We start from the raw sequence: 72,089 nt of genomic DNA, 5'->3' as shown, positions 1-72,089 counted from the left end.
ACAACATAGACTTAACAACAGCGAAAGATCCGTAACCTAATTAGCAATTAACAACAATCCATTAATTCCCCTAAATCCTAGCAAGGGAATTAGCTAAACATAGTAATGAGTAAGGTAAGAGCAAAAGATAAGAAAGAAACAAACATTACAAATTAAATAAACAGAGTAAAGGGAAGAGAAAGTTACAGATTAAGATCCGGGAAAATAGAGAGAAGAACAATGTTTAACAGTGAAAAGAAGAAAAGTAATGTATATGGTGTAGAATAAGATACAAATGACGTCTGATGCTTTCCTATTCATATGAAATAGGATTTTATTTGACCTAAACACAAATTAAAGCTAAAAAGCCCGAGCCTAATAGAGATTTACTCGATCGAGGACTTTTATATCACTCGATCGAGCAAAATCAAGCTAAAACCTCTCGATTGAGTAATTTAGGTACTCTATCGAACACTTATTAAATAGGCACTACTCGATCGAGTAGAAAAAGGAGTCGATCGAACATAATTGTACTCGATCGAGTACTTTCCAGCGTACAATTCCTGCTTCGCGCACTGAACTTCAAACGGCTGCCATTTCTTCGTTACTTGGGAAGCAGGGCATTTCCGGTGGCGTTGGAAAGCTAAGAGGACAAGATTTCATTTCCAATTAGAATCACCTGAAAATCAGTTGTAGAACTCGAGATATGGCTCTTCAAAATAGGCACTAGCAATTTGAAGTTCTTCCTTTGCTCGCCTAGCTGTCTTACTCCTTTGTGCATCTCAAAATAGTATTCTTAAGGCTCCGACTCAACTCATCTCCTAAATGCATGCATAAGGACATGTTTTAGGCTTGATTATGCTCCTTTCCGGTTCATACATGTAAATAATACAAGAGAAACCAAAATAGACAATTCGGGGGACATTTGTAGCTAAACACCACACAAAATGCATAGAAATGCATGCAAATGAAGTATGAAATACCTATATAAAATGCACGCATAAAATCTCTCCAAATTAAACCTTTGCTTGTCCCCAAGCAAATTAAATGCAAACTAATGGAACGGAAATGAAAACTCAGAGCTAGCTATAACCTGTCTACTTGAACCAAATTAATGCAATCAAAAATTAACAATCATAGCTACAGTAGTCAATACGCAAACGAGTTATAAAATGTCCATAAACAAGGATGAACTATCAACCTTGCAAGACCAACAAAATCGGACTCTCACGTGGTCACTCTTCTTTCATGAAGCAAAGGGTGAATTATATATGTATAAGAGAGAAAGAGAAACAGTCACTCACCTAAACTGCGAACTACATAACATGCATGCAACAAAAATGATAGACGATTCAAGTACTACACATACATTCCAACTAACAATGTCCGTCACAACTGAGGGCTTACAAATGATATGGGAAAGTGAGGTTCAGGTGAGAAAAGGCAAAACAGATTATGGAAATGTGGAGGTAAAGCGTCAAGCTAATTCTTAAACAAGACATCTCACTATCCAAACACACTATCTCCTCAAAAATGTGAAAATAAGAACAAGGAGTAGACCGTCACAAGATAAAAGTAAGTGCAGACGATCTCGAAATTCAACCAACACAATTTTTTTCAATTTTTTCCTTCTTTTTCTTCTTTTCTGCTCACGTGTAATTTCCATTTTTTTTATTTTCTTCTTTTTGTTTTTCACCACACATATTCTTTTTTTCTTTTTTCTTGTGTTTTTTTCCTTCCTTTCTCATTCCTCTACCAACTCCAATCAACAAAAACGAGCCAAACTCGCAACGGATCAACTTACCACAAAAAGACACAACTAAACTAGCTTGACTGGGCAGGCTCAGTTTTGGATGTAGGTAATGGGTCAAAAAGGCTAAATTTAATAAGCAGAACTGGAGCATGATAGGCTAAATTCGACAGCTCGGATTTGATACTGTCGTTTGCGTACCAAAAATAAAATACCTAGTTACACTAACAGAAGCTAGCAGTAAGTAGGGTCGATCTCCACAGGGAGGCGGTCACTATCCACTTGTCTACTCGGTCTGTCTAAGGTCACAGTGGGGGTTTTGATTGTTTTGACTAAACTAACGAGATTAAGGCAAGAGAAATAGAGATAAGAGAAATTAAGCAGAGGGAAAGGAAACTAGGATATCGGTTCATCAATGAACGTCAATTAATTGCAGTTAAAATCACAGATTAGTCGATGTGTCGGTCTAAAGGGCAACGAATATCTCCTTCCGGTCTCAATTCGCCCTAAAATACTATTCGCTTAGCTTCCACCCTCAATAAAGCATTCTATTGTTCACCGCGGGTCTCACCCCTTCCAACCTTCCGGTCTAGGTCAAGGCTTACCAAGATTAAAAAGGCTAAATGCATCGATTCAAATAGCTAGATACAATTATAAGCAGTGATTAACAACATAGACAAAAACAATAACGACAATCTATAAACCTAATTAGCAATTAACATCGGTCCATCGAATCCCCTAATCCTAGCAGGGAGAATTAGCTCGACATGAGTGAGAAAAGAGCAAGAACAAAGGGAAGAGAAATAATAAACATTAACTAAAGAGAGAAAAGGGAAAAAGAGAATTACAGAGAAAAGATCCGGAAAAATGGAGAGAAGCAAAGTAGCAGCAGTAACCGGGGAAAATAATGTGAAAAAGTGTGTTTATCATGTTCTTGCACTTGGAGTGCAAGCGCCTTCACTAAAGACTTCAACTCAGCAATCTCTTCTTTCTGTTTATCAGGAGGAGGAGGAGCTTGTTGTCGCAGTGGCCAGACTAACGGAGTCTTTTGATAGCCTCGTTGATAAGGTAGATGTTGCGGCGCAATTACAGAAGGTTGATTAGCTTGTCTACGCTGCTTGAACGCACAAACCTCGTCATTTGCAGCTAAGCAAAAAGCTGCATTGTGCCCAGCAGCACCACATCTCCCGTAGTAATTCACCTGCTGCGCCATATAATGGAACATAGGTGACGGGTCAAAGGTATTCAAGCCTTCCCTTTGACGATCTTTTACATAGAACTGTCTAGGTAGGACCTGTAGGGCCTATCAAAACAACATTAAAGAAAAAGATTAGAACGGCCTCAAGGGATAAACCCCTTGTGGCTAAAAACAGACAAAATAAAACAAGTAAATAAAGTAGTTGCCTCCCCGGCAACGGCGCTAAAATTTGATACCGTCGTCAGGTACCAAAAATAAAATACCTAGTTACACTAAAAGAAGCTAGCAGTAAGTAGGGTCGATCTCCACAGGGAGGCGGTCACTATCTACTTGTCTATTCGGTCTGTCTACGTCACAGTTGGGGGTTTTGTATTGAATAAAACTAAACTAAACTAAACAAGATTAAGGGAAGAGAATTAATGATAAGAGAAATTAATAGGAAAGAGAGAAAACTAGGATGTCGGGTTATCAACGAACGTCAGTTAATTACAGCTAAGGTCAAAGATTAGTCGATGTGTCGGTCTAAGGGGCAACGAATATCTCCTTCCGGTCTCAATTCGCCCTAAAATACTATTAGTTTAGCTTTCGCCCTCCCTAAAGCATTCTATTGTTCACTGCAGGTCTCACCCCTTCCAACCTTCCGGTCTAGGTCAAGGCTTACCAAGGTTAAAAAGGCTAAAGGCATCGATTCAATCAGCAAGATACAATTAAAGCAGTGATTAACAACATAGACAAAAATAACAACGACAATCTATAAACCTAATTAGCAATTAACATCGGTCTATCGAATCCCCTAATCCTAGCAGGGAGAATTAGCTAGACATGAGTGAGAAAAGAGCAAGAACAAAGGGAAGAGAAATAATAAACATTAACTAAAGAGAGAAAAGGGAAAAAGAGAATTACTGAGAAAAGATCCGGAAAAATGGAGAGAAGCAAAGTAGCAGCAGTAACCGGGGAAAAATAATGTGAAAAAGTGTGTTCTTAGATGTTCTGTCGACTTCCTATTTATAGGAAAGGCGATTTTATTTGACCTAAAAACAAATTAAAGCTAAACAACCCGAGCCCAATAGAGATTTACTCGATCGAGGACTTTTATATCACTCGATCGAGCAAAACCAAGCTAAAACCTCTCGATCGAGTACTTTAGGTACTCGATCGAGAACTTATTAAATAGGCACTACTCGATCGAGTAGAAAAAGGAGTCGATCGAACACAATTGTACTCGATCGAGTACTTTCCAGCACACAATTCTTGCTTCGCGCACTGAACTTCAAACGGCTGCCATTTCTTCGTTACTTTGGAAAACAGGGCTTTTCCGGTGGCGTTGGAAAGCTAAGAGGACAAGCTTTCATCTCCAATTAGAATCTCCTGAAAATAAGTTGTAGAACCTCGAGATATGGCTCTTCAAAGTAGGCACTAGTAATTTGAAGTTCTTCCTTTGCTCGCCTAGCTATCTTACTCCTTTGCGCATCTCAAAATATTAGTTTGTAAGCTCCGACTCAACTCATCTCCTAAATTCATGCATAGGGACATGTTTTAGGCTTGATTATGCTCATTTCCGGTTCATACCTACAAATAATACAAGATAAACCAAAGTAGACAATTCGGGGGAAATTTGTAACCAAACACTACACAAAATGCATTGAAATGCGTGCAAATAAAGTACAAAATACCTATATAAAAAGCACGCATCAAAATTAATCTAATAATTATAGTTTTATTATACTATAAATAGCATCACATTTGCAGTAACAATAAGAATCACTTTATTATTACTAACCTTTCTACTTCACTTTTTAAATAATATACATATACATACATATCATAATTAAAATGTCGTCGTCTTCATCATCCGCAGTCGCACCTCCTCAGGAATCGGTTACCCGATATATCAACCCGATTACGTGCATAATTCTGGGATGCCAGCTTCTAAGACCCTTATCCCATTGAGGGACATCCTCATTGAGAATGGGTTTTCAAATGTTAGGGGCCACCCGGCTTGGATTTCTGGTCGTGGGTTTCTTGGATATGCTCTGATCGAGTTTCGAGGGGATGGTCTTGACGATTTTCGCCTGTGGACATGGCCCACCTGCCACGCCCAACTGATCTGTGGACGTGGCATCGGTCTTTTGAAAGCCACGCTCGGTGGCGTAAAAAACGCTTTCGGCCGGATCGTTTTAGATCGGTTGGTTTCGTCTCGGCAAGGGTCTCGAAACGATGCAAGAGATGTTCGGAGTCGCCACCAAGCATTTTTGGAATGCTTGGAACCCGTTCAAATCCACTTTAGTACCTAGGTCAACCAAGGCAAAAAGCGGTGTTTGATATAGGTACTAAAGATAAGGAGTCGTCCCTCTTTAGCATCCTATCTCTAGAATGACTCTCGTACGCCCAAGATAAGGTCGTTCACTATCCAAAGTTTCTGAGTAAGAGGTGAAGGTACGTATTGGGAAACCCTTTAATCGGACATCCAATCCCGCCCGCAGTAGCGGCCTCTACTGATCGATCTTCGTGGTTAAATGCGAAAGTTGATAAAACGGGTAAATGCATGAATGCGCATCCACAAGTTTGAACCTAACATGTGAGCTTTTTATGTCGGTTTTTTTATCTAAGTATCAAGTATTTGATGTCAAGTTGGATTTAATGTTGATTTGCATGCAAGACGGAAATTAAACATCCATTTACCGAGTTAGGTTTATGGTGCATAACGTGATCCATTTGTCTTAGTAAGGCGTTTTACAATACAATGTGAAAGAGCAGATTTGTCATCTGATCCGTCCTGTATTCGGGTTTTCCGAAGTTAGGATCGTCCTAGACAAGTGCCAAAAGAAAACAGGGTCTGCATCAGGCAACCTATATAGGCGCGAGCCATCCGGCGATACAAACAGGCATGTCCTGGTTTGAAAATTGGAAAATGGTTGGCCTATTTAGGCGCGAGTCAGCAGACGGTTCAATGGACGTCTCCTGATCACTAAAGGGTTTGTAAAATGGTTTGAAAAGAGGGTGTTTGAACCCGTCTTGGTTTGAAAAGGTCGTTTAGACCGCTTTTTTGTTTGTGTGAAGAACGAAACTTGAATAATCATCATTGTATTGATGATATTCGATGTCGGGTTCGGTTTTGTAAGTTTGACATGAATAGTTTTGAAAAATCATTATGATCTAATTGTTTTAAGTTCATTTATTTGTAGTCAATGTTTATCATCATTCTCAGGTTAAAATCCGACATGGTATGTGGAACCAAGGATGATTTTGTATTTATGACTAATATGTTTGTTTTTGAAATGTAAAGAAATGAAATAAAAGGTTTTAAAATGCCTTTTAAAATGTAATTAACCGAATATTATCACTGAAACACGGATTAAACCGTCAAGGTATTAGGAACCAAGGGTGAAAATGTTTTATGGTTAAAAGTTTATCATGAAAATGATTTGAAATATTTGAAATGGTAAAAACCGATTACAAATGAGAAATGAAATAAAGAGGAAGATGAGACCAAACGCGGCTGGAGTAAGGCCTGAGAGGGGGTTTAGGCGCGAGCCTCCCTGCTATACAAGCAGCCCCTGTCTCCGGCTAAAATCCAGTTTTGGCTCATCAACCTATGTTTGAATCATGTTATGCATATTTTAGCATGTTATAATCATAAAACGGATGAAAAACATGATAGAAGATGATTTTTTGTTAGGTTCATATACCTCTTATTAGACTCCTCTAATAGTGAACTAATTAACTTTTTAATTATTTGTTATTTAGATCTAGTGCACGCATAACAAAATAAAAGATTTATGAAGAAAAACAATGTTCCTTACATTGTTGGTTGGTTCGAAATATAGGGCACAAGGAAGGTCACCTTCCTTCACTTGTTCTTGAGCTTAATATGATGGATGATTCTCCAAAGACTCCAAGTATAGAAGCCACTCCTTAGATTGCACCCAAGACTTACCCTTAAACTAGTATACTAATTAACTAGATTATTATACTAGTACCCTTAAAATGATTCTAATATTGTTACTATTACTACACTAGTAATCTTATTGTGATATTAGAATGGATGAACAAATGCTTGTGTATCTAAAAACTTGTTTTAGAAAGATGTGGGAGAGTATATGAGTTTTTGCATGTAAGAGATGTGTGAATGAATGATGTTGAATGAGTAGTGAAATAAGAGACCAAAATTCTCTATAAAGAGAAGAGGAAACCGGTGGGGGGACAAGGGGAACAAGCCAAAATGGAATCTCCTTTCCCTTTTACTCTTATCAACAACTTAGGTGTGTAAGGCTAGATTAGGCTAGGTACAGTTGTTTATTTTATCACATAAAATAAAATAATCACAACCCACTTACACTCCCTCCATTTCGGTCCATGTACCATAAAATGGACTACCATTTTATTTTGTCAATTTGTCATTTGTCACACAATATGTCACATGTAGTATTTTACATGTTATTAATTAATTTAATGTATATTTATCACATAAATATCATTTTATAAATTAATTAAATTACATACAACAAATTGACTAATGATACTTGATCATATAAATAAAATGGGTCATATAATTATAATTCACAACATCTTGTAATTATAATTAACCATTCATTCTTATATCTATTGTTTCTCAAACAATAAGCAATTTTAGTAATAAAGCATTTTTATTACTAAAATAAATCTTATATAATCCTATTACAATAAGATATCAATATTCTCTATCACAAGTAAATTGTTCAATTTTAAGGAATTGATTACTTTGTATCATCATATAATTAATCAATTTATCCATTAAGGGAATTGTCCTTTAGGTGTGACCTTAAGGGATCAACTGACCACCACCGTCACACGACAACAATGTCAAACTGTAGTCAGCCAATCATTACCGATTAATGATGATCAGTTGATTATATATAACAAATCATCCCTCACGTATTCTTAGTATGAGATTTAATTATGATATTAAATCATGTGATCGCACTATTGTTGAGTACACATTTTCCAACAATCTCCCACTTGTCCGAGACAAGTGTGCGTCACAAATTCTCTTGTCCTATTACAATCTTCCACTCAATGCAAGGTGTCTTGCAGGTCGTACTTACACTTGATCATATCTTGAGTGGTTTCCTCGATCTGGAGAGTAACTGTCTGACCGGAATTATCTACCATAGATACCTTCCGAGCGTGGTCACGCATTTCCAGTTAACTATTCCTCGAGTGGCCTTGAGATTTCAAACAACCCAGACAAGGGGTGGACAATTCCTATTGCACTATTCCCTTTGTTCAGCCACAGTTCATCATAACCAAAAATATACCCAGTTTGACCTCATTTACGAAGTCGTAGAGTATAAATCAAAGCTAATCAGAAATTTGTGACAACTTGGGCGAATAGTATCTAGTTAAAAAAATTGACTCATAAGAATACTATAGTAGTTCTTGCCACGACTAGGCTTTATGAATTACCAGAACTCTATAAGCGGTCACTGCCCGACAGAGTGTCGCAAACAGTCTGCCTATGTGATCGACTAGTCATCCCATATGACTCTATGGCACTTGAACTTGCCATCAATCGCATCACACTCTAGTCACTTTGAGACGTCACCTCATATAAGTGACTAGGGGGGAATACTATGTCAATCCAGTTCACTTTAATGGGGTTCAATTTGTCTCTACAACCCATTTGGATACGACAAGGTAACGGGTGAGTTTAATGAAACTCAAACGATAAATGCGATTATCACATATGAATAGTCAATGCACAATTACTACTTCATATCTTATAATCTTTAGTGTATTATTAACACTAGTAAAAATGCAATAAAAGTTTGGCAAGTGGATATACCCTATATCCATATATTCCAACTTTGTCAATTGCCATTTCCTTCTATTCAATGTTATTTCAACTAACTTGAATTTATCTCTAAGTATTTGTCTAGTCTTCTTACTAGACTTGGGCTCTTTAACTTGAAAGATGCTCCCACTGTTATCACATAACTTGTCATAAGGTCATTTGTAGAGGGATTCACCCCATATCCCTACGTTGACCATTTTACCACAATTTACTTAGATTCCTTTTGTAGATTTTGCAATGTGCGAAACTAAAACACTTTTCTAGTCTCTTACTCCTTAGTCAATAAGATATCCTAGGATTTCAACAAATCCCTTTTGGTTTGGAAACTAAATTTTGTGCAACCCTTCAACACATAACTTAGTTTATCATCCAAACATATGAACGAATCCTTAATTCTTCTCAAGAATCTCAAGGATGTTCTTTAAGGCTTTCACAAGCCATATCATGGGAATTATCCTATTATTGACTTATTATGCTCTAGGCATATATTACATCATGGCATGTGCGTTTGTTGGCATACATGATCATTCTAATGGCGGAAACATTAGAAATCGATTTCATATAATCAACAATTTAATAGGTTCGGTGAATGACTATGACTCCATCATAGCAATTCCATTTTCATCAACATGAATAGCCTATTCAACCTTGTTGATGTACAACAGATACGAAAGATCTTATCCTCATAAGACTCTCAACTCTATGCCAATATTCTCTCACATAGATTCAAAATCTAGAATACTTTGCACCCCTTTCCAAGTCTCCAATCACTCTTTCACAGAAGAGAGCATCGGTACATTATTCTCAATAAATATGTTATCAACATGTAAGATATGGAGAAATAATTCTAGCTCCCACTTAACTTCATGTATGATCATGATTCTTCAATCATGTGAATGAAACCATTCACTATTATCACATGAGCGAAAAGTATAATCCTTTAATGCTTGCTTAAGACCATTCTAGGATCACTTAAGAAAGCTACGCATAAATGTTAGGGTTCTTCGATCTTTATCTAAGGTTTTGTGTTCCAAACACTTCCTTCTCTAAATTCCCATTTTAGAAAAGCGAATTTTAATATCATTTGCCATTCTTCATGAAATGCGGCAATTCCTAACATAATTTATCTTGATCAACATCTTTATGTTAATCTTATGCATTTGAGTACTCTAAAACTCTATCTATATTTAAAGACACCCTCGCTTTAAAGTAAATCTACTCTTGAGTAACAATTTTCGGATTGTAATGCTACGGCTCGTATGTAATAAGGTCATAATACTATCACTTTCACAAAGCAATATTTTAACAACAAGACATGTGTGCTAAACTCCCACTGAACTATACTCCCACTCTATCTTTATAGATTATAGTTCCATTACTTTCCCAAAGTAACACATTAACTATAAGACATGTTTGTGACGATCTAATCTACTCCCACTCTATCTCTTAGAAATACTTCTATCTTCTTAAGAGATAGCTTTGTGAGTTACAAACATATATATGGTAGAATATAAGGAGTTTATCTAGACTATGTATTAGCTTTCAAAAGGCCATCTCTAACATGGCGGTTTGATTCATGTAATATACGAGTCTTATCCATGTCATATGTTTAATAGACTCTCTATTCTAGGTATCTCCTGGTTGACCATTCGTTTAGAATAATGTGTCCGTTATGGTATCGCAAATTCCTTAATATATGAGTTCAATAGGTCATAAAAACTTTATAATTGATCTTATATAAGTGAGTTGTTACAATAAGTAACAATGGCATTAGGAGAATCAAATTCATAGCTTATGGACTTATAATGATCCAATCATCATATTTGTCTATTTGATCAATTTAAGTCGATAATTTTATGTTTCACGATGCAAGTAGTGTATGATGAAAATCTTAGAACAAATGGTACGATAAAACAAGTGACTTGGGTTGCAAACCAAGTCACCAATATCCAAAATACAACCCGTGTTTAAAGGATACAAACAAATTTCCAAGTCACACAAGAAAATAAAATAGTTCTAAAAGTCTCAAAATATATCATGAAAATAGAGACAAAGAAACATAAAGCTAAGCTTCCATAGATCTAGCTCCATGGGCGGCTACCTCTAGCTTCCCTCAAGATCCTTCAAGCTTGCTTTTCATTGCCCTTGTCCTTGCTAGGATGCCCTAATTACAATAAAAAGGACAATCATCACAACTTGTATCAACATACCAAAGTTGAGATTGAAACATAAAAGATAGGGATAGTCATATACCTATTGGAATAACCTTTCCAGCTTTGATATCGCCAAGATATTTTGAACAGTTTCTCTTCCAATGCCCAACTCCACAACAATAATGGCACTTGTCCCCGGAGGAGGCACTGTACTTGGGCTTGGAGGAACTAGTTTCACAAGCTTTATCTTTCTTCCTGTTGGGAGTTCGCTTCTTTTCCTTTTTCCCGCTTTTCTTGAAGGTTCCCTTGCTCTTATGATTGACATTGAGCACATCCTTGGTGGTGCTAACACTTAGCCCCATGTCCCTTTCGGCTTGCACAAGCATTTTGTGCAACTCATCAAGGGAAACTTTCTTGTTTTGCATATTAAAATTCACCCTGAATTGAACATATGCCTTAACTTTGTTTAGGGAATGAAGAATCCGATCAATCATGAGTTCATCGGGAATTTCCACCTTATGCATTTTCAAGGTCTCAACATGATCCATCAACTTGAGCACATGAGGGCTAACTTTTTGGCCCTCCTTAATGTTGAGATCGAAGAATGCGGATGCCGCCTCATATTGAATGATCCTTGGAGGTCGTGAAAACATGGTCACAAGTTTCGTATAGATCTCATGAGCGGTGCTAATCTTTATAGCACTTCTTTGGAGTTCGGCCTCCATAGCAAAGATCAACACATTTTTGATCGCTGCCGACTCCTTTGGGTAAACCTCATAGGCTTGCCTAGCGGCGGCGGTGGACCTAGCATTAGGTTCGGTGGGAGATACCTCGGTAAGGTAACGAAGCTTGTCGTCACCCTCCGCGGCCAAGCGAAGTTGTGTGTCCCAATCGGCGAAATTGGACCCATTCTTTTCTAACTTACATCGATCCATGAAGCATCGGAGCCATGACACATTGGTGAGCGTGTTGGAACTAATGGTTGCGGACGTGATTGTAGTTGCCATTCCAATTGAGAAAACGATTTTGACTACAAAATAGGAAGTGAAGGAATTAATGAACATCTATCGTTTTGACAATACTTTAAACATTTTAAACAAGTTATTGAGCATTTATGTAGTGACCTCTACCTAACTATCATAAATGATTCCGAGATCCAAATTCATATTAATACGGGTACGGTGAGCCGAGTCATCCCTTAGTAATATAACTCGATGGATTAACCTCTTAATCGATTCTACTTCTAGAACTCTCGGTCGATAAAAATTACTCTAATTTTCATCTTTAGCCCGGAACACATGCGACTACGGTCACGAATACTTCCGTTGAGCTCAATCCAAATTTCGATGTAATAACATTTTATTACCCACTTACCCAACGTAACAAGGTTTGTATTACGGTGAAGCCGGATTAACTCCCTTATGAAATTGGGTTTCGTGGTTTCTACTATTTGGTAAGGCTAATTCTCAATTATTAATTTAGCGAGAGGTCATGTCAATTTATTATCTATCACGTTTTAAGTGAACTAAAGCGGTGAACTACGATAATTATAATTGACACGGTCGATGACTCGATATGATATGCATGTGTTGTTATGGCGATTTGGCAATGCATGGAACATATTAAAAGAAATGCAAAGCAATAATTAAGAACTTCCTAGTATGGCCTTCCTAAAAAAAATAGAAAATCGAATAATCTATTACATATTCGGAAACCAACTCCTTTGGTCCCTTGAATCTTCAAGTGGCACGCCTTCCAAGAACACCGTCTTCGTCGGATCACCTTTCCGAATGGCACCGTCTTGAAGAAACTCCATAATTACAAATAATAATAAAAATACAAAACTATTCCTATTATACATTTATAAAATGGAAAGACTAGTAAAAATAAAAGTGATACAAGATCACATTAAATTACAACCGAATCAATATTCCCTTTCATTACGGGTAATATCGATTAAAACTAAGGCCATACTAAGATAAAATTACATAATTCAAAATTATATAAATAAAAGACATTCAACAATTGAAATATGCAGCATTATAATATGTATCTATCATGCCTAATTATGTGCCAAATCGCCCTATTTAACTTATATCTTTTATATAACCCGGTTTTATGGAAATGCGTGATCGTAACTTCTTAAAATCACAAATTAACACTTAAATCACATCTAAGCTCAAGTTAATTATCGTCACACTCTTAGGACTCAAAAATTAGTCATCACTCAATTTTTGACAATAATTCAACTTGATTTAAGTTTTATGCTCATTTTTACCTTAAAATCATAACATTTATGAAAAATAAATCCAAATTAAACTAAACTAATTTCAAAATTTGAATTTTAAATTTTTGAACATTCTGGAATATTTCCATGACACTCATAATGTCAAAAATCATGGTTAAAATTTTCGAATTAATTTTGAGAAAATATACTTGCATTTTATCGGTTTTATCTCATAAAACATCTAAAGTATCCAAAAATTACTCCCATTAATTTTATAATTTTAGATCTGATAAGTGGGATATTTATTCAAATTAAAATAATTTTCTCATACCATGCAATTTATTTTAGGTATTTATGCTAAAATAGTCACTATTTATGCCATTTTTACACTAAAAATTCATAAATCATGCTAAATCAGATCATTTAATCTCCAAATTTACATACACTCTGTAAATTATGCATGTAACAACTTATTAAAGTTTCATGGCCCAGTTCGAAATTTAACTATTTTTAACCATTTTACCTCTTTTAATCCATTTGTATCTCATAAAAATCATAAATCATGCAATATTAATCCAATTAATACGAGATTTTACACACAACTTTTAAAATATGCATGTGAGGTCATATAAATGTTTCAAGGTCAGAGAGTAAGTTTAACCATTTTTAGTCATTTTAACCTCCATTTATGCCATTTTTACACTAAAAATTCATAAATCATGAAATATTAGTCAACTTAATATGATATTTTACATGCAATACATAAAATATTCATGTGAGGTCATACTAAAATACCACGGCCATTAGTGAAGGTTAACTTATTTTAGTGAATAAAAGTTCATTTTACTCATAAAAATGTAATAAAATCACTAAAAATCATTAAAATGAGCAATAAATTTCCATAAATCATAAAAATGACCTAAAAATATTTTAGGACCAGAATATATTATATGCAACATGATTTCGTGGCTTACTCATATAAATCACAAATTTTTAGTTTTATATGTTAACTTTTTAACTCAGAAAAACAATAACCGATTATGCATGCAACATCCTTATACTTTGATACCACTTGTTAGGTTCATATACTTCTTATTATACTCCTCTAATAGTGAACTAATTAAATTTTTAATTATTTGTTCTTTAGATCTAGTGCATGCATAACAAAATAAAAGATTTATGAAGAAAAACAATGTTCCTTACATTGTTGGTTGGTTCGAAATATAGGGCACAAGTAAGGTCACCTTCCTTCACTTGTTCTTGAGCTTAATATGATGGATGATCCTCCAAAGACTCCAAGTATAGAAGACACTCCTTAGATTGCACTCAAGACTTATCCTTAAACTAGTATACTAATTAACTAGATTATTATACTAGTACCCTTAAAATAATTCTAATATTGTTACTATTACTACACTAGTAATCTTATTGTGATATTAGAATGGATGAACAAATGCTTGTGTATCTAAAAACTTATTTTAGAAAGATGTGGGAGAGTATATGAGTTTTTGCATGTAAGAGATGTGTGAATGAATGATGTTGAATGAGTAGTGAAATAAGAGTCATATAATTATAATTCACAACATCTTGTAATTATAATTAACCATTCATTCTTATCTCTATTGTTTCTCAAACAATAAGAAATTTTAGTAATAAAGCATTTTTATTACTAAAATAAATCTTATATAATCCTATTACAATAAGATATAAATATTCTCTATCACAAGTAAATTGTTCAATTTTAAGGAATTGATTACCTTGTATCGTCATACAATTAATCAATTTATCCTTTAAGGGAATTGTCCTTTAGGTGTGACCTTAAGGGATCAACTGACCACCACCGTCAGACGACAGCAATGTCAAACTCTAGTCAGCCAATCATTACCGATTAATGATGATTAGTTGATTATATATAACAAATCATCCCTCACGTATTCTTAGTATGAGATTTAATTATGATATTAAATCATGTGATCGCACTATTGTTGAGGACACATTTTCCAACATTTTTACACCCTCATATTTACATGCTAGGCTTGAGACGAGAAATCGACGAAAGTGTATCAACTTGTTTGGTCGGAAAACTCGGTTTGAAAACCGTTTTAGCAACGTAAAAGTGTGTTTTAAGTTTAGTGATGGTGTAATTGGCCGATATGGTCGGTCAAGTGATTTAATGAACGATGACGGTACCAAAAAATGTGTAAGGCTTGTGGTTTCGATCGGTAGGTCGAAAACACGTGTCGGTTTGTGACTTGAGAAGTCGAGTCTAGAATTTTAAGGGAGCGATGAGGGATCGGACACTCGCGTACCTTCAAATGGTGGCATTTGAGGGGTATTTATAGAGAAATGGGTGGTTGTGTGCGTTTTAAGAGACGTGGCCTCATGGGCTGCTCGAAAAGGCGCGAGCCATTTCGCGGGTCTTCGAGGTGTCTTGTCACTATCACACAATTGAAATCATGATTTATTCTATCCTATGTTTTGGATGACATGATTTGTACTTGACTATGAAGCATTCCGGGAATACTTAACATGGAAGTTTTGAAAAGTTTTGTTTTTTGTGTTTGACTCGATTTGACTCGTTGTTGGAGTCGGGATTTGAATTTTGAGTCGGTTTTTGGTCCGGTGTCGGTTTTGACTCTAGTTAGTGTCATTGGGACCCCGTCGTCATGCATTAAACACTCCAGGTACTTTTGAAATGTTTTGAAATGTTTTGTTTTCGAAATCGTTTTATGTTTTCCGACGTATAGTTGTAAAAAACTGTCGATTAAACGCTGCGATTCCTAAGCATGTTGTAGTCTGATAATTATCGGGTGTTTGTTGGAGACTCAACAGATACTGGGTATCTACATCGCCAAGCAAAACAACTCGCTGTAAGGTATGCATCACGTGACCATCAAAGGGGCACAAGTGACTTTTATGCCGACGACCCTAAGGATCGTTATGTACACGCTGGGCCTTACTTATGGGTTGCCACCGCTGAGGACGCTCATCTGATGAGAAGGTTCATTTCGTACAGGTTTACTAATGTACCGAAATCATGGAAAGACGAAGAAGTGCCTCATTTTGATCACCATCTTGATGCCGATGTAGTAAGCTTGATTTATAATCAAGTTTATCCTTAGTACCCACCTCATAGTCAAACTCATGTTAGGGTGTTTAATTAATTTACTTAGTTAGCTATTTGTTTTTATGGTTTTTTATTTTTTTATTGTGTTTCCTTTTTTTTCCCTTGTTGTACTGTTTTTTTTTTTTTTTTTTTGCCATTGTATAATATACTCGTTTTAATATATAGTTCTACTCTTTATTACATGCAAATGCTTATTAACATAGATTTTAAATAACTTGCGAACAGACAAATGAATGAAACAATAATAATGATTTAGGTTACATTAATTACAATAACATATAATATAATGACAACGGTAGTGCATAAAAACCGTGTTAGTATATAAACACCTCTAAAAATAAATGGAAATTGGAAGATATTAATAACATAATTACAACGGTTCTTATAAGAACCGTGTTAGATTATGTAATTGCTGAATAACATAGATTTTAGGGTTATTTAATGGTAATACTCCAAACTATTAGGATGCTTCTTAAAATACTCCAAACTATAATTTAACTACCAATATACTCAACTATTAAACCTCTACCCTTCTACTAAAACGGGTGGAAGGGCTACCTGTTGAACCGGTAATTTTTTTCATTTTTCTTTTAAAAAGACTCCATTACTTTCCACAAAAGCAATTACCCTCCTCCAAAACGCCATTTGTGATCATACAATAAAAGTGGTTAATCTATTATACTAATTTTGACCTTGTATTTCAATTACAAAATCCGATTACTGAACACTGAGTAGTTATTGAGTCCTCTATGTCTCCTTCCCTCACGGCTGCACATGAGAAACACAAATGAAAATCTTCATCTCATTATTTCTGAAATATGAATACAATGATTATGATGAATTCTAGGACAATGTTACAGATCTACTGTTAATCATGTTGCCATATTTAAGATTGCAGTCACATCTTTTTTTAATTTTTTTCGTTTTCTAATATTCTTATTGTTCCCATTACTTCCAAAGTAGCATTAATGGAAATGCTATGTCAACCCACCATTAATTCATTTTTATGTCATTTTCATCCGCTATGTGAGTTCCAACTATTTCTTCAGGTTGCTTGGTAATTATCTAATTGTATTAATCTTGTTAGCCCAATTGGTTAAATTTCATAATCTGACACAATCTGACTATTTTAATGATTCAATTATGTTATTGAAAGGATAATCTAAAAGAGGGGAATGGAATGGAAAAGTATGGGATTATATCTATCTACTTTTGAGGATGTTGTAAATTTTATCATATAGTACTTCCATTATTTAACAAAGATGATCATTGTGCTTATTTTTAAAGCTTGTTTTTAAAATTGCTGTTTTTTTTAAATGATTTTAATTACATAAATGGCGAAAATGAAGGAGAGATAATGAAGAAGGATTACCATTGTAATGGAGGAGGAAGATTAACATTGTAATGAGAGGGAATAAATTGAAAACTTTTTGCAGATTAACATTGTAACGGAGGAAAAAATGAAGTTGAAGAATGGTGGGTCCCGCATTTAGCTTTTACCTGTTGCTACAGGTTAATATAGGGCCCATTTTGTTAGAAGATAAATGGTGTAATAGTTGGGTATAATGATAGTTAAAATATAGTTTGTGATTTTGAGAAGCACCCCAATAGTTAAGAGTATTCTTTCTTTCTTTCTCTCTCTCTCTCTCTCTCTCTCTCTCTCTCTCTCTCTCTCTCTCTCTCTCTCTCTCTCTCTCTCTCTCTCTCTCTTATTACTCAAATTATGTCAAGTGGTAGCTCTTCTTCTTTCTTTATTTCAACAGGGACATGTAATTGCTCAGTTCCGGTAGCATTGCGGACTTCTTGGACTTTGCAAAATCTGGGAAGAAAGTTTCTTACTTGCAAATTCTATAATCCCGAGACTAAAATGCGTGGATGCAATTACTTCTAGTGGGTTAATGAACCAATGACTGAGTGGCAGAGGAAGGTTATAAACAGGTTAGTGAATTAGAAAAAGAGCATGGATATCGAGGTTACTCAAGTAAGAAGTATACTACATCAACTTGAAGAATCGGAGCGGGGAAATGACAGTGAAATATTGAAGGCAAAAGAAGAATGCAAGAAGTTAACCATGTATATCGTAGAACTCAAAAATAATGAGGCATGGCTTAAGTTAATTGTCAGATTTCTTCTTCTAATTATTATTTACCTAGTTTATTATGTATGGTGGTAGGTTGTACTCTTTATGTGTAAACTTGTAATCCTTTAAATTAATGAAAATAAGCAAGATTTTTTGAGAAACGTATTGTAATTAGCTGGCATATACCAAATGATGCTTTATTTTTTGGCGGTAAAATCAAACAAAATGAAATATAAAATAAAATGGTTATCCCTAAATCGTTGTTCAGGACGTATATAGTTATAACGGTTCAGACCGTTGTTATGTATATAAAAATGATGCTTTATTTCTTGGCAGGAAAATCAAACAAATTGAAAATACTTAAGACAACGGTTATATCTAAACCGTTGTAGATAATACTAACCAATTACGGTTTCAATCAAAACCGTTGTTTGTTTGGAAGCAAAATACAACGGTTTTTCTTCTACCGTATTTATTAGTTTACATTAAGTAAGGTCTTGCAAGTGTTTTATTATTCACACATATATACTCTGAGCTTCCCCTTCCCCACATAATATCCTCAAACACTGAGCTTCCCCTCAACCACCAGCCTACCCCATGGCTGTCGCAATCATCGTCATCATCGCCATTGCCGCCGCCAGATCAATCCGGATTCTCCTCTTTAAAGAAGTAATAAACCATCCTCTCTAGAGATTTGTTTGTTATTATAAGTATACATTGTTATTATTTGTTTATTAATTTCTGCTTTAGATATGGTCGAAAAGCGGAAAATAAACGATGGAAATGCGTCAGGCGACGACTCAGGTGATGAGAATAATTTGCAACACACTGCGGGTCGAATGCGCCACAGAGTTTCCCTAGAAGCAATAAATTAAAAGATACCTAATCCTTTACAATGGGATAAAGATACGGGGCTGCCATATGGTGAGAATGCCGGTATTTTGCGAGTTGGATTGGTTGTTGTGTAAAACTGTATGTGCCTCTCGGTACGCCGCGTATCAGTGAATTGAGTAAAATATGGAACACCATGCTAATATACAGAATAAAGGTATGTATATTTAATAATAAATGCTTTAGCTGAAATTAAGTTACTACTTGATATGTGTATTAGCCGAAACACTTGTACCAAATATGCTCATCATATATGCAGTTAGCTTACGTTGTCCCCGAAAGTATGATAAGTACCTAAAAAAAAGACAGGGGAAGCCCTCAATTCTTGGAAGTTAAAGATTGCGGAGAAGCACTTATTCAACAAGGAGACCGGGGAGATGAACAAGAAACCACCAACAAAGAAGTATCCGTATGTCAGTTAAGACCATTAGGATAGCTATATCGCTTATAGGCAGTCTGACAAGTTTAAGGTAACTTAATAATAATAATAAGTAAAGAAGTATACTTAGTTTAGTGTTTGGTCATGCTTACGTTTCTTGATACAATTTATTTGATGAAGGCTATGAGTGAGAGGAACAAGGCGAACATTTCCAAGAAAAAGACCGTCTTTTACGGCTCCCGAGGTGGTTATAGATTGATTAAGACGAAACTTGTAAGTACATAATTCTTATAGTATTAGACTATTAGGTGTTTTACGGATGTTATATATGTTCATAGTAATCATACATATTTTGAGAGGATATCAATGTGATGAATGAATTGTCGGCAAAGCTTGGAAAATTTAGTCGTCACGACGCTTGGGTGGAAGGTCACACTCCTAAGAACGAAAAGACGGAAACTGAATATGATAAGACATCAAAGAGAAAATTGTAAGTTTGACTTAATATGTCACTCCTACGGCAAACTGGTGGCCGGAGTTATATAATTGTGAGTTTAAATCAAATTTAGTTTCTTAATGGTTTTTTGTGTATGTAGAGGATCTGTGAGACGAAGGTACAGGAAGGAAAATGGAAGCCTAAAGGACGTGATGACATTCTTGCTAGGGCAATCGGCAAAGCAGAGCATCCAGGTTGTGTGAGAGGGGTATCGACACATGTTGGTATCACTAAGTATTTTGGAAAAACTACTCGAAGGATGATGAGTGGTGATGATTCCAAGAAGGTAATCGTATAAATACTGTATTTGAACCAGCATAATTTATAACTATATATGATGACATTAATTTCTACTACACAGCTACAGAAAGTAGCCAGGTTGATGCTGAGAATGTTCGAAACTGGAAAAAGCCATCAGAAAAAGAGTTGGATATGGTTCAAGAAGTCATAAAGGAAGCAGAGGAGGAGAAGGAGGAGGAGGAGGAGGAGGAGGAGGAGGAGGAGGAGGAGGAGGAGAAGGAGGAGGAGGAAAAAGAGGTAATAATATTTATGTCTTATATATAATGTGTTATATGATTTGGAAAATCAGTACGTGTTATATGGACAAGTGTTAATGTACAGAAGGAAGCCGAGGAGGACATGGCAAGGGAGAAGGAAATGGCAAAGGAGACTGAGGTGGGAGCCGAGGATCAATATCAGGTAGTTGAAGAGGGCGAGGAAGCTAGCAAGGCCGTGACACATGATGAGATTGAGGTAGTTGATGACCAGACATTCTTCTCAAGACCGAAAAAGGTAATAGCTGCTAGTTTATAATTATTCATCTCAGTACACGTTTTTTACTTATGAAATTTATTAAAGGTATTGAATGTATGTGTACTAATTGATTAAAGCTGTCGTGAAGGGCGATTGTAAGGTGGCTTATCATCTGTTATATTTACAGGGAAAACAGAAAGTTGTTGTTGCCAGGGGATACGTGTTCGCTTATGATCGGCTTCAACAAGTTAAGGTTCATGGTATACCCCTTTGTGACAAATGCAGGAAAGTGGAAGTGTCCCAATTATATAAAGACGAGTATGGGGAAGTAAAAGTACCATTTCCTAATGAGGAGGTCACTTATTTGAAAGAAACCCTAAGTTCTTATGTGCAATGGCCTAACAACCTCATCAATGTTGTCATCCCCGAGGTACCTATACGCAGACGTTAATTATTACTTGTTCATTAAATATATTAGGGTACAAATATTACCATATCGTAAGTACTTTAATCTTTACATTTACAGAAGCTATGCAAAGCCATGGCGGTAGCTAAAGCAATTACTACTACGTCAACGGACAAAGTCACCGAAAGGACTACGTCTTCCCCAAAAACAAAATCACAGGACATACAATATAAGCAAGCTACGAAAGTTGTTGCAGTCAAGCCTGCTTATGATTCTTATATTGAATCGTGTGAATATAAAAAAAAAATGAAAACTACTTTGCTGAAGGCTTTGCACAACCTGGCTGTAAAGAGGTCACCTAGAGGGGATGTAGTCATGATTAACATTGAAGAGGAAATTATGGGCACAGCTGATGTAGCCGTGCTGGACCCGAAGCAACTGATGGAATTTTTCGACCTTAACAATTTAGATGTTGTTCACATTTTGATTTGGATGAAGTAAGTTTTATTAATAAAACTATTTAGTCATTTCCATTTATGAATAATGATGTTTGTTTAAATTATCAATTACAATAACATTCTTCATTCCATGTGGCGTAATAGGTACCTGAATAATCAGTTCGCTGAGTGAAAGGTCCCAATTCACGCCTACGGATTCTTGAGTCCTAAGGCGTTCTATGTGCATAGAATTTCATACGAAGAACAAAGCAATAGTATCGCTCGTCGGTTGATGTTGACAAAAAAACTATAGCTTGCCCCCTACAATGAGATTATGTATGTATAGTACGTGATTATTGTAATGAATCATGGTTCTATAAATTTATTATTAACATGCTTACATGTCTGTAAATGAACTAATAGTTCAATGTCCCAAATTGAATATGAAGCATTGGGTGCTACTGGCAATCCAAGTGGAAACAAAAACAGTGTACTTGATTGAATCTCGCGAAGGCAAACCCTCTGACAGTTGTGTAAGAATGATAACTGAGTAAGTTTACAACCTTCAATAATGTCATTTGTTATTGTATGACTTGAGCCATATATATGCAAATAATAATGGCATGTGTGTGTGTATATTTATGAATTAGTGTTTTTGAAGCAAACAAAAAAAGATTACGTCCATTTGGGAAATATGAAATCAACACTGTTCCCAATTTTATCACGCCATTAGTAAGTGTATTCTTAATAATTACTCGTATCATTTAATTTATGTTTATGCGAGAGGTTGATTATCTAATTCAGCTGATTTGTGTGTGATTGATATAATAGTCTCCTAAAGCACCAGACGATAAACAATGCGCCTTTTACGTTTGTCAGTCCATGTGGGAGGTTATCAACGGAAAACTTTCTACCATTCCGATATGGGTTAGTGTGATTTAAAAACTATTTCAGACGTAAATTGAGTTCAATTCTGTATACTTCCATGTATTATATCTATTTTGATTATATATATTTTGAATTGTAGTTTCCACTAATACTCAACAAAGCCCCAAAATATTCGCCAGAGGACATCACCTAGTTGAGAAATATGTGGGCCAGTTACGTTGTTTCATTAGCGGAGCCTCAATAGTTTGATCATGCTTTATGTATGTGTGTGTATATATAGAGCCACTGTGTATTGGCTTCTTTTGTTTTTCTGAGGAAGTTGTGTTTTGGCTTTTGATCATCCTATAAACTGGGTTTAATTGATCACGTGGTGTAATATTTTGATGCAGGATTGAGTTTTTGCAGTACACTGCTACTGGAATGCTATTTTTCAACAACAGCTGAAAAAATATCATTTCAGCAGCTGCTACAAACGCTGCTGAAAAAATAGCATTTCAGCAGCTGCTAGAACAAGCTAAAATCATTTTTTTAAAAAAAAAAAAAAATTAAAAACGATAATGGTTAAAAACAACCCGTTGCAAACAATTATTTGACAACGGTTTTATTTAGATAAATAACCGTTGACATCTTTTTCCTCCCATTCAAACCACCAAAAAAATAAGATAATGAACGATAATCGTTGTCGAGTTCAAAACTTTTACAATGGTTTATGTACGCAGAACCGTCGTCAAAGTTTCATCAATAAAAATAGATAACGGTTACATACCGTTGTCAACAGATAAATAGAACAACGGTTTTACATGCAATGAAGCCGTTGTTAAATTTTGACATTCAATCAAATAAGATAACGAAATGACCGTTATCATATATAATATTTAACAACGGTTTTGGAACGATAAGACGTTATCAATAGTAAACTACGACAACGAATTTGAAACCGTTATTAAGATTTAGTAACGGTTTCTTAAAATATTTTATAAAGATTCTTGATGTTAGATAACGGTCGCGTGTTATTTGTACCACCGTGGTATATATTTAACAACGGTCATTGCAATAATGGTCCCGTGTTTCTATTTAAAAACGGTAATTGCATTATTTGACCATTATTGAAGGTCTTATTTGACGTAGTGAAATTTCTATGCGGAACCGGCTTGATAAACTTATCAGCTGGCTTATCAGCAGTACCCACTTAGTTCACCCTAATCCGTTTCTCATTCCTTAGAAAATGATACCTGCCATAATTATGTTTAATTCTCTCGTGATGAACTTGATCCTTAGACCTATCAAAAATACATAATAACTTGATCTTGATGTAGACCCAAATCATTGATGAGCCCCTTTAACTACATTCCCTCCTTAGCTACTACTGTCCACGCCATATACTCAGCTTCTATAGTAGATAATGTTACTATAGACTGCAAAGTGCAGACCCGAAAACACGAAACGAACCCGATACGAAGTTAGCGGGTTAGGGTCGAGACGTTGTGACCCATCTAAGTAATTGGGTTGACACGACACGACATGAAACTTAAATGGGTCGGGTTAGGTTTAATGTGTTTTGACACGAACCCGACACGAATAACCCATTTATTTAAAATTGTCATAATATATTTGGCTCGAGTTAATAATTCAACAAAACAACTTAATATTTAACATTTTGATTCATTATTTTTTGGATAATAAGATTATAAAGCGTAGTTTATTGTATTATTTTATTGGGATAAAAAGGTTAAGTGGGTAAAAAATAACCTGCTTAAAGATAAATGGGTTAAACGGGCCGGGTTGGGTTTTAGAAAAATTAAATGGGTCGGGTTAGGGTTGAGACAAATGACCCGTTTATGTAATTTGGGGTAGTGATGACCCCTTTAATATTGACACGAATACGAACACGACACGACCTGATCATTTGACCAGGTCTAGTAAAGTGGCATTCCAATTGACAACTGAATTAGCAAGAGTGAAAACATAGCCAGTCATAGATATTCTACTGTCGACATCTCTAGCATAATCAGAGTCCGAATACCTTGACACTAAACACTTTGTAAAATCTCCATAAATGAGACTAATATCAGATGTACCTATAAGGTACGGGAAAATCCTTTTCAAAGCTTGCTAGTGCTCTGATACCAGTTTCTTATAACAGATGGGAGAAAGACAAATGAAGAACAATAAAGAAACAAAATACACATATTTACGTGGTTCACTGACGGTATGTCAGCTACTTCCACAGGGCACAAGGGAGGATATTTTTATTGTTATTGAGGAGTTTACAGATTTCGGATTCAGATTCGGACTGTTATGATATGCATAACTGCCAGGATGAGGCTTAGATAGTTTATATAGTACTCTTTAAGATCTAATAATCTTGAAATGCCCAAAACAGAACTCTACCCTAATACAGATAACAGACACCGTTTAGCTTTCGGGGCGTTGTCCCCGATCCCCTACCAGGGCGTTTCACCACTGGACCATGACTCGAGACCCCCGTCTAGTCGTTCGAAGCGACGACTTACAAATTTAAGGCACAGATCAAACAAATCCTCACCGTGACTTGAATCCTCTCACAATCAGACAGATGTACTAGATCCACCGCTATAGATGTCAAATGTAACAAAAAACTCTTTGATGTATCACTTTTATATATACTTTTATAGCTCCTTTCATACCATTTTATATACCGTTTTCGTGCCTTTATATCATTTATATGCCTTATTTCAGTGAATTGTCGATACTGCCGCTATTTTATGTTTTAATGCAGAAATGACGCATTACGAGGATAATCAAGCTAAGATGAGCGTAGCGGAGATGGCATGGTAGAATACACGAAGCATGGCACGAGGAACGAGGTAGCATGAAGGCTAGAAGTGAAAGAAACGAAGAAACAGTCTATGAAGCTGGTTCCTCGATCGAGTCCCATGAGGCTCGATCGAGCAATCGTCCTCGATCGAGTCACCTCAGGCTCGATCGAGGAACCTCTCTGGCAGATTTATTTCCGGATTTTCCTAAAACAGTTATTTTGTATTATAAATTCTAAAATCGTACGGGATTATTAGGTTACGCTTTATTTTACTTTCATACGGCTGAATACTCTCTCTAGCTTCAATCCTTCCTTGTTACGGTACTAATCTTTCTTCAACAATTAATCATTCAAGTTTATGTTATTCAATTATTGCTCTTATTTCATGTTCTTAATCATGTCTTCAATTATTATTATTGTTGTTATTGCTTTAGTCATGAGTAGCTAAATTCCTCATCTAGGATGAAGGGGATCTAGGTTAATTAGAAAGGGGAAATTGATTAATTACTAGTGAAATCGTTTAAGTTGCCGTTTGATTATTGTTCTTATTCTAGTTAATTAACTTAGGCTTGAGTTGTTAATTAGTGTAGCGAATTAATCCTTTCACCGACCGGGTTAGAATTAATATAGGCTGCGATAATCAAATAGATTGTATCTAATTATAGCGACCGCATGTTAGAATCGATCTAAAGGTCATAATAGAGTCGACCGATCTTATGACCTTAGACAGCTTGGTAGATCTAGCAATTGATTAATAGACCCCATATAATTGACCTAGTGAACCGGAAATCCTAGACTTTTAATATCATTGTTTAAACCTCTTTTTATTACTCGCAATTAGTTGGTTAGATAACAAACAAAACAAACCCCAGAGAACGGTTACCTTTAGAGAATTTAAATATTTACAGACTACTTTTACCGCCTCCCTGTGGATTCGATACCTGTCTTACCACTAGCTATTCTTGTTAGTTTTGAGATAGTTTTATTTTGATTTGGTGATACGACTTTAGCCATATCAAATTTGGCGCCGTTGCCTGGGAGGCAACAATTGTTTAGTTTGTTTTTGTTTATTTTGTCTCTTTGTCTCAGGGAACCTGGTTCCTTGAGACCGTTCTCACACTTTTCTTGTTAGTTCTGTGTATGCCCAGGTCTAATAGGTCCGAGATTATTCCTTTTGATCCTGAACCAGAGAAGACTTTTCGCTACAGACGGAAATTTAATCAAGAAGTAGGTTAAGTAGAAGACTTTAGTATACTTGACATCGAGACGGCAAGCTTAGATCATTCGACCGATCAGTCCTACACAGAGGACGAAATTCCCGAGGCCGATATCCCAGTCAAAACTCCTATTCCCGAGACTACCATCATGCCTACTCTAGCCAGTCACTCCGAGTCGACCTTAGCTTCTATCCCACAAGTATTTAAGCTGCCCACTACTGACAATGGAACTTTTGAAATTCGGCCATCTTACATCAATTTGGTGGAACGAAACTTATTTGGAGGGGCAGCTGCTGAGGATCCTGCGACACATATGGAGAAATTTGTCACTTATTGTTGTTCTATTCCTTTAACAGCTGGAGTGACACAAGATCAGATAAAACAGGTGCTTTTTCCTTTCTCTCTGAAAGATGGAGCTGCTGAGTGGTTGAGAGACTTGGATATGGAGGGTGAAGGAATTACAGACTGGAATACCTTAGTTCTTGCTTTCTACAAGAGGTACTTCCCGCCTCAGAAGACTAATGCACTACGAAGTCAAATTACTAGTTTCAAGCAAGGAGCTACTGAAGATTTGAATGAAGCTTGGATTCGCTTCAAACGTTTGGTCCGATCAGTTCCCCATCATGTTTCCCTAAGTGGTTTCTTTGAAACCAGTTTTATAACGGGTTGTATGACGATCATCGTGCCCTTTTGGATTCTTCTGCTAATGGGAGGTTTCAAGACAACATCAATGATGATGCCGCATGGAAATTAATTGATAAGATTGCCACCCATACTGCCAGGTATGGAAATCCTAGGGGAAGCACGCGAGGAACCGGTGTTGATAGTGCTCTTGCGGCATAGTTAGAGACTATTTCTGCTCAGATTGCCGAGATAAAGACTACCCAATCATTGGGTAGTAAGGAGAGAGTTCATGCTATGAGTCAGCAAGTAGAGGAGTCTTGTGCTAGATGCGGTTTAGACGGTCACAGTGCAACTGATTGCTTGAGCACATTGGAGCAGGTTAATGCCTTTTAGGCTTACAGACAAGGTGCACAAGGTACACCTTTATCCAACTTTTATAATGAAAGAACGAAGGAGCATCTATTCCTTCAATGGTCTAGTCAGAATATGCAAAACCCGCAGCAGCTGCAACCACAAAAGAATACTTATATCCCTCCCAACAATCATGGTAATCAACCATAAGGGGGATATCAAAGGCAAAATCAAGGAGGCCAGCAGTTTAACAATCAATATCAACAACCTCCTCAACAAACTCCTCAACAAGCTCCGAACAATGAGATGGCAGAGTTACGCAGTCTTTTGCAACAAACTTTGTCAATGCAGCAGAAGCAGACGGCTCAAATTTCTGAGCTGATTGCCCACAATAAGATGCTAGATAACCCGGTGGCACTTGAAAATCCATCAAAACAGGCCGGGGGTCTTCCTCCTCAAGGTAAACAAGCTCACGAGCAAGCAAATATTATTCAGCTGAGGAACGGTACCACATATGCAAATCCTGACCTACAAATCCTTGATAATGATGTGCCCACCGCTGACGATGAGGTACCTTTCATGCATCCCAAGGGATTGGGTAATTTGGAGCTTAGTGACGACGAGAAAGAACCTGAAGAAGTTGAAACACGATATGACGGTAAAAGCAAAAAGAACGAGAAAGCTGAACCTGCTGAGGTTCCTCGATCGAGTCAGCCCAGACTCGATCGAGGAACCAGTGTGCTCGATCGAGTCAAGTCAGGGCTCGATCGAGGCACCTCCTTGACAGACAACGGTGTTTCAAAACTTGATTCTAAGGTCAAGCAAGCCGAGCCCATTACTATTGCACTACCTTTTCCTCATCGGCAGCAAAAATCCAAGCTGGACAAGCAGTTCGGTAAGTTTATGGAGGTTGTGAAGAATATACAGGTAAGTGTTCCCTTCACTGAATTAATTACTCAAGTGTCGGCTTATGCAAAGTTCATGAAGGAGATTTTGACAAGGAAGAGATCCTTTAATGCGGTGGAAACTATTGCTTACACTCAGAAGTGCAGTGCCATGTTGCCAATCAATTCACCACCTAAATTAAAGGACCCAGGAAGTTTCTCTATCCCTTGTCATATTGGTCATCTTGCTATTAGTAAAGCTCTTTGTGATTTAGGAGCTAGCGTCAGCGTTATGCCTTATTCTATTTGTAAGAAACTAAATATGGGTTAGTTGACGGTTACTAATATGACACTACAGATGGCCGATAGATCTGTTAAACACCCACTGGGGGTGCTGGAGGATGTTACCGTTCGTATTGGGAAATTTTTCATCCCCGTTGATTTCGTTGTCTTGGATATGGCTGAGGACAACCAAATCCCTATCATTTTGGGCAGACCGTTCCTACACACTGCGGCGGCGGTTATAGATGTTAGGCAAGGGAGATTGACTCTATCTGTGGGGGATGATACGATTGTCTTTAACTTGGAAAAAGCATTAAAACATCCCATGATAGAAGAGACTTGTCATAGTATAGATGTTGTTTATTTTACTATTGATGAGTGTCTTGCTATGTGTTTGGACAGGAATCCTCTGGAGATTGCCCTAGTCACGGATTCAGCTGATCAGACGGGTTCATGGAGTCCAGAAGTTCATCGGATTGAGAAGCTTCTAACTGGAGAGGAATGCCCCCATCAAAAGGTATATAGTTTGGGTACCGCACCTAAGGTAACTGAGGTAAAGAAACCTGAACTAAAGCCCCTTCCCTCTCATCTTAAGTATGAATTTCTTGATGACTGTGAAATGAATCCAGTGATTGTCAATGCTAGCCTAACTGAAGGTCAACTATCTGCTTTGTTGACTGTGTTGAGAACTCATAAAAAGGCCATTGGGTATAGCATTGATGATCTGAAAGGTATTAGTCCTGATTTTTGTATGCACCGTATTCATTTGGAAGAAGGCCACAAGCCTAGTGCACAAGGTCAGAGACGACTAAATCCTCCAATGCAGGAGGTGGTAAGAAAAGAGGTACAGAAATTACTTGATGCTGGTATTATCTTCTCTATATCTAATTCTAAATAGGTTAGTCCTATCAAAGTTATACCTAAGAAGGGAGGTACTGCAGTAGTAAAGAATGATAAGAATGAATTGATTGCTACTAGACTTGTTACAGGGTAGAGGATGTGCATTGACTATAGGAAGTTGAACACAGCCACTAAGAAAGACCACTTCCCATTTCCTTACATTGACCAAATGTTAGAGAGATTAGCATGTCATAGTTATTTCTGTTACCTAGATGGCTACTCCTGTTTCTTTCAGATACCTATTCATCCTGACGATTAGGAAAAGACCACTTTCACATGTCCATATGGTGTATTTGCCTATAGGAGGATGCCTTTTGGTTTATGTAACGCTCCTGCTACTTTTCAGCGTTGTATGATGGTCATATTTTCTGATTACATAGAGTCTATCATGGAAGTCTTTATGGATGATTTCAGTGTGTATGGTACTGATTTTGATGTTTGCTTGAGAAACTTGACTAAAGTTTTGCAGCGCTGTGAGGAGAGCAACCTTGTTCTCAACTGGGAGAAGTGCCACTTCATGGTTATTAAAGGGGTGGTACTCGGTCACTTGGTGTCAGGTAAGGGTATTCAAGTGGACAAAGCTAAGGTTGATGTAATTGAGCAACTCCCGTACCCGGTTAATGTTAAAAGTGTGCGTAGTTTTCTTGGTCATGCAGGGTTCTATCGCCGCTTTATTAAGGATTTCTCTAAAATTGCTCAACCTCTAACTCGGCTACTTCATAAAGATACACCTTTTGTGTTTACTGATGAGTGTGTTAAGTCCTTTGACAGGATTAAACAAGCTCTTATCTCAGCTCCCATAATCCGATCTCCGGATTGGAGCCTTGCTTTTGAGATTATGTGCGACGCTAGTGGCTATGTAGTCGGAGCTGTTTTAGGGCAGCGAAAGGATAAGGTGTTACATGCCATCTACTATGCAAGTAAGACTCTTGATGATGCGCAGATCAACTATGCTACTACGGAGAAGGAGCTTCTTGCAGTTGTCTATTCTTTAGACAAATTTAGAGCCTATCTTGTTGGTTCTAAAGTTATTGTTCACACTGACCATGCAGCTTTAAAATATCTTTTAACCAAACAAGAGGCTAAGCCACGACTTATTAGATGGATTTTGTTGTTACAAGAGTTCGATTTAGAAATTCGTGATAAGTCTAGTGCTGAGAATATTGTTGCAGATCATTTGTCTAGGCTGAGATTTGCAGGAAGAGAGATTTTGCCTATCGATGACTCTTTTCCAGATGACCAACTTCTAGCTGTAGCTGCAAATACTCCATGGTTTGCAGATTATGCCAATTACTTGGTAGGAGGTATGCTTCCTCTTGATTTATCCTATCATCAGAAGAAGAGATTTTTGCATGATGTGAAGCGGTATTTTTGGGACGATCCATATCTGTTCCGGGAGTGCGCAGACGGTATCTACAGACGATGTATTCCAGAGGGTGAGGTACGTGCCATCCTTTCTCATTGTCACTCTTCTTCTTATGGTGGTCATCATGGTCCTTCTAGGACATTTGCTAAGGTAATGCAATCGGGTTTTTATTGGCCTACTATCTTAAAGGATGCTACTACTTTTGTCCGTTCTTGTGATGCATGTCAAAGAACGTGTAATATCTCGCAAAGGCATGAGATGCCTCAAACTGGAATCTTAAAAGTAGATATTTTTGATGTTTGGGGGCATTGATTACCAAGGGCCATTCCCTACTTCTCATGGGAATCAGTATATATTAGTAGCTGTAGATTGTGTTTCTAAATGGGTGGAGGCAATTGCCACCCCCACTTGTGATGCTAAATCTGTTGTTAAGATGTTTCAGAAAATTATCTTTCCACGGTTTGGAATGCCTCGCGCGGTGATTAGTAATGGAGGAAAGCATTTCAATGAACGTCATCTTAATTCTCTCTTGAAGAAATATGGCGTTACACACCACAGAGGATTGTCTTATCATCCTCAAACTAGTGGACAAGTAGAGGTTTCTAACAGAGAGCTGAAACAGATCTTAGAAAAGGTAGTAAGCAAGAACAGAAAGGATTGGAGTCGGAAGCTAGATGACACCTTGTGGGCTTACCGTACTCCATTCAAGACGCCGATTGGCGCATCACCTTACCGTCTAGTCTATGGCAAATCTTGCCATTTACCTGTGGAGCTTGAGTACAAGGCTATATGGGCCATAAAGGAGCTGAATATGGATCCCTCACTGGCGGGTGAGAAACGACTGATGCAGTTGAATGAGCTCGATGAATTTCGACTGCATGCCTATGATAGTGCTCAAGTGTACAAGGAGCGAACGAAGAAGTGGCATGACATGCATATTTTGCAAAGGGAATTTCATGTTGGTGAGACAGTTCTCTTATTTAACTCTCGCTTGCATTTGTTTCCAGGTAAGCTGAGGAGTAGATGGTCTGGACCGTTCACTGTTGCTGATGTTAACAAATTTGGGTCAGTTACACTGCAAACTGACAAAGGAGAGACCTTCAAAGTGAATGGGTAACGACTGAAAGTCTACTATGAAGGAGCGCATGTTGGGGTAATAGAGGCTCTTGACCTCTTTGCCATTGATTCTTCTTGCTGATGAAGAATTACGGTCGTGCGGGACCGCAAAAAACAGCGCTACCGAGAGGCAGCTCGGACATTATAATTTATATATTTATAAATTAGGATTTAAATTAAGTATTGCTTTTATTTTCTTTGAACTTTGAGAGATGAGAGGAGGGAACTTGATATGCTTTCAAGGTATTACGTGCAGGATTTGACGGAATTTGAAGTTAGGATTCACAAAGAACGAAAAAAGACGCCAGCAGTAGGTTCCTCGATCGAGTCAGCATAGGCTCGATCGAGGCACCAACGTGCTCGGTCGAGTGCAAGCGGGGCTCGATCGAGGCACTAAGTGAGCAATTAAATCCAACTTAGAACGAAAGTTGGCATGTCCTGATTTTGGTTCCTCGATCGAGTCACCTCAGGCTCGATCGAGGCACCAACTTGAACCGGGTTCCGCGCTAATTTCCAAGCCGGTTTTATTCATTATTTGTTCTTAATAATTCCAATTCTTTTCTTCATTTCGTCACTCTTCTTGCATATCTCGACTTCCATATCCCTCTTTCTCTCTTAATTCATCATCAATCATCATCAAATCTCACATAAAACTTGTGTTTGTTTGCTTATTAAGTGATTACATCAATCTTTTGTGCTTATTTTTGCAATTTCATTGCTCTTTTTGCTAAGGTAAGTCCCGATTTGCTCTCTTTTTGTCCCGGAAAATCTGAAATTTCTTGCTTAAATCTTGATTTTATTGCTTTGAATCTTCCATTGCTCTTATACAATTGCTATTTCCTTGCTTTTTAGCCCTTTATTTGTTGAATTAAATACCTAATATGCTAATTTGGGAATTAGGGTTCTTCAAAATCCGGGTTGAATTTATGCATTAAATTGGTTAAAAATTGTGTTTTTATGCTTGGAATTTTCATTATTTGATATATAATCATGTTCCCCTAGCTTTTTGGATGGTTTACTTGTGATTTTCGGTCTTAAAAATTGATTTTTCGACCCATATTTGCCAAAAAACGGGACTGTTTTTGCTTCTTAGTTGGGGTATGATTGTATACTTGTCTATTTTGCAGATAATGTCTTCTACTAGGCAAGGAAACAAGAGGACACGGGAGAGGAGCGCTCCCATTCGTCAACCGGAGGTAGTGGAGTCTTCCGAGGAGGAGGACTTATCACCTTTTGATGACTATCTTTTTGTTGAGTTCCGTGACAAGGAACAAAGGGACAGGTTCGAGTTTTTGATGACCAAATCCATGAGTGCTACTAGCTGTGTGGATAGGAAAATTTTGCGAACTTTGAAGATTGATGATATTATGTTAGGCATGTTCGTTGAGATTGGTTTACAGGGTCTTTTTTTGCTTCACGAGTTGTCTTATCCTGCCCTGACCCTTGAGTTTTTGAGCTCATATGCCTACTTCCCCAATGACCATCTTATTCGGTTTAGATTGCTTAATGTAGAACGGTCTTTGACTTTTGACCGTCTTTCCAAAATTCTGGGGATTGATAAGCACACTGATGGGGATTTATATAATGCTAGTGGGATGTCTGCAATCCGATACTTTCCCTTGTTTACTGGCTATGCGGATGCAGATGTTAGTAGTATGTCTTTGTTGGATGTCCAACATGTCTGTCTTCGATTGTTTCTACGGTATTTGAGCTACTTGCTTTACGGGAGGCACGACAAAAGCAAGGCCTCTACCATAGAGGTCTTGATTCTTGCTAGTTACCTGAACCCATTTCAGGAGAGGACATTCCAGTTTTCTCCCCCTGCTCTTGTGTGCTCAGCCTTTGACCATATGATCGGGAGATATGGGGATCTAGATTGTAGTGCCCTCATCACTAGGATTGCTCGGGTTGTATGTGATTTTCGGGGAGATGACCCCTACGATCCTATGGATGACCATGAGCCCTTAGCTGATGATGACCACCTGCGTTATGATATCTCTTACATTGACATTAAGAACGGGAAGGATCATTATTGGAAGGTCCAGGGTCATTCTTACATGCTTTTGCCTTGTGACCATTTGCCAGCTGTGGATCCTCTTGAGGAGAGTACAGCTAGGGAGAGACCCCCACGTGTCACTTATCTGATCCCACAGGACCTCTTGGTCACTTTTTCCAATTCCAGCACTACTACTACTACTACTGGTGGGCGTCGGAGACGTCGTCAGCCTGCCACCCACTTACTTGGCTCTTTCCAGCCCACTCCTCCTCCTCCACCTCCTACGGCCTATCCAACCCAGGGTTATCACTTTGACCCAGTTCTTGCGAGAGAGGTGATGATTAATCAGGGCATTAACGCCGCATTGACTGAGCGGCGTATGTGGGAGCAGATGGAGGTTATGACTCTTGCTGCAGGTGGACAGTACACGAGTACTTCTCCTAGCCATTACACCACACCTGGTGATGATAGCCGTGTCTTCCACCTTTTGGAGTGACTCCTGCTGAGTTTGGACAGTTTAGTACTGATTATGGTGCTTTGGGTCGTCCTTTCTACACTCCAATCCGCCCCCGTCAGCCTACTTCTGTCTTTCCCGAGGATGTGGGTGTTCCTCTTTTACAGCGTGGGCAGTTCGGTCAGTTTGGAGCTTCTACTTCTGCTGCAGAAGCTTTCCCAGGAGGTGGCCGTTCTAGAGGCCGTGGTAGACGAGCTGGCCGTTCTAGAGGCCGTGGTACCCCTGCTTCTAACCCTGAGCTGCTGTCTTTATATGCTGAGATTGATGATTTTGATGAAGCTACCCTTGATGATGATGGAGCTCAGTAGTGACAGCTGGTCACTACATCCCTCACTTTCCAGCTGGTTTGGGGGAGGCTTTTGCATTACAGCTGGTATTATCTTTCCTGTTTTTTGTTTTCTTGCATCTCTTATTTTCCCTTTTCCCTTTGTTAGTTGTGTCCCGTAGGTTGCTGAATTTCTGTGTGATTGCTATGCTGTAGGCGTCACAATGAGGACACTGTGACATTCAGGTTTGGGGGAGGGTATTTATTTATGTTGTGTGTTTATTTTATTGTTGTGTGTGTAAAAAAAATAATAATAAAAAAATCCAAAAAAATTGAAAAATTTATAAAATACAAAAACATGTTTTATTTATTTTGAGTCGAGTCTTGGTGAATTGTCTAGCAATGATGATAATTTGCTTTGTCTTTACATTTGAGTTCCATCTAGTTGTCCATGTACATTGTTTTGATCTGTTAGCTATGATGAACAAAGCTCTTTACTCAAGTCTTGACCGTCACAATATGCCTTATGCCGAGTAGATTTGACTTTATTTTGTTGGTAAACCACTTAAATTTATGAGGTCTTTAGAGCTTCCTAGGCCGGGAACATCAATAAACCGGTCTCATTGTTATTTAGGCTGAAGAGTGTGGTCTCCTTGTGGAATATGTAACATCAAACTCCATAAGTGTGACATTAGTTTCTTAGCTTTTGCGCGTTCATATGATTGAGTACATGAGGAAAGACGGTGTTGGGAAATGTGTCCTCAACAATAGTGCGATCACATGATTTAAATATCATAATTAAATCTCAAATTAAGAATACGTGAGGGATGATTTTTATATATATATTCGATTGATCATCATTAATCGGTAATGATTGGGTGACTAGAGTTTGACATTACTGTCGTGCGACGGTGGTGGTCAGTTGATCCCTTAAAGTCACACCTAAAGGATAATTCCCTTAATGGATAAATTGATTAATTGTATGGCGATACGAGGTAATCAGTTCCTTAAAAGTGAACAATTTACTTGTGAGAGAGAATATTAATATCTTATTATAATGGGATTAAATAAGATTTATTTTAGTGATAAAAATACATTATTACTAAAATTGCTTATTGTTTGAGAAACAATAGAGATAAGAATGAATGGTTAATTATAATTACAAGATGTTGTGAATTATATTTTTATGACCCATTTTATTTAATGATCAAGTATCACTAGTCAATTTATTGTATGTAATTTAATTAATTTGTAAAATGATATTTATGTGATAAATATGCATTAAAATTAATTAATAACATGTATCCTACTACATGTGACATATTGTGTGACAAATGACAAATTGACAAAATAAAATAGTAGTCCATTTTAAGAGCATGGACCGAATGGAGGGAGTTATAATGGTGTAAGATTGACTTATTTTTTGATAAATAAATCATAGGCTTTACTTTTATAGCCTTACACCTATCTTACAATGTCATACACTTTTACACTTGTGAAGACCAAAAGGGAAAAGGTAAGATTCCCCTTTGGCTCCTTCCTACCCGGCCTTACCTCTTCAAATGAGGACTTTTGTCCTCATTTTTCACCTAACACATTTTTCATTCACATATACATGCAAGTGTCTTTGCTCTTCCTTCTCTCTAGCTTTCTCCAACAAATTTTTGGAGATTCACAAGTTCTTGTTTATATTTTCTAATATCAAAACTACATTACTAGTGTAGTAATAATAATAATATTGGAATCTTTTTAAGGATACTAGTATAATAATCTAGTTAATTAGTATACTAGTTTAAGGGTAAGTCTTGGGTGCAATCTAAGGAGGATTTCTATACTTGGGATCTTGGAAGATCATCCATCATTATAAGCTCAAGAACAAGTGAAGGAAGGTGACCTTACTTGTGCCCATAATTTCGAACCATTTAACAATGTAAGGAACATTGTTTTTCTTATAAATCTTTCATTTTGTTATGCATGCACTAGATCTAAAGAACATATAATTAAAAAGTTAATTAGTTCACTATTAGAGGAGTCTAATAATAGGTATATGAACCTAACAAGTGGTATCAGAGCATAAGGATGTTGCATGCATAATCAGTTATTGTTTTTCCGAGTTAAAAGGCTAACATATAAAACTAAAAATTTGTGATTTATTAGCATAAGCCACGAAATCACCATGCATGTTATATATTCTGGTCCTAAAATGTTTTTAGGTTATTTTTATAATTTATGGAAATTTATTGCTCATTTTAAGGATTTTTGGTCATTTTATTACATTTTTATGACTAAAATGGGAATTAAAATGCTAAAAATAGTTAAATTTCGTTTCTGACCTTGGAAATTTTATATGACGTCACATGCATATTTTAAAAGTTGTGTGTAAAAGGTCGAGTTAATTTGATTAATTTTGCATGATTTATGATTTTTATGAGATAGAAATGGATTAAAAGAGGTAAAATGGTTAAAATTAGTTAAATTTCGAATTAAGCCATTATCGTTTAATATGATGTCACATGAATAATTTACAGAGAGTATGTAAATTTGTAGATTTTATTATCTCTTTTAGCATGATTTATGGATTTTTGAGTAAAAATGGCATAAATAGTGACTATTTTAGCAAAAATTAGCTAAAACGCATTGCATGGCTTGAGAAAATTATTTTAAGTTGCATTAATATCACACTAATCAGATCTAAAGTTGTAAAAATTATTGGAGTAATTTTCGGATACTTTATGTATTTTATGAGATAAAACCGATAAAATGCAACTATGTTTTCTCAAAATTAATTCCAAAATTTTAACCATGATTTTTGACATTATGAGTGTCATGAAATTATTCCAGAATGTTCAAAAATTTAAAATTCAAATGTTGAAATTTTTATAATTTTATTTGGATTTATTTCATATAAATAATGATTTTAAGGTCAAAAATGAGCATAAAATTAAATCAAGTTGAATTATTGTCAAAAATTGAGTGATGACTAATTTTTGAGTCCTAAAAAGTGTTAGGATAATTAACTTGAGCTTAGATGTGATTTAAGTGTTAATTAGTGATTTTAAAAGGTTATTATCACGCATTTCCATAAAACCGGGTTATAGGTACGACATAAGTTAAATAGGGCGATTTGGCACATCATTTGGCATGATAGGTACATATTATAATGCTGCATATTTCAATTGTTGAATGTCTTTTATTTATATAATTTTGAATTATGTAATTTTATCTTAGTATAGCCTTAGTTTAATCAATATTACTCGTAATGAAAGGGAATATTGATTCGGTTGTAATTTAATGTGATCTCGAATCACTTTTATTTTATTTTATTAGTTTTTCCATTTTACAAATGTATAATAGGAATAGCTTTGTATTTTTATTATTATTTGTAATTATGGAGCATCTTCAAGACGGTGCCATTCGGAAAGGTGATCCGATGAAGACGGTGTCTTGGGAGGCGTGCAAATTGAAGATTCAAGGGACCAAAGGAGTTGGTTTCCGAATATGTAATAGATTATTTGATTTTCTATTTTTAGGAAGGCCATACTAGGAATTTTATTTATTGCTTTGCATTTCTTTTAATATGTTACATGCATTGCCAAATCGCCATAACAACACATGCATTTTACTTCGAGTCATCGACCGTGTCAATTATAATTATCGTAGTTCACCGCTTTAGTTCACTTAAAACGTGATAGATAATAAATTGACAAGACCTCTCACATATAATAATTGAGATAAAGCCTTACCAAATAGTAGAAACCCATGAAGTACCAATTTCATAAGGGAGTTAATCCGGCTTCACCGTAATACAAACCTTGTTACGTTGGCGAAGTGGGGTAGTAAAATGTTATTACATCGAAATTTGGATTGAGCTCAACGGAAGTATTGTTGACCGTAGTCGCATGTGTTCCGGGCTAAAGATGAGAATTAGAGTAATTTTTATCGACCGAGAGTTCTAAAAGTAGAATCGATTAAAAGTTTAATCTACCGAGTTATATTAATAAGGGATGAATCGGCTCACCGTGCCCGAGTTGATATGAATTTGGATCTCGGAATCATTTATATAGTTGGGTGGAGGTCACTATATAAATGCAATACTTGTAGTTAAATTTACGAGTATTATTAAAACGATAGATGTAAATTAATTCCTTCATTTCCTATTTTGTAGTCAATTTTGTTTTATCAATCGCAATGGCAACTCCAATCACGTCCGCATCCACTAGTTCCGCCACGCTTACCAATGTGTCATGGCTCCGATCCTTCATGGATCGATGTAAGTTAGAAAAGAACGGGTCAAATGTCGCCGATTGGGACGCGCAACTTCGCTTGGCCGCGCAAGGTGACGACAAGCTTCGTTACCTTACCGAGGCACCTCCCACTGAAATTACTACTAGGTCCACCCCCGCCGCTAGGCAAACCTATGAGGTTTACCAAAGAGAGTCGGCCGCGATCAAAAATGTGTTGATCTTTGCTATGGAGGCCGAACTCCAACGAAGTGCTATAAAGATTAGCGCCGCTCATGAGATCTACATGAAGCTTGTGAACATGTTTTCACGAGCACCTAGGGTCATTCAATATGAGGCGGCTTCCGCATTCTTTGATCTTAACATCAAAGAGGGCAAAAAGGTGAGCCCACATGTGCTCAAGTTGATGGAGCATGTTGAGACCTTGAAAATGCATAAGGTGGAAATTCCGAATGAACTCGTAATTGATCGAATTCTTCATTCCCTCAGCAAAATCAAAGCATATGTTCAATTCCGGGTGAATTTTAATATGCAGGATAAGAAAGTTTCTCTTGATGAGTTGCACAAAATGCTTGTGCAAGCCGAAAGGGACATGGGGCTAAGTGTTAGCACCACCAAAGATGTGCTCAATGTCAATCATAAGAGCAAAGGAACTTTCAAGAAGAGCGGGAAAAAGGGAAAGAAGCGAACTCCCAACAGGAACATAGCTAAGACTTATGAAGCAAGCTCCTCCAAGCCCAAGTACAGTGCCCCCTCCGGGGACAAGTGCCACTATTATTGTGGTGTTGGACATTGGAAAAGAAATTGTTCCAAATACCTTGGCGACATCAAAGCTGGAAAGGTTATTCCAGTAGGTATATAACTATTCCTATCTTTTATGTTTTAATCTCAATTAGTATGTGATACAAGTTGTGATGATTACCCTTTTTATTGTAAATAGGGCCCCCTCCTAGCAAGGACAAAGGCAAGGAGAAGCAAGCCTAGAGGATCATGAGGGAAGCTAGAGTAGCCGACCATGGTGATGGATCAATGGAAGCTTGTTTTTTATTTGCTTTGTCTTTAATTTTATGATGAATTTCATGTTTTTAGAACTTTTTTGATTTCCTTGTGTGACTTGGAAATTGGTTTGTATCCTTTAAACACGGGTTGTATTTTGGATATTGGTGATTTGGTTTTCAACCCAAATCACTTGTTTTATTATGTTATTTGTTCTAAAATCATCATCATTAATTACTTGCGTAGAGAAACATTAGATAAACAACTTAAATTGATTGATTAGACGATTATGATGATGGGATCATTATATGTCCATAAGCTATGAATCTGATTCTCCTTATGTCATCATTACTTAAAGTAACAACTTACTTATGAAAGACCAATTAAAGTTGTAATGAGTTTTTTGAACTCATCAAGTAAGGAATTTTCGATACCATTCGGATATATTATTTTAAACGAATGGTCAACCAGGATATACCTAGAATAGAGAGTCTATTAAACAGATGACATGGATAAGACTCGCATATTATCAAGCTGCCATGTTAGGATGGCCTTTTGAAAGCTAGTACATAGTCTAGAAAAACTCCTAATACTCCGTTAAATATATATGTTTGTGCCTCACAAAGCTATCTCTCAAGAAATTAGATGTATTTCTGAGAGATAGAGTGGGAGTAGATTGAATCGTCACAAACATCTCTTTTAGTTGAAATGTTACTTTGTGAAAGTAATAGAATAATAGAGTGGGAGTTGGTATTGAACTATAGTCTATGAAGATAGTATGAGAGCATAGTTCAGTGGGAGTTTTTCGCACATGTCTTATTGTTCAAAATATTACTTTGTGAAAGTGATAGTATTATGACCTTCTTACAAACGAGCCGAAGCATTACAATCCGAAAATTGTTACTCAAGAGTAGATTTACTTAAAGGAAAGGGTCTCCTTAAAGTGAATAGAGCTTTAGAGTACTTAAAAGTATAGATTAACATAATGATGCTGATCAAAAATTAATTATGTTAGGAATTGCCACATTTCATTTTAATGAAGAATGGCAAATGAGATTAAAAATTCGCTTTTCTAAAATGGGAATTTAGAGAAGAAAGTGTTTGAAACACGAAACCTTACATGAAGATCTAAGAATCCTAACATCTTATGTGAAGCTTTCTTAAGTATACCTAGGATGGTCTTAAGAAAGCATTAAAGGATTATACTTTACGTTCATGTGATTATAGTGAATTGTTTCATTCACATGATTGAAGAATCATGATATACATGAAGTTAATTGGGAGCTAGAATTGTTTCTCTATGTCTTATATGTTGATAACATATTACTTATTGAGAATTATGTACCAATGTTCTCCTCCGGCAAGAGTAATTGGGACACTTGGAATGGGATGCAAAGTATTCTAGATTTTGAATCTATGTGAGACTCAGAATATTGGCATAGAGTTTAGAGTCTTATGAGGATAAGATATTTCACAATTGTTGTACAACAACAAAGTTGAATGGCTTATTCATGATGATGAAAGTGGAATTACTATGATGGAATCATAGTCATTCACTGAACCCATTAAGTTGTTGATTACATAAAATCGATTACTAATATTTCCGCCATTAGAACGATTATGTATGCCAACAGACGCACCTGCTGTGATGTACCATTTGCTAGGTACATTATGAGTCAATAATAAGTTAATTCATAAGATGGGCTTGTGAAAGCCTTAAAGTACAATTGATGACTTGTACACATGTTTGGATGATAAACTAAGTTAAGGTGTTGAAGGGTTACACCTACTTTAGTTTCCAAACCAAAGGGATTTGTTGAAATCCTAGGATGAATTGTTGACAAAGGAGTAAGAGACTAAGAAAGGTGTTTTAGTTTCGCTCATTGCAAATATCTACAAAAGGAATCTAAGTTGTGATAAAATAGTCAACGTAGGGATTAAGGGTGAATCCCTCAACAAGTGACTTTATCACATGTTATGCGATAACAGTGGGAGCGTCTTTCAAGTTAAAGAACCCAAGTCTAGCATAAGTACAGACAAATACTTAGAAATGAATTCATGTCATTAGAAGATGACATTGAATGGAAGGAAATAGCAATTAATTAAGTTGGAATATATGGATATCGGGTATATATACTTTCAAAGCTTTTATTGCATTTAAACTAGTGTTGATAATACACTAAAGATTATAGAATATGAAGTAGTAATAGTGTATTGACTATTCATATGTGATAATCACATTTATCGTTTGAGTTTTATTAAACTCCCCCGCTACCTTGTCGTATCCGAATGGGTTGTAGAGACAAATTGAACCCCATTAAAGTGAACTGGATTGACATGGAATTCGCCCCTAGTCACTTATATGAGGTGACGTCTCCAAGTGACTAGAGTGTGATGCGATTGATGGCAAGTTCAAGTGCCATAGAGTCATATGGGATGACTAGTCGATCACATAGGCAGGCTGTATGGGACAATCTGTCGGGCAGTGACCGCTTATAGAGTTCTGGTAATTCATAAAGCCTGGTCGTGGCAAGAGCTACTATAGTATTCTTATGAGTCAATTCTTTTGACTAGAGACTATTCGCCCAAGTTGGCACAACTTCTGATTAGCTTTGATTTATACTCTACGATTTCGTAAATGAGGTCAAACTGGGTATTTTTTGGGTTATGATGGACTGTGGCTGAACGAAGGGAATGGGGCGATAGAAATTGTCCACCCCTTGTCAGGGTTGTTTGAAATCTCAAGGCCACTCGAGGAGTAGTTAACTGGAAATGCGTGGCCACGCTCGGAAGGTATCTATGATAGATAATTCCGGTCAGACAGTTAATCTCCAGATCGAGAAAACCACTCAATATATGATCAAATGTAAGTACGACCTGCGAGACACCTTGCATTGAGTGGGAGATTGTAATAGGACAAGAGAATTGGTGATGCACACTTGTCGAGGACAAGTGAGAGATTGTTGGGAAATGTGTCCTCAACAATAGTGCGATCACATGATTTAAATATCATAATTAAATCTCAAATTAAGAATACGTGAGGGATGATTTTTATATATATATTCGAATGATCATCATTAATCGGTAATGATTGGCTGACTAGAGTTTGACATTACTATCGTGCGACGGTGGTGGTCAGTTGATCCCTTAAGGTCACACCTAAAGGACAATTCCCTTAATGGATAAATTCATTAATTGTATGGCGATACGAGGTAATCAGTTCCTTAAAAGTGAACAATTTACTTGTGAGAGAGAATATTAATATCTTATTATAATGGGATTAAATAAGATTTATTTTAGTGATAAAAATACATTATTACTAAAATTGCTTATTGTTTGAGAAACAATAGAGATAAGAATGAATGGTTAATTATAATTACAAGATGTTGTGAATTATATTTTTATGACCCATTTTATTTAATGATCAAGTATCACTAGTCAATTTGTTGTATGTAATTTAATTAATTTGTAAAATGATATTTATGTGATAAATATGCATTAAAATTAATTAATAACATGTATCCTACTACATGTGACATATTGTGTGACAAATGACAAATTGACAAAATAAAATGGTAGTCCATTTTAAGAGCATGGACCGAATGGAGGGAGTTATAATGGTGTAAGATTGACTTATTTTATGATAAATAAATCATAGGCTTTACTTTTATAGCCTTACACCTATCTTACAATGTCATACACTTTTACACATTGTGAAGACCAAAAGGGAAAAGGTAAGATTCCCCTTTGGCTCCTTCCTACCCGGCCTCACCTCTTCAAATGAGGACTTTTGTCTTCATTTTTCACCTAACACATTTTTCATTCACATATACATGCAAGTGTCTTTGCACCTCCTTCTCTCTAGCTTTCTCTAACAAGTTTTTGGAGATTCACAAGTTCTTGTTTATATTCTCTAATATCAAAACTACATTACTAGTGTAGTAATAATAATAATATTGGAATCTTTTTAAGGATACTAGTATAATAATCTAGTTAATTAGTATACTAGTTTAAGGGTAAGTCTTGGGTGCAATCTAAGGAGAATTTCTATACTTGGGATCTTGGAAGATCATCCATCATTATAAGCTCAAGAACAAGTGAAGGAAGGTGACCTTACTTGTGCCCATAATTTCGAACCATTTAACAATGTAAGGAACATTGTTTTTCTTATAAATCTTTCATTTTGTTATGCATGCACTAGATCTAAAGAACATATAATTAAAAAGTTAATTAGTTCACTATTAGAGGAGTCTAATAATAGGTATATAAACCTAACAGGTTCTTTTTGTTCAAATATGCCATACATTACCCAGTTTTTGTTAGCCCGTTTGAAACATGTAGCCATTTTATACCCTATTTCTTAGCTACATTCCAGAATTTGCCTACCTTTCTCGGGACAGTCGCAGTTGCTTGAGTCTTTATTGTTATTGCTGCTTTGGTTGGGTTGGGACTTTTAATGTCATGTGGGTAGTAGCTATCTTTTTGTAGCAATTGTGTGACCTCCTATGTTGAAAAAGAGAAATATTATGAAGCAATGAAAGAAAAGAGAAAAAAAAAGAAAAAAAAAAGAATTCGAAAAAAGCACAAAAAGAAAAAAAAAAAAAAAAGAGAAGAAAAGGAAAAGAAAAAAAATTATTGCTTCATCAAGTTTTGTTAGGAGGTCATGAGTGGTAATTACTGGAGTCTAATGCACATTTGGAGAGCTCTTTCATTCTCTCATATGTTGTCAAAGTTGAGATAATTTCTCCAGTTGGATGATTGTTCTATTTATTATTAGATTTGGCTATTGGTTTAGCGCTACGACTACCGTCTGAGCCTCACATACCCATACGTGCTTATGCACAAGCCACTTCTGTACTCATGCCAATTTACCACCATTCTGTCCTTGATACATGTACTTGGTCTGTATTGTGAATGCGCACTAGTTGGAGAATCTTCTATCACATTAGATTGCATGCATATTTCATAAGTTGAGTTAGTGCCTTTATTCTTTCTATCTTACATATATCTTACCCCTTATGAGTGCATGAGTGAAACCGCGAGAATCCAACAAAATTGTCTTGCAAGATTGAAAAGCATTTGGCTGAGTCTCGGTATCATGTCATATCTTGAGAAAGAGTTGCGTTAATCTGTTACCCGTGCCTTTAAATTTGTTTTATTGGCAAAATTTTTGGTCATTACTTTGTTATAGATGTGGATAGCTGGGATTTATATGTGCCCAGACATTTGCTCTGAGTTATTCATTCACCATCTGTTTGTTGTCCTTTGTTTGGTTTGATTGCTTTGCTTGAGGACAAGCAAAGGGTTAGTTTGGGGGAGTTTGATGTATCACTTTTATATATACTTTTATAGCTCCTTTCATACCATTTTATATACCGTTTTCGTGCCTTTATATCATTTATATGCCTTATTTCAGTGAATTGTCGATACTGCCGCTATTTTATGTTTTAATGCAGAAATGACGCATTACGAGGATAATCAAGCTAAGATGAGCGTAGCGGAGATGGCATGGTAGAATACACGAAGCATGGCACGAGGAACGAGGTAGCATGAAGGCTAGAAGTGAAAGAAACGAAGAAACAGTCTGTGAAGCTGGTTCCTCGATCGAGTCCCATGAGGCTCGATCGAGCAATCGTCCTCGATCGAGTCACCTCAGGCTCGATCGAGGAACCTCTCTGGCAGATTTATTTCCGGATTTTCCTAAAACAGTTATTTTGTATTATAAATTCTAAACTCGTACGGGATTATTAGGTTACGCTTTATTTTACTTTCATACGGCTGAATACTCTCTCTAGCTTCAATCCTTCCTTGTTACGGTACTAATCTTTCTTCAACAATTAATCATTCAAGTTTATGTTATTCAATTATTGCTCTTATTTCATGTTCTTAATCATGTCTTCAATTATTATTATTGTTGTTATTGCTTTAGTCATGAGTAGCTAAATTCCTCATCTAGGATGAAGGGGATCTAGGTTAATTAGAAAGGGGAAATTGATTAATTACTAGTGAAATCGTTTAAGTTGCCGTTTGATTATTGTTCTTATTCTAGTTAATTAACTTAGGCCTGAGTTGTTAATTAGTGTAGCGAATTAATCCTTTCACCGACCGGGTTAGAATTAATATAGGCTGCGATAATCAAATAGATTGTATCTAATTATAGCGACCGCATGTTAGAATCGATCTAAAGGTCATAATAGAGTCGACCGATCTTATGACCTTAGACAGCTTGGTAGATCTAGCAATTGATTAATAGACCCCATATAATTGACCTAGTGAACCGGAAATCCTAGACTTTTAATGTCATTGTTTAAACCTCTTTTTATTACTCGCAATTAGTTGGTTAGATAACAAACAAAACAAACCCCAGAGAACGGTTACCTTTAGACAATTTAAATATTTACAGACTACTTTTACCGCCTCCCTGTGAATTCGATACCTGTCTTACCACTAGCTATTCTTGTTAGTTTTGAGATAGTTTTATTTTGATTTGGTGATACGACTTTAGCCATATCACTCTTCTCCCTTCCGCCCTCAGATATTCCCCATAACGGGGCAATCAGTTGCTTCGGATATTTAGCATGTCCAAAAAGTGTTGGAACTTGCTTTGCGGAACCGGCTTGGTAAACATATCAGCTTATCAGCAGTACCCACTTTGTTCACCCTATCTTCTTTTCATTCCTTAGAAAATGATACCTTACATCAATGTGTTTTGTTCTCTCACGATGAACTTGATCCTTAGCTAAACACATAAAATAACAATTCTTTATTTTGAATCGATCATCTTTCCGAGAACTACAATTTGAAAAAAATATTGACGAGTTTGGAACTCGTGGCTAAGAGATGTGTTAACTCATAGTTTGTTCGGTCGAAAAACTTAAACATAATAAGTCTTAGCCACGGGATCCAAATAAACTTTTCTTTTTCCAGTCGTTCTTGAAAAGAAGATCGATTTGGAAAAAAAATCGGTCATTTTTGAACTCGTAAATACTAATATTGACCATTTAAAGTTTTTTCGGTTAAAGGGTATTTTGTGCAAAGTGTCAAACCTAAAGAGTACCATGTGAATTTTTCGAAAGGTAAATAAATGGCAATGACGGAGAAAGTAAAAGTTAATGAAGAGGGGAGAAAATGGAGAAGGATCCTAATGGTCATATATTATGGTTTTCTTATGAAAAAATCGTACTATTATTCCAAAACCTGGTCACTTACTGAAGTTTACATATTACTCCGTAGCAATTAAAATTCTTAATCAATCTATTAACTAAATATCGGCTGGGGAAGCAATTAGTCATGATCAAATATAAAGATTCGAGTGAAGAAGCTTACAAGGCACTATTTGATATTCGATTGATTGAATAGAAAGGGGACTTGAGCATAAATGCATCATGGTTTAGTTGTTCAACCTACATTTCCCATTCTAATTTATCTGCAAAGTTTTTAATAGCTGATTTTAATTGTATAACAAACTACTATCCATGAACTTAGCATTTTCATTGCTTATAATTATTTAAGATCGCGATTAACTGAATTATGTAGGAAAGAAAGAGAATTCAGACAATTTCAAATGAGGTTACGTATATGTTTTATACCTGCGCCAACATTTTAGATGTATCATTTTTGTCCTTTTCCAACATTGGTTTACGTTTTCTGTATATGACGTACGTATATGCATCTTTCGTAATGGAGTATAAGTATTAAACATATAACTAGGTTTGTGACCGTTGAAATTCACGGGTTTATCTGTTTTAGTTTTGATATTTTTATCGTATTGTTAATATTTATTCGAGCAATTAGTTGTTGATCCATTTAAAAATATACAGTCTTGAAATACATAGAAATTAGTTAATTAATACCTTATTTCTTTGACAACTTTAATTTATTTTTTTAAATCAAATTCTGCAAGTGACAATGTGGTAGCTACTAATTTTGAGAAACTTGACAATGGAGCAATGACAAAGACGACTCATTATATATACGTGTGTTTTACTCCGTAATATAATAAAGTGAGTTTTTTAAATATTAAAATTTGAAACCATCCGTATAGAATAAATTTCGTATGGAAATATCTTCAATGACGCCTTATAAGGTTGTAAACTCAATACCTCAGTATAGTCATCTCCAAATTATTTCCAGACCTCTCCATTAACCCTCCCATAGAAATATCTTTGAAGTCTTATCACCACGTGCATGCTTCAAATATTATTTACATCCGAAAAACATTTATTATATCGATAGAAAAATATTAGATACGATTCAACGGTATTGTCGGTATCTACTCCATGTATTACGAATTAAATTTTCATTTCAATTGCTCAATAATCTAAAAATCAATATTCCCTAAATTCGAATTCCAAAAGGTTCATAATTTTTTTTAAATTCCTTATTACTATTTCAAGAATTTGATCTATCTCTTGTTATACTTATGTCCACGATCTTATATAAAAATAAAAATAGTATTAAAGATTATAACATAATCTATTCCGGTTTTGAAAAAAATAACACATAAACTTAAAAATATACGGACTAGAATTTAGAAACCATACTATTTAATATTTATCTCAAGGTTCACTTTCGCTTCCTTTTAATACGCTTCTTTTTAGTACATGCCTTGATAATAGTTCATATGAAATGAAAAAGAAAAATATATGTTAGACATGATTATACTCATGAATACAAAAATACAAATTCAAATAGGTTGATAGGGAAAGCATAATAGTAAAATTACACAACAATATAAGCTTAATAAAAAATTTAAAGAAATATTATAAGATCTCCATTTTGAGATCAACGATCATCTTATAATGGTTAAAAAAACATAAACCACTTAAAAAAGTAAAGTAAATTTTATAGAAAAGCAATCAAAAGGTGGGAGTTGGAGAAAGCTTAAATTGGAAGAGGAAAATACATAATTAAAATGATTAATTATTGTCATGATGGTTCAAAAAGTAAATTGTGAAATTTTAAAGATTGTTCATTCAATTATTTGTACTTATTTATTTACCATTAATAATGAGAGTTTTTTTTTAGGAAATTATGAGAGTAAGTTTTATGTATTATTCCTGTTTTGACAAAAAAAAACACATAAACTTATAAACATACGATACGAAGTAGAATTTAGAAATCATACTATTCAATATTTACCCGAACGTTCACTTTCGCTTCCTTTTATTACACGCCTTGATAATAGTTCATATAAAATGAAAAAGAAAAATATATGTTACAGATGATTATACTCGTGAATACAAAAATACAAATTCAAATAGGTTGATCAGGAAAGTATAATAGTAAAATTAACCACAATATACGTTTAATAATAAATTAAAAGAAATATTATAAGACTTCTATTTTGAGATCAACAATCATCCATTATTTATCAGTTTATACCTTACGTTTTTTACCTTTAATTTTACCTCAGTTTCTCGCCTTTTGTATTTCTTCCCTCTTCAGATTACCCACGTGATGGTTTACCTTATTTGCATTCACATACGTTTCATGGTGCTTTAAAGTTATATAAACAATACATTGACTAAAAGATAAAACATCAACATGGCAAAAACTTGACAAACGAATCAAAACATTGTCACATGTAAGTCACTTAAATTAAACTAATTGGAAAACATGAATTCAAATTTAAAGCAAACGATTCATAAAACCAACAACATAACAAATTAAAATATACTTTATTGGACACAACAACAACAACAACAACAACAACAACAACAACAACAACAACAACAACAACAACAACAACAACAACAACAACAACAATAATAATACTCAGTATACTCAATATAATCAATATAATCAAATAAATAAATTAAACCATAAAATACAATCCACAACTTAGAAACTCATGACAAATGGACATATTTTAAATAAATAAAGTAAATAGAAACTATTATAAGTATTGTAGGTTTTATAATCATTACACAACCATAAATTCCCAGATTTTAATTTAATTTTTAATTATTTTTGTGGTATTATTAAATTAGATAATTGATTGCCGAGGAGCTCAAGAGATGAATTTAATAGGACAAAATATTAATGAAAATTATGAGTGTTGAGTAATATAAGGAGTTTTAATAAAATTATTAACATATTATATTACAAAAATTAATTAAATAGGAAAATTTTTTAATTAATTTGGTGTGTGTTAAGTATTATGAAGAGCTTTAATCAATTTATTACCATGTTTAATTAAAAACAAAAATTAAATAGGAAAATGTTAATAATGGTGGGTGTTCAGTAATATGAAGAGGTTTAATTAATTTATTAACAGGTTTTATTACAAAATTTTTAAAAACAATGAATTAAATAGGAAAATATTAATAATGGTGAGTGTTTAGTAATATGAAGAGGTTTAATTAATTCCTTAACATGTTTTATAACAAAACTTTCAATTAAAATTTCAATTTTAGTTATAAATTATGAAATTTATTAACATGTTTTATTACAAAAATTTCAATTAAAATGTCAATATTAATTATAAATTTTGAAATTTGATGTAAATTTGTAAAGGTTATATAAATTTTGGTAGACAATATATTTAAAATACAAAATTATTAAGAATAATGATAATATCCTTTCATATTATAGATATAAGTGAATTAAATTAATTTATAGATAAATGATTTAAATTAATGTCATGTAATAATAAATTGATAATCCATGTCACATTAATTCGCCATGTCACATTAAAAATATGTAACATCACATCTAAATATGCCACGTCACATTAAATTTTAACCTAGGTGGCTTTTTTTATCCTACGAGGCTTTGTCTAGGTGGCCTTTATTTGTCATTTTAGGGTAGCATTTTAATTATATTTTATAGATTTTAATTATAAATTATGAAGTTTATTAACTTGTTTTATTACAAAAATTTCAATTAAAATGTCAATATTAATTATAATTTATGAAATTTGATGTAAATTTGTAAGGGTTATATAAATTTTGGAAGACAATATATTTAATATACAAAATTAATTTAAGAATAATGATAATATCCTTTCATATTATAGATATAAGTGAATTAAATTAATTTATAGATAAATGATTTAAATTAATGTTATGTAATTAAATTGATAATCCATGTCACATTAATTCGCCATGTCACATTAAAAATATGCAACATCACATTTAAATATGCCACGTCACATTAAATTTTAACGTAAGTGGCTTTTTTGATCCTACGTGGCTTTGTCTAGGTGGCCTTTATTTGTCATTTTAGGGTCGCCTTTTAATTATATTTTATAGATTGTAAGAGAAATATCTTCTCAAGATATTTCATCTATAAAATAGCCTAGTATATTTGCCTTTGTATTTTTTATTTCCTAGTTAGTCGTTTCTATATTTTATATCCGTATATAATTGTAATTAGGCATAATATCGTTTCATGTATCTTTGTAATTAGGCATGTCTTGCGTAGCAATCCTTGTAACTCTAGCCTAGCTTTACTATAAATATTGTACATCTCCATCGTTAATAATACACACAATTTCATAAATCTTACATGGTATAAAGAGCCTTCGATCCATCCTCAAACATTCGTCTTTTTTTTTTTTTTTTTTTTTTTTTCCGAATCATCCATGGCGTCCAATAACCACCAAATCCCCAACCCCGATGAACCCTCCAAACCAATTTCCATCATTCACTTTCAAAACCGCATTCAACTCACCGATACCCTCATATACAAACAATGGAGCTTTCAAATTAAGGCTACCATGAACGGGCATTGTATATTCCCGTACCTCGATGGCACGCTCACTGCCCCACCCGAAACTATTACCATCGTCCCCACCACGGCTGATGCCAAACCTGAAACAAAGCCTAACCTTGCCTATATGACCTGGTACCGTCAAGATCAGTTCATACTAGGACCCCTTACCGAAACTCTCTCCTCAACCGTTGCCCCTTTAATTGTCCATGCCACAACATCTCATGAGGCATGGACAACCCTATCCCGCACCATCACAAACAAATCTTGCGGCAGAAAACTCCAACTCAAAGCCCGGCTCAACTCCCTCAAACTTGGTGATGGCACCGTCACTTAGTTCATGCAAGCCGTCAAGTCTTGTACTGACGGCATTGCTCAACTCGGCCGTTCTAAAGACATCGAAGACATCCTCACTGTCATATTTGAAGGTCTTGATTACAGTCTTTATCGTCTTGTAATTGAGGCCGTCAAAGGTCATGACACTCCGATCGCCTTCGAAGACCTTCATGAAAAATTAATCCAACATAACCTTATTGTCCGTCAATCCAATCCCGCTGCCTCGATCACCTTCCAACCAACCTCTAATGCCGCTCAAACTAAGAATTACTCTCGTCCATCCTACACTCCTCGTCCCACCACCTATCCCACCCCAACCGCTACTGCCTGTAGATACCTCATTTCTGCACCTCCCGCAAACCACCCGGTGATGATTGGGCCGCATGTTTGGTACGCGGAACGATTTGTGACAGTTCGTAAGTTTATCGTCAAGTGATTGCTCAAATATTAATGTCTACCTCTTAGTTATCATCTACGTGCCAATACGGTCGTTTTGACAGTAATTAGAGTACATTTGGAGTCCGGGCCTGAAACCATCTTCATTTTCTGATAACCGTTAAATCCCGAGTCAGAATGTTCTGGAATGTTCCGGATATTTCTATTCCATATTTTATAAATATCTCACAAATCTTTGTTCTTTGGTTAACAATTTCCCGTAATATTTACACAAAATATTAAGGAAAACCGAATTATTCCTTTATTCCATAATTCAAACACGGAAATCTTTCTTCCGCAGGAGGAAACTACTTGGGAACAGACGCAGCAGGTGCTGCGCCTCTTCCAAGAGACGCAGTGGCTGCTGCGCCTCTTCCCAGGTCCTTTTCTGCGTATTTTTCGTATCTTTTTCATATCTTTCCGAGATTCACTTCCAAAGACTCTCTGAAACCCTAATTCCTTCACGTGATTAGTATAAATAGGAGCCTTCGCTCCTCATATTTCTCACGTGAGTGTCCGCCCTTCTCTTCTCCCTTTGCATTCTAGACCTATGTTCTTACTTTTTGGCGTCTACGTGCTTGAACATTCGACCACGTAAGCTCGGATCCTTCTGAGTACCAGCCTCGTTTGCATGACCGACCAATTTGACCAACTCCACAATCAATCAGCTTAATTAATCTAATCGTTTTCCTCTTACGAGGGCACTTTCATATTTGCATTATAGTTCGAGTCGAGCATCGCTAATCGATAACTTAGTCCTTCTCGTTTCGTCAAACATGTAAGTCTGAGGGTGTAAATCTCTCTTTTATTATTGTTCTTTACTTTTTGTATAATCATATTGTAAGATTTATGTCGAAAATACCAATTAAAACCGATTTCTAAAACCGTGCTTTAAAACCCTTTTTTATGGTTTTTCAGAAGACAAGCCGTCGAGAAAGGACGCAGCAACTGCTGCGCCTCTTCGAAGGAGCGCAGTTCCTGCTGCGCCTCTTCGTGAGGCTGTCGCAGTTCCTGCTTCCTTTCTTCTTCCTTCGTCCTCTGTTAATTTGTTTGCTTTTATTCGTTTTTCATTTGTTCTTGTTAATTCTTCGATATAATCATAATAATTTCACATGTATATTATTATTCATCGTTAATACGTTTAATTCGTCATTAAATCCGACTTAAATCCCTTATAATCTCATATTTGCGGGTTTTTTGTCATTAAATTCAATCCGGGTTATAGAAATTCGATTTGTTCATATTGAGTTTCTGGAATTCGATCTTTGATATATTTTCACCTGTATATTGTCATATTCGTCATTAATTTGTCATCAATTCATCATGTTTAGTTTATTTCATTCACCCATGTCACTAATCAATCATTCATTAATGTAAATAATTCGTCTTAAATCCGTCTCATCCATGTTTATTGTTTTTATGACTTTAATCACATGTAAATAACCTATTAATCACTTATATCCGAGTAAATATCATAATCGATCTTTAAATTTACCAATTAATATTAACGATTTGCAGTTCCGGCTTCACAGCCAGAACTCACCCTTGTAACAGACGCAAGCAACTGCTGCGCCTCTTCCAAAGGGCGCAGTCCTGCTGCGCCTGTTCCAGGATGAGTTCTGTCCCTGAACTCCGTTGTTGCCTGACCTAGTATAATTAGCTTACGTATAATTAAATATTATCCGTATTATCACCCTTCTGATTTGTTCGTTAATTCATTCTTTTATTCGTTTTTCTCAAATTATCCGTTTTAAAGGTATTTTCGACATAAATCGCCTACTCCCTTATAATTATTGTAATTTTCATTATTGTAATTTTATTTATTATTTCTTGTATCATTTGTATGCTTTCACATGTAATTGAACATTAAATCCTACTTCGACATTAATTGTATGCTAAATTACGTGATAACCGACTTAGTATTAATTCTTCACATGTTAGAATTAAAACTTGGATGTTGCATTGCATGCATATAATCGACGATATATCGAGTATAGATGATGTCCCTAATCATTAGTAGAGGCCGCTATCGAGGCGGGCGGGATTAGGTGTTCGATCAAAAGAGCTTCCTAATACGTACCCTCACTCCTTACTCCAGATCTCCGTGAGCATCCGTGTTCATTGGCATCCACGAGAGTCATTCTAGACATAGAATGCTAAGGGTAACGATTGCTTGGTGTTCATGTCTTTACTTTGTGTCTTGACATGGCACGAGGTATTCGAACGGTTCCAATTTCCCATAAAAATTGGTGGCGACTCCAACAAATATGCAAACGCTTGTTCTCTTCCTCCCAAGCGCCCCCGTGAGCCCCCCGCTGTCCACAGTTTGGCGACTCCGTTGGGGATAATACACTTACGTGTAGCCAAGGGTGAAACTTGAACAAGGTTATGGAATAATTTGTACAAGACAATTGTCGGTTTTCATAACTCGGTCTTCCTAGACCGTTTTATTCGGCCTTCCTAGGCCCAACCCAACGCATTCGACCAATCGTCCCGTCTAAACGGTCCTAATTCTTATTTGGGCCTAAGGATGGATAGCGATTGCCGTCATCCATACCATGATGCTTACTCTTGTTTGTATCAAGGGCCTTCACTACTCGAGGAAATGGACTAGGAATCGGCCTTACTCTTGTTTGGTACGAGCCTCTCCACAGACTTCGGGTTTGATGGTTCGGTATGGCAACTCACCCTTTAAACCAAAAACCCTTTTAAATGCACTCAGCATCCCGTTATAATGCTTGTATGAATGTTTGTACCTTACGTGATCACTATTTCTAAACAAAACCAAGACGATTTTTGTAAAGATCAAAACCCCTTTTTTAATCAAAATTTCGAAAAGGCCATTTGATTAGCGCAAAACCCAGTCAAAACTCTGTCCGGTTGTCAAGTCAAAATCCGGGTCACAAGCCCATTTCAAAACCTCACTTCGAGTCCACTCCTACAACTACACTATAGTTGACTAGGATACACATTTTCAAAAATTTTGTCCTTTCTTCAAAGCTCACTCAACACAAGTAGCACACACCCACTTCACGAGTCAAAACATCTCTTCTTTTAGCAAGTGTGTTAGATAGGTAGATCGTGTTTTGATTCGTCATCGATCTCTTATCCAGTTTTCAAGATACCTGGATCCAGCGAAACAAACCTCCACCAACTTCAAACGTTAATGATCGAATCCTAGCCGCGCTAGCCCAAATCCAAGTTACCCAAGACCAAGTCCATGATCGCCTTGAGACCATCGAGGGCCGGATCTATGCCGTAGAGGGGAGGTTGCCTCCTCATGAAAGTGAAGTAATAGGTGACTCCGCAGATGAATCCCGGGACGAAAATCCTCCCATGGGACTAACTGTAGCCGAGAAAAAACTCCAATACTTAGAGGAGCAATTGAGGTACCTTAAAGGGGATGACATTTACAGGGAGAATAATCGTAAGTACGAGGCCGTCAATTCCAAATTTCCAACCAACTTCAATATGACGGATATCCCTAAATTCAAGGGGCACGAGAACCCTTTGAACCACATCCGTGCTTTCACGGATTACATGACTATCAAAGGCATCAAACCCGAGATGTTCTTAAGGATCTTTCCTTCATCTCTTGAAACCATCCCGAAGCAATGGTTTTACTCCTTAGAACACAAGAAGGTCGCTACTTGGGAAGATGCCGCAATCGAGTTTGCTAAGCAATATGCGGATAATGCCGAGATCCAAGTTAACATGCGCACTCTAGAGGTTCTTACCCAAAATGACAAAGAAGGATTCACCGACTTCCTAAGTAGGTGGAGGAGGACTAGTACCCAACTAGTTGAACACCCGGATGAGGCTACCCTTGTGGAGAAGTTTGTGGATAATCTCAAACCCATTTATGCCAACCATTTGAGATACCAAAACATCAAGACTTTCAAGGACTTAACCGTACTAGGGACAAGGATTGAAGATGACATCCGTAAAGGACTCTTGTCCAAAATGGCATGTCGAGGATATCAAGGCTTAACAAGTCGTTCATACGGCTCCACTAGCAAGACCGATGAAGTTAAACTTCTCGAGCCATCCAAGAAAAGTACCCCACCAAGGAAATTCACAAATCTTGGGGATACTTACTCCAACGCTCTAAAAAGGTTAATGAAGCAAGGCAAACTTCAACCCATTGGACCTACTCCCGAACCCGAAAGGAAATCCAAATTCTGGGACGAGAACTCGTACTGTGAATACCATAGGGGCAAAGGGCACGACACAGAAAAATGCTAAAAATTGAAAAATGTGCTTCAAGATATGATTGAAGATGGTCGACTACCAATACCGCCGGGAGGCAAACCCAACAACACTCAGAATCCTTTTGGAGTTCTAGTGATTACAAGTGACGAATCTACCTTAGATTGTTCACACCTCATTTCTCCAGTCGAAAATGATATCCACGCAATCGAGAATGAGGAGCTCTACTCCACTATCTCTCCTACCGTTTCCGACTTCTTCACATGGGCAAGGAGTGTGGATAGGCAAGTTTGGGAATTAGAAAATGTGGTGACAGCTTTACATGATCCCAACGCAACACCTAGGGAGCATGCATCACTAACCTTCTCTCAAAACGCAACTATGCAAGAAGTAATCGCCGTGGTTGATAAATTAGTCGACCAAATCATACGACTAGAAGATGAAATCATGAGAATGAGGGAACTAGCTACAATCAATGGAGTTTGGGCCGACGATGATGAGGACGAGTACCTCATCGAAAACTCCCTAGTCAAGGAAATAGTCCAAAATGGTGAAGACCAAGATGTGGACCACCTAACTCGTTCGGGATGTCCATATCAAAGCACTACTCAAAATGGTCCAACCAACGTTGTCATACCAAATGATAACGAAGAAGACCCCACTGATCATTTGCTCAAGCAATTACAGAAGACAAAGGCTGATCTTTCAGTCTGGCAATTAGTAGCAAGTTCATTCCCACATCGCTAAGCTTTACTGCAAGCTTTGGTCAAACTAAATGTAGCGCATAACTCGACACCCGAAGATGTAGTCAACTTGGTCTTCCAAGAATCACCAAAGCTAAGTAATCCTATTACTTTCTCAGACGAAGATTTGCCACCTTTTGGCGCTAGTCACAATTTAGCACTTTACATCACTATCATTTGTCTAAAGAAGAATGTGCCAATGACCTTGGTAGATGATGGCTCCGCGGTCAACGTCATACCCCTCAAAACGGCATACAAATTAGGCATGAAAGAGTCGGATTGGACCCCTACCAATCAAGGTGTGCGTGCATATGATTGTACACGACGAAAGGTGGTAGGACTTGCTAACCTAACCATAGCCACAGGGCCAATTGAGCGAAAGGTTAACTTCCAAATAGTGGACATCGAAGCTTCCTTCAACATACTCCTAGGAAGACCTTGGATTCACGCTTCCAAAGCGGTGACGTCCACCCTTCATCAAAAGATCAAGATCCCACTAAATGGCAAAGTGGTGACGATCACTTCGTCGCCCATCAAAGCAATAATCGAAAAGAAATCAAACAATCAAGTCCTTGCAGATCCCGTATACGAACTTGGGGGCTTCCAAAGCATAAGTGTCATAAAAAGCGAATTGGCACCCTTATACTATGATACCTACTCCAACTTGGTGGTCAACCACATACTCAAATCCTAGGGATACTTCCCTGGAATGCCTTTGAACCCTATTCGAAGAAACACCTTCGCACCATACAAGGAAGGCAACTCAAAGAGGATACCACTTGGACTAGGGTACAAACCCACTAAAGAAGAGGTTCTCGAGATGCTTGCTCAAGTTCAAAACCGTAAGCACGTAGGAGTCCAAATGCGACCCTATCTCCCTACCCTAAATGGGTACTTTGTTAAGGAAGGAAGTCTATAACTCTTTCACGGATTTCCCGAGCCTTGGCATTATCTCGAGAGGAAGCTAGCCAGAATCGAGATCTTTCACGATTGCTACTTCATCCCTCCAGAAACGGTTCCTACCGTCAAAACCCATCAAGCACCTTGCTTAGACGAACAAGTTGTTAGTCTATTATTCGGAGAAGATCGATTTGTTAGGGCCGCGCAGGATGAGATCATTACCATGATACTTCAAGACGATCGCTTTAACCCCACCGCGTTAATCACAGAAACCAACGCGAGTCAGCAGAAAGGATGGAGAAATCAATCAAGTGGACCAACAATCAAGGAAGACTCTTCAAGCTCACCACTGGAGAAGGAGAGATATTCAAAGGAGAACCAGAAGACGATGAGTTCGAGTCGGGGTCGGAGTCAGAGTCTAGAGAAGTCACTAGGGAGTCTCCTCCTGTCGTCATCCCCACTCCCTTTGTTTCTCCTAGCTTAGCCTCGAATAGTCACAGTAGTTCGGGAAATGTCCCAACCACTGTCAATTTGCCGCCACTGACCACAAATCAGATGGCTTCTTTGTTTCAACTTTTCTCAAACTTTAATATGAATAAATCAGGTTCTGCTTACACTGTGTGTTATCTTGAGTGCAATTCTGTTTACGATGATACTGAGGATGACCAAGACCCAGACTCAATCGAAATACCTCCCTACGTAGCCAAAGAAATACTACAGGAAAGGGAAGGGGGCCCAGTAATAGAGGACACCGAACCCATCAATGTAGGAACCGAACTAGAACCCCAAGAACTTAGGATAGGGACTACCTTGAGCTCTACCGAAAGGGCCGATTTCATAGACCTCCTAAACGAGTTCAAAGACGTTTTCGCTTGGTCCTACAAAGACATGCCAGGAATCGACAGGGATATCGCCGAGCATAGAATCCCGATTAAGCCAGGTTTCAAACCTGTCAAACAGAAGCTTCGACGAATGAGAACGGAATGGGCTCTCAAGATTACGGAAGAAGTTGATAAGCAATTCAAAGCCGGGTTCATCAAAGTTTCCGAGTATTCTGACTGGGTAGCCAACATAGTACCTGAAGTGAAATCTTCAAGACTCGGGTTTTGATTAAAAGGGACACGATTTGGACAGTGTTTTAAACTGTTTAATCGTGATAAAAAGGACTAAAAACATAGCAGAAACTCTGAGGACTGCAATCGAACAGTCGACAGAACTGTCTGGCACCACAGAAATCCTGAACTCTACAATCGAATAGAGTAAAGGCGTGATTAGGATATGAATTAACCCAAGCACACAGCCACTAGGTTAAGACTAAAGGATAATTTTCAAGCACACAACAAAGAAAAATACCCAAGGAGTATCTTCAAGCACACAGCAAAGAAGAGTACCCGACTCTAAGCACTAAGCAAAAGAGGTTTAGTAGAAATCATGGTTTCTAACTTGTGTTTGTTCATTCATCAAAAATCTGATTTTCTCATGTCTAACTTTGGCTTTTATACTACAAGCCATTTAATCTTGACCCTTGATTACAAACTAAGATCTAGGGCTCACATAAAGACCGAAAAACAATAAGAAAAACGGTCCTCACAACTTACACAAGACAATGACATAAAGCATAAAATACAACCTCCCTTTGGCATGTTCTATTGACTTATTTATGATCACAATAGACCTTTTAGAAGCTCACAAAAACCGGCTCATGCTTTTGGTAGCCTTCCAAAGGTGCATTAGAACTTGCTTGTTCAAAAGAGGAAAGGTTGAAAGTGACCCCTTGATAAGCTCATGAAACCGTGCAAATGTCCCCATCTCTCGGTTTTATCTACCTTGTCCCACATGGTTCAATTCATTTTAAGACAAAAGATAACATGTAAAAATCCTCCACTTCTTGATATGAGGATCCTAGGCCAAAAGCTCGGTGTTTTCTTTAGACGGGTTTGGTCTTGGACCTCAAATTGCGTGATGGTCCAAAACCGGGCTCAATGGGACTAGGTGTGCTTTGATTTGCTTCAATCTCCCCTTCTTGAAAAGGATTTGCCCTCAAATCCTCGACATGATCATCACTAAGCTCTTCATAATAAGGACGCAAATCCCCAACGTTGAATGTGCCGTGAACTTCATAATCCCCGGGAAGGTCGAGTTTGTAGGCATTAGGTCCAATTTTCTCGAGTATTTCAAAAGGGCCATCGGCCCTTGGCATGAGATTATTCTTTCTTTTGTCGGGAAATCTCTCCTTCCTTAGATGTAACCATACAAGATCTCCGGGCTCGAAATTCTTGGTCCTCCTAGAGCCGTTGGACTTAGCTTTGTGAACCTCATTACTCTTCTCAATTTTTTTCTTGACTTGCTCATGAATATGGAGCATTTGCTCAACCCTTTTCTTAGCATCATAATCGATAATGTTTCTCTTGATGGGTGCCAAGTCCGTGGGCATCATTGGGTTGACACCATAGACTACTTCGAATGGGGATTTGCCCGTGGTGGTGGAGGGGGCTCGGTTAAATGCGAATTCGGCTTGAGCTAGCTTGAGATCCCAATCTTTCAAAGACTTAGTAACGGTGCACCTTAGTATCCGCCCCAATGTTTTGTTGGTGATTTCAGTTTGACCGTCGGTTTGGGGGTGGTGGGAGGTGCTAAAGAGTAACCTAGTCTTGAGTAATTTCCATAAGGTTCTCCAAAAGTGGCTCATGAATTTTGAGTCCCTATCCGAGACAATAGATTTGGGAATACCATGGAGCTTGGCTACTTCCTTGAAATAGAGCTCGGCTACACTAGTTGCATCCTCCGTTTTCTTACACGCAATAAAGTGAGCCATCTTGCTAAAACGATCCACAACCACCATGATGGAATCATTACCCCTTGAAGTTCTGGGTAAGGCAACAATGAAATCCATGCTAATATCCTCCCATGGTTGATTTGGGACGGGTAGAGGGGTGTAAGGACCCGTTTGGAAGTAGGCCTTTGATTGTTGGCAAGGAGCACACCTCTTGATCACATCTTGGACATCTCCAAGCATCTTGGGCCAATAGAATTGTTCTTGTAGGATGTCATAAGTCTTTTGGATGCCAAAGTGACCGGTAAGACCATTAGAGTGGACTTCCCTTACTAAGAGACTTCTATACGGTCCCCTTGGTATGCACAATCGGTTTCCATGGAACAAGAACCCATTTTGAGTCAAGTACTTGCTCTTGATTTTGATTTGACCCCCTTGAAGTAGTTCCCATTCTTCTTTGAAATCCGGATCCTCTTGGTATAGCTCCTTAATGTGCTCAAACCCAAGAACTCTTTGCTCCATAAAACTCAACATAATGAACCTCCTAGATAGAGCATCCGCTACCACATTGTCCTTTCCTTCAATATAATTGCTTGAAAAGTTAAACGATTGTAGAAATTCTACCCACTTGGCGTGCCTATGATTGAGCTTATGTTGACCATTGATGTATTTGAGAGCTTCATGGTCCGAATGGAGGACAAAGGGACGTGGCTTCAAGTAGTGGCTCCAATGGGCTAGGGCTCGAACAATGGCATAGAATTCTTTATCATATGCTGAATAATTGAGCTTGGCACCACTCAACTTCTCACTAAAGTAGGCAATAGGCTTGTGTTCTTGCAAGAGGACGGCTCCTACCCCAACTCCACTAGCATCGCACTCAACTTCAAATAGCTTATTGAAATTGGGCAAGGAAAGAATAGGCGAATCACAAAGTAGCCGTTTGATGGTGTTGAAGGACTCCTCGGCCTTCTCTCCCCATTTGAACTCACCCTTCTTCATGCATTCGGTTATAGGAGCCATGATGGTGCTAAAATCTTTGATGAATCTCCTATAAAAAGAGGCCAAGCCGTGAAAACTTCTCACATCCGTGATGGTCTTTGGTATTGGCCACGTCTTGATTGCCTTAACTTTCTCTTGATCAACAAGAATGCCTTGGTTGGATATGATGAAACCCAAGAATTGAACTTCACTTTGTAAAAATGAACACTTCTCGATTTTACCGTACAACTTGTGTTCTCTAAGGGTTTCGAACAGTGCTTGCAAGTGTTTGAAATGCTCTTCCTTGGAAGGACTATAGACCAAGATGTCATCAAAATAGACAACCACAAATCGGCCCAAATAAGGCCTAAGTACTTCGGTCATGAGCCTCATGAACGTACTAGGCGCATTAGAGAGACCGAATGGCATCACAAGCCATTCATATAAACCATACATAGTCTTGAAAGCCGTTTTCCACTCATCCCCTTCCTTGATCCTCACTTGGTGGTATCCTTGCCTCAAATCTATTTTTGAGAACACTTGAGCTCCACTAAGTTCATCCAAAATGTCGTCAAGTCTAGGTATAGGGAATCTATACTTGATGGTGATGTTGTTAATGGCTCTACTATCGGTGCACATTCTCCAAGACCCATCTTTCTTTGGTACGAGCAAGGCCGGGACAGCACATGGACTAAGGCTCTCCCTCACAAAACCCTTACTCATGAGTTCCCCAATTTGTTATTGTAACTCTTTGAAGGAAATGTAGATCTTTATACATACTAACATACTCATATATGTCTTAATTAACTTGTCATAAATTAAATATGGAACTTATGCATGCAAACAATATGATAAAATAGAGGAGAAATCATGTCCTTACATTGGTGATTTCGGTTTAATGGGCACAAGAGAGATCACCTTTCTCTCTTGTTCTTGAGCTTTCCCTTATGGATGAACCAAGATCCAAGTGTAGGATCTCTCCCTAAGCCTTATACCCAAGGTTTTCTCTTAATTCAAATTAATATTATAAGTACTAGTATAATATTAATCTAGTAGAAAATTGATCCAAAATATTATAAAACACTTGAATATTTCGGTTTTTGGGGAGGAAGAAAAATGGGAGCTTTTAATCTCTCTAAAACTCTTATTTTAGATTAGTTATTGAATGAATGAATAATGACATTACATTATTGTATAAGAGGTAAATTTTGAGAAAAACAATTAGTCTTTCACTCTTAAAAAACCGGACCAAAGGGAGTGGGAGGAGAGCCAATGCATGCCCTCATTTGTCTTCACAATGTTTAATAGGGTTGCATGGCTACTCTTGCTTTTAATCATTATGTTTACCACTTATAATATAAACACAATATTAAGCCTAATACTCCTCCATTTTCGGCACTTTAGTTAATATGGATTCCATATTATTTTTGTCAATTGTCAATATGTCACATGTCACATGTCACATAAATTTGTTATGTATTTTTAACATATTAAAAATCAACGTATTAATAAAAATACGTCACATACAAAAATCGACTTAGTAATTTCATAATTACTTGTACCAAAAATATTTTTCCATTTATAAATCGTATTTATAATAATTCATTCAAATTTAATTTGTTTCTGTAAACAATAATTTCATCCGAGTAATGATACGATTCAATTACTCAGACCGTATCTCATTTAATCACATTTCAATATGATACGTAAATTTTACTTCCAAAATCATCCGTCAATTTTCAAGTAATTTAATTAACTCGTAACATTATACGATTAATTAAATAATCAATTACGAGTGTTGCCCTATAGGTATGACCTAGGGGGTCAACTGATCACCACCGTCGCACGACAGTAATGTCAAACTCTAGTCAGCCAATCATTACCGATATATGTTGACCAGTTGATAGTAACAATATTACTTCCCAATTGTATTCTTTATAATGAGATTTAAACATGTGATCATCATGATCAACAGTCGTGATCGCATTATTGTCGGAGGACACATATTCCAACAATCTCCCACTTGTCCTCGACAAGTGTGCGTCACCAATTCTCTTGTCCTATTATTATCTCCCACTCAATGCAAGGTGTCTTTCAGGTCGTACTTGCAAGTGATCATATCGAGAGTGGTTTCCTCGATCTGGAGAATAACTGATTGACCGGACTTATCTATCATAGATTCTTTCCGAGCGTGGCCACGCATTTCCAGTTCATTACTCCTCGAGTGGCCCTGAGATATTGTTATAACCCTGACTAGGGGTGGACAATTCCTATCGCACTCATTCCCTTCGACTAGCCACAGCCATCATAACCCAAAATATGCCCATTTGACCCCATTTACGAAGGTCGTAGTAACACAAATCAAAGTTAATCTGAAACTGTGCCATCTTAGGAGAATAGTCTTTAGTCAAAAGAATCGACTCATTTGAATACTATAGTAGCTCTCGCCACGACCAGGCTATATAAATTTGCCAGAACTCTATAAGCGGTCATTAGGCCCGACATAATGTTCCTAACAGTCTGCCTATGTGATCGACTAGTCATCTCACATGACTCTATGGCATTTGAACTTGCCATCAATCGCATCACACTCTAGTCACTTCGAGACGTCACCTCATACAAGTAACTATGGGCAAATACAATGTTAATCCATGTTCACTTTAACGGGGTTCAATTGTCTCTACAACCCGTTTGGATATAACAATGTACAAGGTGAGTTAATAATAACTCAAACGACAAATGTCGACATCACACTCGGGCAGTCAATATCATATTACAACCTTGTGATGTATATCGTAAGTGTAAATACTTATTGATTGCAATAGAAGTTTTAACATGCCATGTGTCCATGTGTTCAAACTTCTTACACTTGCAATTTCCTTTACATTCATGTTCTCTCTCATAGCATGAATCTTACCAAGTACACATCAAGGTTCCCGACCTTGGTTTCGGTTCTTTAACTTGAAAGAACTTACTTATCGACTATCACATAACGAACGAATTTGTGATGAATGATATAACTTGTACTGATCAAGTATTCCATCCACACACAATGCACTAGGTATATGTTTTGTAGAATCTTGTAACAATTGCCAAGATTATCAGCTTAGCACTTCTCATAAGTCCTAGCTTAACTAGGAAAGATTATTTTTGAATAACTTCTTATTCGACCAAGCATCTTTCCAAAACTTATTATTTCTCTTTCTAGGCTTGAAAGATTTGGGATTCTCATAAATCCTTACATGTGCTCGGACTTTCTATAATATGTGCAACCTCTTATCACATAATGGAGTATTCCGTCAAACACCGAAATCGCTCATCGGATTCTACTTGAGAATCCATGACGTTTCTATTATGGCTCACCAATCAATCATCATGCTCTTATGCATATGATTCATAATTGGACATGTACATGATCATTCTAATGGCGGAAACATTAGTTACTAATAATCATGAGATCAACCGTTCATAGATTCAATGAACGACCATGACTGCTAATGGCAATTCCATTTTCATCTACATGAATAACCTATGTGAATGTTGATACGATGTGTATCTCTTAATACTAATCCGACATCCCTTGATGTAATTGGATTCATCATTGTCCATTTTCATCCAGAATTGAAAACTCAAATGCTTCTTTATGAAGAAGGTATTAGCTCGTCATTCTTTAATGAGTGATGAGTTGTAAACATTCAAAGATGATTGCTCCCACTAAATTCCATGTCTTCACATGATAATTGCCAAACTCCCACTCAATTCTACATGTTTCGAAATTGACTTCTCAATCGAAATTTATCAAGAATTGAAATATAAATTGCATTGCCAAGTTATTAGGATAAAACTATATATGTTCCCATCATATCCTTTCAAAATACCTATTTTGATGTGGTCTCATCTTAACCTTACGTAAAGAGATTTTTAAATCTCCAACACACTCATGTCATAATGATGTGTAGTAATGTCATTATTCAAATATAAACAATATCTAGAATACGTCCTTCACAAATACCCTTTTGGAAGGAGGTTTAGCCATTTCATAGTGAGGTTAAGCAATGACATTTGCGTGGTTAAAACTTTGGCCATTGAAGATATCGGTATATCAATCTTTGCAACTCGATCATAACTAGTATGTAACTTTGATTCATTTAGGCTCTTAAGTAAATCTCTAGGTTGAAACTATTGGTCAAATATTTCATAAACTTAGTCAAAACTTGTTAAGACTTTACATTAGTCATTTTTCTTCCAAAACTTTCTTTTGGTCTCCTCGTGTAGTTATCTTGAGAATATACTCTTATGATTACTTCACTTGGTCTCTTTAGTCATATAGAACTAACATGAGATTATAGATCTCATCTATTCGGCATACTATGTAAATAGTTATACCTTCATTCAAATCATTCTCTCTTGCGTAGATCTTCATTTACACAAGTACACAATTTTATCTTGTCTTGTGTGTTGTGTCCTCATTTTTCTCCCACTCTATCTTTAGAATAAATACACTATAGATTCAAAGATAGCATATGAGACACAATTAATGATATTGAAGTATAAGGAGAACTACCTCATAGGTTGACTAATAGTATTAGATTTCATATGTGTACTTGGTGATTGACATCCCTTTAAGAGAGTTCATAAACTCAAAATCGCTTTATAAATGATCATACACAAGCCTTAAGCATGTGGACATATAATGAAACCCGTCATTATATTTGTCTATTAGATCACTTTAAGCGAAAGATCTCATGTTTCTAAGAGCAAGCATTTAAAGATGAATTTTAGAACATAAAAGGATAAATGATAAAACGGGTGACTTGGGTTGCAAACCAAGTCACCATCATCCAAAATACAAATCATTATCCAAAATACCTTTCCATGTCGAACACGGAAACTTAAAGTTCTAAAATCCAAAACATAACTTAAAATAAGACAATGAAAAGCAAAGCTCCATGAAAGCTATCCCTAGCTTCTTGATGGTTTCTTATGCTTGCTTTTTCTTTCCCTTGTCTTTGCTTGGTGGAGGCCCTATTTACAATAAAAAGGGAGATACATTATCACAACTTTGCATCATAATACCATAGTTGAATTTAGAAACATAAAAGAAGGTTAGTCATTTACCTACTGGAGTGATCTTTCCAACTTTGATATCACCAAGGTATTTGGAACAATTTCTTTTCCAATGTCCCATACCATTACAATAATGGCATTTATCAAGAGGACCCTTCTTGATCTTTGAGGTGCTAGCTTCACAAGTCTTAGCTTTGGTGAATGTAGGAGCTTGCTTTTTACCCTTGCTTCCACTCTTCTTGAATTTCCCCTTACTCTTAGTGCTTATGTTAAGCACATCTTTGGGAGGGTTCACATTTAACCCCATGTCCCTCTCGGCTTGCACAAGTAACTTGTGCAACTCTTCAAGAGACACATCCTTGTCTTGCATGTTGAAATTCACCCGGAATTGCACATATGCCTTGACTTTGGACAAGGAGTGTAGAATCCTATCTACGATGAGTTCTTTGGGGATTTCAACCTTTTGAATTTTCAAGGTCTCGAAAAGCTCCAATAGTTTGAGCACATGAGGGCTAACCTTTTGGCCCTCTTTGAAGTCAAGATCAAAGAATGCCGCGGCCGCCTCATATTGGACGATCCGCGGAGTTTGTGAAAACATGGTCTCAAGTTTGGAGTAAATCTCATTAGCATTGCCCATTTTAAAGGCTCTCCTTTGGAGGTCCGCCTCCATCGCAAATATTAAGACATTTTTCATTGCGGCGGACTCCATTTGGTAAGCCTCATATGCTTCCCTAGTGGCCGCGGTGGACCTAGTGGAGGGTTCGGGTGGAGAGGCCTCGGTAAGGTAACGAAGCTTGTCGTCACCTTCGGCGGCTAATTTGAGTTGGGCATCCCAATCGGAGAAATTTGACCCATTATTTTCAAGTTTACATCGATCCATAAAGGATCGGAGCCAAGATGAACTAGCGAGAGGTGTGGCATTAGGAGTTGGTGTTGCCATTTGTTATGAAAAAGAAGTGGTCTACAAAACAAAATATAAGGAGTAAAACAATTGTCGTTTTAATAATACTCGTAAAAATGTATGATTTAAACAAGTTTTATGCATTTTTCTAGTGACCTCTACCCAACTAGATAAATGATTCCAAGACCCAAATTCATATCGACTTAGGCACGGTGGGGCCGATTCATCCTTTATCAATACAACTTGGTGGATTAACGTATAATCGATTCTACTTTTAGAACTCTTGGTCGATAATATTACATTAACAATTATCTTTAGCCCAAAACACATCCGACAAGGGCACGGTGGGGCCGATACATCCCTTATCAAAAACTTTTGTTGAGTTCAATCCAAATTTCGAATAAATGTGTCCATGATCCAAACCCACATTAACTTGGGCACGGTGTGGCCGATACATCCCTTATCAACATGAATTCGGTGGATTAACATTCATCACCCACTTCCCCTACGTAACAAGGTTTGTACCCCGGTGGGGCCGAGCGCACTCCCTCGCGAAATAGGTTTTCATGGTTTCTACTATTTGGTAAGGCTATGTCTCAATTAATTGTTTTAGCGAGAAGTCATGTCAATTTATTATCTATCACGTTTTAAGTGAACTAAAGCGGTGAACTACGATAATTTTAATTGACACGGTCGATAAACTCGATAAAATAAGGATGCATGTTTTAGTTATGGCGATTTAGCGATGCATGTGACATAAAATAAAATGCAAGCATAAAGATAAATAAATCCTAGTATGGCCTTTCCTAAAATAGAAAAACTATTTAACTATTACATATTCGGAAACCAACTCCATTGGTCCCTTGAACTTCGGTTGTGTCACGCATCTCGAGGTAACACCGTCTTTATGTATCGCCATTCTGGAAGAAATCCGTCTTTTGGAACTCCGGAATGAATAAAATTACATAATAAATTACATAATTTCCTATTATACATTTGTAACTAAAATAAAATAAATCTATTAAATTACAAAACGGTGATACGAGATCACAATAAAATTACAACCGAATCGATATCCCCATACATTTCGGGAAATACCAATTAAAATCTAAGGCCATACTAAGTAAAATTACATAATTCAAAATTACAAAAATAAAAATTATGACAATCATAAAAGAAAAATGCAGCATTATAATATGTATGAACATGCTCAATTTTATGCTAAATCGCCTTTAATTAGCCAATATCGTATATTACTCGGTTTTTAAGGATTTGCGTGATTTCAACATTTTATAATCACAAAAATACATAAATTCATATTTATGCATAAGTTAATTACCCTAACCTCTTAGGACTCAAAATTTATTCTTCACTAATAATTTGACCATAATTAACCCATATTTATAAAATTGTTCATAAATGGACCAAAAATTACAAAAATAAGCTATAAACTTCAAATAAATCACAAAATTTCAAATAAATTCAAAATTTGAAATTTAAATTCATGAACATTCTGGAAAAATACCATGACACTCATAATGTTCAAAATCTTAGGTTAAAAATTTCGAAATTTTCCCGGAAAAACAATGTTGCGGTTTATCGATTTTTAATAAAATAATCATAAAAACATGGAAAAATTATATTCATTAACTTTTCAATTTTAGATCTGAAAAAGATAATAAAATGCAACATTAGACGTTTTTCCTAAGTCATAGATTATGTTTTATTAATTTTTCACTAATAATGTCACTATTTATGCTATTTTTCTTCAAAAATCCATAAATCATGCAAAAAGACTTCTTTATAGCCAATTATTTTATAAACATCTTGTAAAATTGCATGTGACAACATATTAATTTTCTATGACCAGATTCGAAATGTAACTCATATTAACCTATTTTTCACCTAAATCCGAATTTAATAATGAAAAATCCATTTTTCGAGCATAACAAGTCCAAAAATTATGAAAATTTACAGGTTATCTCAAAATAATATATGTGACAACATATCCAAAAATCAATGAAAAATTCGAAGTATAGCTAATTTTGGACCGAAAATGAAATTTTTACTCATAAAATCACATTTAAATGCCTTTATCGTAAAATATGAACAATAAAAATCCGAAAAATTAACCAAAATATCCTAAAACATTTTAGGACCAGAAATATTAACATGCATGAATTAATTTCGTGATATATCATAATAACACAAATTTTACAAGTTTTATATGTTATTCTTATAACTCGGAAAAACTTTTAACCGATTTGCATGCAAACAACCATGGCTCTTGATACCGATTGAAGGAAATGTAGATCTTTATACATACTAACATACTCATATATGTCTTAATTAACTTGTCATAAATTAAATATGGAACTTATGCATGCAAACAATATGATAAAATAAAGGAGAAATCATGTCCTTACATTGGTGATTTCGGTTTAATGGGCACAAGAGAGATCACCTTTCTCTCTTGTTCTTGAGCTTTCCCTTATGGATAAACCAAGATCCAAGTGTAGGATCTCTCCCTAAGCCTTATACCCAAGGCTTTCTCTTAATTCAAATTAATATTATAAGTACTAGTATAATATTAATCTAGTAGAAAATTGATCCAAAATATTATAAAATACTTAAATATTTCGGTTTTTGGGGAGGAAGAAAAATGGGAGCTTTTAATCTCTCTAAAACTCTTATTTTAGATTAGTTATTGAATGAATGAATAATGACATTACATTATTGTATAAGAGGTAAATTTTGAGAAAAACAATTAGTCTTTCACTCTTAAAAAACCGGACCAAAGGGAGTGGGAGGAGAGCCAATGCATGCCCTCATTTGTCTTCACAATGTTTAATAGGGTTGCATGGCTACTCTTGCTTTTAATCATTATGTTTACCACTTATAATATAAACACAATATTAAGCCTAATACTCCTCCATTTTCGGCACTTTAGTTAATATGGATTCCATATTATTTTTGTCAATTGTCAATATGTCACATGTCACATGTCACATAAATTTGTTATGTATTTTTAACATATTAAAAATCAACGTATTAATAAAAATACGTCACATACAAAAATCGACTTAGTAATTTCATAATTACTTGTACCAAAAATATTTTTCCATTTATAAATCGTATTTATAATAATTCATTCAAATTTAATTTGTTTCTGTAAACAATAATTTCATCCGAGTAATGATACGATTCAATTACTCAGACCGTATCTCATTTAATCACATTTCAATATGATACGTAAATTTTACTTCCAAAATCATCCGTCAATTTTCAAGTAATTTAATTAACTCGTAACATTATACGATTAATTAAATAATCAATTAAGAGTGTTGCCCTATAGGTATGACCTAGGGGTCAACTGATCACCACCGTCGCACGACGATAATGTCAAACTCTAGTCGCCAATCATTACCGATATATGTTGACCATTGATTGATAATAATATTACTTCCCAATTGTATTCTTTATAATGAGATTTAAACATGTGATCATCATGATCAACAGTCGTGATCGCATTATTGTCGGAGGACACATATTCCAACACTCTTGAGAGGCTTTTGGGTCACTTCGATATGCGGCTTTGTTGGGAAGGGTAGCACCCGGAATGAAGTCAATTTGATGTTCAATTCCCCTAAGGGGAGGCAAGCCACTTGGGAGCTCACTAGGAAACACATCTTCATAGTCACTTAAGAGTTCTCGGATTTCTAAAGGGATGGTCACCTTGTTTTCCCCAAGCATGTCCTTGGCCACTAAGACATAGATGTCATCTTCACCTTTCAACTCTCGTAACATTTCGGCCTCATCAATTAACAAAACCTCTCTTGTTGGTTCGACCATGGATGGTGGAGTTGTCGGTTTGATAGGTGGGGGT

The sequence above is a fragment of the Silene latifolia genome, chromosome 9, assembly GCF_048544455.1.
Source record: "Silene latifolia isolate original U9 population chromosome 9, ASM4854445v1, whole genome shotgun sequence".
Lineage (NCBI taxonomy): Eukaryota > Viridiplantae > Streptophyta > Magnoliopsida > Caryophyllales > Caryophyllaceae > Silene > Silene latifolia.
This window is presented reverse-complemented; position numbering follows the sequence as displayed.